Below are 72,089 nucleotides of genomic sequence, written 5' to 3' on the forward strand. Positions count from 1 at the left end.
CACTGAACTTATTCTCATCACTTCGTTTGATCTCTGATCCTTGCGGAACCTTCTTAACACTTGTTCAACACTTCAATACCAATCTAAGGGACGTTATAACTCTTCTCCAAGACATCACTAAGTCCTGGCTAACTCGTTGCTCGTAATCCCTTTCCGATATTCGTTCACTTGCGTACCAACGGAAAATTTCCGAGGTGTAACATTAATCATCCTTTAGACATCTCATACATTAGCATTAAGAACATACATTAAGCCTTAAGGGCAACCACACTACGTTGGGGTGACGTAAGGTCGTGAACCCCCGAGTGTATTATGGATCTTTATGAGTATCATGCCTCGCCTTGAAGGAAGTAAAACATAAGGTGAGTGTTAACAATATTAGCATCATTAGCATTGTAGGGACATCGTGTCATAGTTTCTCGAATCTCTATACTCTAGCTCATTATCATCATTACCATGCTTCTCTACAAGTCGGGTACCTTAACCTTCCAATACCTTAAACAACATGTAATGGTCATGAAACTTACCTTGGATGATGGTTGAACAAGCCTTGAGTGGAGTCTCCTTTCTAGCACCAAAACCCTATCTCCTCTCTTTTGGTTTTCCTTGAGGAAGATGAACTTTACTTGAGTTTCATACACTTTGATTCATGGATTTTGTGTTATTGATCATGGATTTCCATTGAATTTTCTTGTGGATGAATGTTAGAGAAGGTTCTAGAGGTTTTTCTTGCCCAAAAATGATGAAAAATGTGATTTTGGTCGAGTGGGTATATTTAAAGTGGTCCAGAACGACACAACATGCGGCACGCTTTGCGAGATGCAAAGCATGCTCTGCGAGCCGCATGTTGTGTCGCAAAGCTTGCCAGCTGACCAACTCTCACTGGCACACTTTGCGGTGGAACTGCGTGGCCGCATGTCGTGTTTGCGGGCCGCATGTTGCGCCGCAAAGTGCGCCAAACTGTCTGTCGTAGAATGGCCATAACTTTTGATCCCGATATGCTGTGAGGGCCCATGACCTATGGTTGGAAATAACTTTCAATTATCTACAACTTTCATTCTTGGTGTTTTCCCAAATTACAAATTTATAATAGCCTTATGGCCCCTCCAAAATAGATCATCCGAAAATGTTTCCTTAACTCGCCCTTTTGGATGGCTAATGCCCATATTTGGCTTATGGGTCCTTCTTGAAACTTACTTGACACTTCATTACCAATATGAGGGACATTATAATTCTTCTCCAAAATCTCATTTAGAATCATTAAATATTATTTCTTACTTATCGAAACATCGTACGCATCATGCCCTTCGTCAGTCAATTTACTGTGCATGAACGAAAATTTTCCCGAGGTGTAACAGCTACATTTTGGTACGAATGATACGGAAAAATATATTGTGGCTAAAGTGTGTTGACACCCAATTTTGTCCCTCCTTTATTTGAATCTTATTTACTCGGGCTTCTAAATTTATTGACGAGCTAAATATTTGGTAACGTCCAAAATACACTCCTCAAAGAGAAAGTGTACACGGTCGTATGCAATATATTTACCCAACTATGAGTCGGGGTCGATCCCACAGGGAACAATATGCTAGGCGATTAAGAAAGTAAGGAATTTTCACCAACTAAGCTAAAGCCAAACGATAAATGGTATTTTGGTTTTTGTTTGAGAAAATTATAACTAATGCAAAAATGTGAACTAACCTAGAAAGCAAGTAAAATGATCAATGGCCACAAGCATGGATAATAGGAGATTACACTCAAGTAACGATCCAATGTATTTCACGATTTTACAACTAAGAACGGGTTTATGTCAATAGATAATGATTTCTAAAATCTCATTGAAAGTCTTCCAACCAAATCAATGAATTTCACTCTAAGCTTTTCCAAGCCTTAGAGTGTGATGTTAGGTACAATCAATTTAACCTCAAGTAACTATCCTCTTCCGAGCTCAAGTTATTAGATGAGTTTAATGACCCAAATTCTTGTTAATTAATCTTTCCCAACCTAGATTTCCTCTTCCAAGCTCAATCTAAGTAAATGGGTGAGTCCTAGGGTTAGCTAATCCCTTTGGAAACATTCAAGAACGAGATTAATTAAATCAACAAAGACCTACTTCAATAGCAATAAGAATCATTCAATACATAAGCAAAACAAGATTTTCAATCCAAACTTTAATCCTAGAATACTTCCATAAACAAGGTTCAAGTATAGAAATGAAAACTACACACTTAGATATACAATACAAAGCAAGAGATTGAAGAAATGAATTAAAGGTTTAAGAAATGCTCAACCAAATCTTCAAATCTTCAACCCCAAAGTGTGGTGTAGATGAACCCTAGCCTCCAAGCTTGCAAAATGGCAAAAGATGATAATGTTTTGCCCTAGCCTCTCTTTTGTAGCTCCCCCCAATTTTTCCAAGTCCAAAAAATGTTAAAATCTGCCCCCATATTTCTGTTTTTGCAATTCTGCCCGTTTTTGCAAAACTGTCCACTTTTGACAGTTTTGCAAATCTGTCCCATTGTTGCAAAACTGTCCAGTTTTGACAGTTTTGCAAAATGGTCCAGTTTGGCCTCTTTTTGACTTTCTTTTCACTTGGTTTCTTCCGATCACTCATTTCAGCTACTTGGCTTGTTTTGCTCTATTTTGTTCCATTTTGGTTCATTTTGATCCATTTTGCTTTTTTATGCTCTCCGGGCATCTTTTCCTACAAAACAACATAAAAACACAAAAAGTAACAACAAAAGTGCTTAAGGAGTCACAAAAGCTTAAGGAATTAGCGTCGAATATCGCGTAATTTCACGACTCATCAACACCCCCAACTTAAAGTCTTTGCTTGTCCTCAAGCAAACTAAAACAAAAATCTCAATGAGGATCCATTTTAAGCACAACAACATGACTTTGGTTGGTACCAACAATTAGGCTACAAGCATGTGAAGCTTCAACCAAATAACTCCCTCATTCAAAATACAATTTCAAGAATGCAATAGAGATATAAAACTATCAAGCAACAACACTCAAGTCTCAATAAGTGACTCAAAACCACTAGCTCACTAGATTCGCTCAGTCGACTCAACTTGATTTTTTTTTTTTCAACATTACCAATCTATCGTAATTCATATGCCCTCACAAGAAAGAAGGTCCCAAAATCACACTATTCACAACAACGACACAAGGGACAAATACACAAAGTCACTCACACTCAACAAAGAAATTCTAGTGCTAACAAATATCACACCATAAGCTTGCCCTTATTTTCAATCATCGCTAACTCAAGAACATTCAGTTGGAGATCACATAGGGACTTTTTAAGCTTGTAATGTAGGCTTAGGGAAGGGTAGGATAAGTATTTGGGATACAAGTGACTACACCCTCCTTGAACACTAAACAAAACCATTCGTCCACTTTCCTCTTCATTTCAAAACAACACTCCTTCCTTTGCATACTAGTTTCCCCAATTATTCCAACTTCCTTTATAAAGTTCCAAAATATAATGTGCTAGCACATGCCACCCCCAACTATAAATGTTGCAGTGTCCTCGCTGCACATAATCAAAACAAAACATAAAAATAGAAAAGGAAAAAAAAATTTTTTTTTTTACTCACTGGCACGACCTGCGACCCCACATGCGAATCGCAGGTGATGTCACCTGCCAATTTTTTTTTTTTTTTTTTTTTTTTTTACAAAGATACATTTTTTTTTTTGCACAAAAAGTTTGCAACCTTTTTGTATTTTTCAAATTTCCTTCCTTTCTTTTGACTTTTTCACAACACCAACCTTCACCACTCTCAAGCAACACTAACACCCCCAACTTAGGCTTTTGGCCTCAAATTCACAATTTCATGTTCAAGGAGGGAAAGGTTCAAAAAAGAGACTTTTCATCAAAAAAAAGGGTAAAGGCTTGTAATGTGGCAATCAAAGAAAAGGTCATGCGCTCAATTGGGGTTACTAGCGATATTGTTTATGCAATGGTAGGCTAGAAGGGCTAAAGAGGTTTTTTCACAAAGATAGCCCAAGGTCATCTCTCCAACCAACATAATCAAAATTAGCATTGAACGACTAACCGGGCAAGTTCTAGATGATAAGAGTAAACACAAGATTTATTCAACAAACACTCACACACATGGCATATGAACTAGTCAAGATGGATCAATTTCACTTCCCAAGCAAGAACAACTAGTGCAATATCTCATAATCCAAAGTCAACACACTAGTAGGTAAAGAGTCACAAAATGAGCCAAAAGGTTGTCACAAAGATCATTCTTTCCTATGCACCTTGCTTTTTAACTTTCACAACAATTTGGAGAGGTATTCACATTTCAATTTCACATGCAAGAGACTAACTCTATTAGTACCAAACAAGCCAAGAGTTTTCACATTTTTCCTCAAAGGAGAACCTACACCTAAACTTACAAGACTAATGAAAGAAGCTAAGAAAGAAAATAAAATAATAAGAGTGACTAATCCACAACATGTCAAAAGAACAAAATTTTCAAAAATTTTGAGCAAGTTTCAAAATATAATGCGCTACCACGTGCCACCCCCAACTATAAACATTGCAGTGTCCTCGCTGCACATAATCAAAACAAAACATAAAAATAGAAAAGGATTTTTTTTTTAATCTCTCTGTCACCACATGCGACGCGACATGCGATTCGCATGTATGACATGCGAATCGCATATTATGACACCAGAAAATATTTTTTTGCAGCTTTTACTGGTTTTGGGGGCTGTCCGGGTATCCGATATGCTCAAAATAACTCCAAAAATTCTGAAACTTTGCAGATTAGTCAAAAACCATAAACTAAACTATTCTAAAAAATAAAATTTCAAAAACGATTTAAAACTTTTAAAACGATGGGTTACCTCCCACCAAGCGCTTGATTTAACGTCGCGGCACGACGGGTACCTTTACCACTTTTCCTTCCATTTGGAAGATATGAATTTGCGCCCCAACTTTGAATCAAGATCGTGATGACTCTCATGGGGCGGTGGTAGAAAAACAAGTAGGCCAACTCTCGGGTGTCGCATTTTGCATTTCTTGGCCCTTAAGTGAGGCATGCCATTTTGTCTTCTTGGCATCGCAAACTTCAAAATGAAAACGTCTTCTTCTTCATCTCCAAAATTCTCCATAGGCTCGGTTAGTTCAACTTCCATATCATCAACCAAGCACAATGTTGAAAAATGGCTAGAATGAGGTCCAACGCGCTCAAATTCTAAATTTGCATGAATTTTGACATCCTCACCCAAAAATGAACTAGAGTCTTCAAAAACCATTTCATGAACTTTTTTATGCAACTCTAGTATCATTTCTTCAATATTGGCATCTTGCATTATTTTTGGATTGGTCGGTTGGCAATTCATCATTAGCTCTTGAAAATCAATGTTGACCACTTTTTCATTGGAAACTAACTGAAAACTACTATCCATGACTATTTGATGTTGAGTATTGCATACCTCAACTTTTGCATTCAATTCGGTATTCAAGTCACGGATAGCAATTTCAAGTTCCTTCAACTCTTGACTTTGCTCAACATGGATTTTTAAAAACAATTCCATCATCCTTGAAATGCCTTCACGATGATCTCCATAGGCTCCAAGTTGTTGAGCTTGAGTCATAAGCCAATCTTGGCTCACAACTTCCACTTTGTCAAGACTTTCTTCAAGTTGAGGGTCATTCAAAGCTTGTAAAAATCCACCCTTGGAGGAATTCATGTTTTGGCCACTTTCTTGTATACTTTCAACATCCTCAAGTTGTTGAGCATTATGAATCTGAACCAATAATTTTATTTGATCCTCCAAGGTGTGAATAGCTTTGTCATTGCAATTAATTGCTTGCCTCAAGTCATCAAGTGGTTGCCTCAAGTCCTTAACCGCTAAGTCCTGTTTTTCAACTTTTTCAAGGATGGTCTCTAACATGAGCATTATCCTCTCATTTTGAGCATTTGAGGCTTCTTCCATTTCCATATCCCTACTATCATCAAAATCAAAACTAGAATAATCATAGTGGGGGTTCGGGGAAGGGAAGAACAAATAATCACAATTATCCCAATGACCATTTTGACCACCACACCTATCACATATACTCCACTCATAGGTTTGGGATTGTGCGCACAATCCGCCCCCGGGAGAATTCAAACAGTTTTGTCATGAGTGTGGTCCTCCACAATAAAGACAAGGGTCATCAAAGTATGCATAACTACCATCCGACCAATTTTCATTATATGATGCCATTGTTTTTTTTTTTTTTATATATATAAAAATAAAATCAAGCAAAGAAAACAACTACACTAATATTTACGAATTTGGACCAAAGCAAGCAAGCTTAAATCCCAAACTAACCTAAATACGCCAAATTGTTCCCAGGCAGCGGCCCCATTTTTGATAACGTCCAAAATACACTCCTCAAAGAGAAAGTGTACACGGTCGTATGCAATATATTTACCCAACTATAAGTCAGGGTCGATCCCACAGGGAACAATATGCTAGGCGATTAAGAAAGTAAGGAATTTTCACCAACTAAGCTAAAGCCAAACGATAAATGGTATTTTGGTTTTTGTTTGAGAAAATTATAACTAATGCAAAAATGTGAACTAACCTAGAAAGCAAGTAAAATGACCAATGGCCACAAGTATGGATAATAGGAGATTACACTCAAGTAACGATCCAATGTATTTCACGATTTTACAACTAAGAACGGGTTTATGTCAATAGATAATGATTTCTAAAATCTCATTGAAAGTCTTCCAACCAAATCAATGAATTTCACTCTAAGCTTTTCCAAGCCTTAGAGTGTGATGTTAGGTACAATCAATTTAACCTCAAGTAACTATCCTCTTTCGAGCTCAAGTTATTAGATGAGTTTAATGACCCAAATGCTTGTTAATTAATCTTTCCCAACCTAGATTTCCTCTTCCAAACTCAATCTAAGTAAATGGGTGAGTCCTAGGGTTAGCTAATCCCTTTGGAAACATTCAAGAATGAGATTAACTAAATCAACAAAGACCCACTTCAATAGCAATAAGAATCATTCAATACATAAGCAAAACAAGAGTTTCAATCCAAACTTTAATCCTAGAATACTTCCATAAACAAGGTTCAAGTATAGAAATGAAAACTACACACTTAGATATACAATACAAAGCAAGAGATTGAAGAAGTGAATTAAATGTTTAAGAAATGCTCAACCAAATCTTCAAATCTTCAACCCCAAAGTGTGGTGTAGATGAACCCTAGCCTCCAAGCTTGCAAAATGGCAAAAGATGATAATGTTTTGCCCTAGCCTCTCTTTTGTAGCTCCCCCCAATTTTTCCAAGTCCAAAAAATGTTAAAATCTGCCCCCATATTTCTGTTTTTGCAATTCTGCCCGTTTTTGCAAAACTGTCCACTTTTGACAGTTTTGCAAATCTGTCCCGTTTTTGCAAAACTGTCCAGTTTTGACAGTTTTGCAAAATGGTCCAGTTTGGCCTCTTTTTTACTTTCTTTTCACTTGGTTTCTTCCGATCACTCATTTCAGCTACTTGGCTTGTTTTGCTCTATTTTGTTCCATTTTGGTCCATTTTGATCCATTTTGCCCTTTTATGCTCTCCGGGCATCTTTTCCTACAAAACAACATAAAAACACAAAAAGTAACAACAAAAGTGCTTAAGGAGTCACAAAAGCTTAAGGAATTAGCGTCGAATATCGCGTAATTTCACGACTCATCAATATTTTACTTTCATTTTTTTTATTGCTACTACTATTAATATCGCTACTTTTATTTTCAACATTACGAGTATTACTTTATCACAAATTTTAAAGGGTTCTTCATCGTTTCATTTTGGGATTGGTACTCGTTAAATTAATTTTACTTTGTTAAATCCTTACTTTCTATATACTAATTACTATTTATCTTCACATAATAAATATTGTACTAGTTGTCAAATTAGAAGCCCACAAATAATTGAAACAAAGAAAGAAGAACTCATTTTCGGACCAACAAACGGACCAGCCCACATTATTCCCCTACCCAAAATAATTCAGCCCACTACCCTTTTACCCGGTCCAGCCCAAAAATTACCATGACCCGACCTGACCCGGTCCAAGCCCATCCCTTATTTTTCTTTAACCTAAAACCCTATCTTTTTTTCTCTTCTTCACCGCCGCGCACCCCCCCCCCCTTTCTTCAGCTCTCTTTCTCCTCTTCTCTCTCTTCTCCCACGTTCCTCTCCACCTTCATCTCTGCCATCTCCATGCCTCTGCCACCTCCACCTTTCCTTGTCCCCCACGCCTGTCCTTCGTCTCTCTCCCACGCTCCTATCTTTATGTTAATACAAATGAAAACCCTATAAATGGAATCCGGGTGGAATCATTTAGAGGGGTATTTTTGGAGAGGAAACCTAATCAACTTTAGACAAAAGAGATCGGAAACCCCCCTAAAAATAATAAGATCGGGGATCTACAAATTCCCTTACAAAACACAAGAACTTCTGGGTTGTGGCAATTCGAGTTTCGAAATCGCTCGTCGTATTCGAGAGTAGATTCGAGGCTTTGACGCCTCACTTCACTGCACCCAACAAAGGTAATTTTCCTTCCTTTAGTTATTTTATTCGGTTTCTGCTTGATTACGTTGCTGTTTTGTTTACATCCAGTTAAATTTGTTTGTAGGATGTTTTCCTGTTGTTATTATCAGTAGATTGGCATGTATGTTTGTGATGTATTTGTCGATTAGCTAAGTATGTGGTAAAATGCTAGTTTATATGACATGTTGGTCAAATGAGCATGCTAGTTATGCTTGTCTGTTACTTCCTGTACAAAGCAATTGGCCTATAATGTTTAATGATATTTTGTTGGTTAGTTGACTGCAATTAATTCGAGGGATTAAGGGAATGCTCATTTGAACACATAAAATTGTGGAGGTAAAATCTTATATAAAAAAAAATCCATGCCCTCTTTTCCAGAATCTGTCTCAGCATGGAACATGAGTATTCCCTCCTGTCTTAACATGAAGCATGAACCTGTGATTTGTGCAAGACCAAAAGATGTTCATACATAGCTTTAGTTGGGAGGAACTACAAGCTACTGACAGTATTTAGTAATATTTTATTTTTTTAGTACGAAAGAATGATGAACTGAAAATATACCTAATGTGTTTTCTCCTGAAATCATCCTGTGAAACCACACTGAAAAGTTCTTAGCCTTTGCACACATAGCATTGACAAATATCTCAAGGTAGTCCAACATTGTATCATGATAAGTGTGATTGCAGTAAATAGAATATTAGTCTTTGCTGTGTACATGCTATGCTTTGCATAACCAACACTGTGTTATGATAAGTGTGATTACAGTTTCCTCTTTGATTCATTAATAAAGGAAAATGTAAAGGAATGTGAATGTGATTTCAATCTTCCTTAAAGAAAAACAGAAGAGATTTGAATTCGAGCCTTGCATGATCATGTTCCTACTTAATGAGTCCTATTTATCTCTTTTCCAGTACTTGATTTCCTGTGGGTTGTTAAGGAATATGAGGCAGTTCATATGTTAGTAAGGAATGAAAGTTTCAAAGAATAAGTTTCCTCATAATATGTTAGACACCCTGGTTTGCTTCTGTTTGTGTTGAGTTGCATAACCTTGAAGCCTGTCCCTTGCCATTCTGCCATAGATTATATTTCTGTCCCCCCCCCCCCCCCCCCCCCCCCCCCCCCCCCCTTATGTGCTAAGTCGTCTATTGTTCAAGAGGTGATGGGTTTCATTCTTTCTCTCATTCAATCTCTGATGTTCCACTAATGGGAAAGAATGGGTATATTACATTATAATTTAATTAAAGGGAAGAGACCACTGATGATATAGGTTTATGTTCATAATCAGAAGTACAAGTTGTGTAGTTTCAGAATCAATTTGATTAGCAAGAACCAGAAGACGATTAATATAAGTCAAAGTGTTTAGATTAGGAGGCTGGAATATCATTTAGAATGTAATCTGGATACATTTGGCAGTCCTAGATGTACATATCAGGTTCAAGCTTTTGAAAAGAAAGTTCTGTGTTTAGTTCTCTCACTACTTGAGGATGCTTTTGTTGTTGTCCATTGGACAAACAAGGTCTATGCCTATAGCAGTGTATATAAAATGTTTTAGGTTCTGGAATGTAGTTTCAGTATGCCTAAGTGACTTCATTGTTCGTTGACTAGTATACATTTTGGCATAATTTTCCTTTGAGATATGTGTTTGTAACACTTTCATGTGTAGTTGTTCGGTGGTTATGTTTGAGTAGGGTATAAATTTAAACCATTCAGACTCCTCTTTTCTTTTTGTTTTAAATTGATGCCTGTCCTTCCAAAACAGTTTGCTGGGCCTGCTCGTTGAAGTATATGTGCAACTTTGGTTTGCTTTGTGTCTCGCCCCATTTTCTTTCCTTTATGGATATCTAATCCGAACATGGATTGGATCCATTATATTGGTTTAACTTCTTTTCCCATTATATGTTAATATACCGATCGTAGGCAGTTACTTTGTTTTAGTTGAAAGTTGTTGGCCTATTTTTTGGATTTGCATCATATATGTTTAAGCTTTGTTTATGGATCACTTTACTAATCCTTTTCTTTTCATTTTTTTTAATGCATGAACATCGCATACGAGTTCGAGAACTCGTCCTCCTTTGCATTCGGTGTTGGGCTAAAAGCCCAACAAAATCCTCCTCTCGTGTCCAGCCCCTGTCCGCAGCAATACATAAAAAATCTAGGCCAAAGCCCAATAGCATAAACAGTTCGCAGCAGTTAGGCCTTAATAAATGGGCCGAATCCATTTACTCTTTTACTCTCTTCCTTATTTTTATTGTTGTGTATTTTTATTTGCTTTGTATGACTAACGTCTTATCTTATTTTATTTTCGTAGCTTAGATGAACTTTAGCAAATTAGTGGGGTTTAGTTTAATAATGGGTAGTTAATTTAAAACCAATCAATTCCATAAGATTCATTTGTTTTCTTGTTATTGATTTTCAAGAGCATTTCTTTATAACATTTCAAGAAAAAAATTAAAATATATGCTCTATGTCCGTTCTTGCTCTATAGTTCGCGTTACAAATAATTTTCTAGAACTCACATTGTAATGCAATATATTTTCCGATATATGTAAACATAAATCCAAGTATTTATGAATATATTTTCGAGAATTATGCATATTTTAATTAAATAAAGCTAATAAAAGAGAAAGAAAACTCACTTCCTTTTGCGTCCTATTTACAAAAACAACTCTAGATGTTTTCTACATCGCAATATTCATACAATATAATTTTCATCTAAAGTTCACGTTTATTGAACCTCCTCTACAAATATTATTTCAAACAACACTATTATGCTTTTTGTTTAAAACCTTAACAACATTTATCAGTCGTGTTTTCAAAATAGCATTAGAAGTACTCTTTTATACAAATTATTATTTTTATACAAGTTCTATTTTAAATAGCATTCTCACATGGTTATCTACAACTTTAGTCATATTTACAAAACTATTTTCTTTCCTATAATACTATATTTACACTTAGCCTAACTAATCATAAGTCCGGTCGGTTAACCATTGTTAATGGGTCTTAAAGGGCGCCTAATACCTTCCCTTTAGACTAACTGAACCCTTACCTAGAATCTCAAGTTTCGTAGACCTTAAACAGAGTTAACTTTAAACATAACTTTAATAAACTTCAGGTGTCCTAATTCACCATAAATAATTAGGTGGAGACTCCTTAAAACAAAATAAATAAAAATAGGAATCACCAATATGTTATACTCTACTTTAACCCGGTTAAAAAGGGGTATGACAAAGTGTTTAGCCACGAAAAATTTCATATTTAGCTACAATGTACTTTGTAGCAATATATGCCTTGTGTTGTAGTATACTTTGTATTCCATGTGTTCTTAAATGCAAGATATGAACTTTTATGTTTATTTTCATGAACCTCAACATGCTTCCATGTTCTCTTACAAGTTATACTCTATATCTATCTTCAGTTTATAATACAATCAATAATCGTGTCTACAATCATGTTTATATAATTCATGGGCTACTAAGCCAATTATAACCATGTTCATGTTTTCGGAGTTGCACAGATTTCCGAGAAGGTTTAATACATGAAAATATATATGCCACCGTAGGATAAGAATCGCTCCGCCTAGTTAGAACGATTCCTTCATGTTTACCCATTGCGGGTTATTGGACCCATTCATGTTCATGTCTTGTATCCCGGCAAGGTACAAGATGGTTTAACTGGTCGGGCAGAGACCAGATACTTACGTGGAGGTTGCATATCGGTTATACTAAGGGTCTCCCACTTATTTTACTCATATTATATGTATATATATGTCAGATACACTCATGATCATGTTCGGCTTACAGTTTGAGTTTCAGTTCTATTATTCCATGTCCTATGTTATTTCATTCAGTTGCTTTACATACCAGTACAATTCGAATGTATTGACGTCCCCTTTTATTTCCCCAGGGGTCTGCATTTCACGATGCAGATTTACAGGACGACGAATCAACTCATTAGGACTTTGCACGTATCAACTATTGGTGAGCCCCATCTCTTTCGGTGTTCTATATTTATTTATTCCATGGCAGTTATGCAGTTAAGGTATGAGGGGCCCTGTCCCGGTAAACAATTTAGCAGTTAGACTCTCATGTCAGAGGTTTCATAGACTAGACTAGTTCAATATATCATATCAAATGTTCAGAGTCGTATAGCCAGTATTGGCTCAGTATTTATTATATATTTTTAGACTTATGATTATTTAATCTCATGTTTTACTGTCACTACATATGTTGATATTACATTCTGCATCAGTATATGCCCCATGTTGATTCAGCGAGCCATGTGGTTCGCTCGGTCATATGCAGCAAGGCACCGAGTGCCGTTTTACACCCAGGCCATGGTTCAGAGCATGACAAGAACATGCCCCAGTTTTAGCGCACCGAGGACATGACCGCAACTAGGAGGTTATGGAGGACACAGATCAGGGTAGAAGGGTAGTTGAGCATTGTCACGCTTCGTATCACTCTTAGTTTGTTATCCTTTGATTTATGCTATTATCAGTTGTGTCTTGTACTTTGGCTGTCGTAGGATTTTGTTGTAGTTATGTTATCGTTCCTTATTTCCAAACTGCTTTGTCATGGGTTATTTAGTATTTTGTCATGGCTTTTTTACTTCTATTATTTCTTTTTTCAGACTGCTTTGATTTGTTTTTCTCTGAGCTGAGGGTTTATCGGAAACAACCTTTCTACCTACCATGATAGGGTAAGATCTGCATGCGCTCTACCCTCCCCAGTCCCTATATATGAGATTACACTGGGTATGTTGTTGTTGCTTTTATTGTATTTGGCTATTGATATATATGTATATATTTGTACTGATTTTTTCATTTAAGATTTTGTTGATGGTGTTGCAAGGATGAGTGAGTGAGACTTTACTTTGGATATAAGCAAATTTGCTCAAATTTAAATTTTTTATATGGAAAAAAAATTCTTTGATTTTTGGCAGGAAATCTTATTGCCAAAGTGTGGTTCCCTTACTCCTACAACAAAGTTTAGTAATGGAGAAATGAAAGGTTGTTTGCGTCATTTAACTAATAATACAACCATCAAGAGCTAGAATTTGCACTGTTGTGAGCTTTGATTTTAACTTATAAGTTAAAAAATGTTTTAAGTTATATATGCATTATATTAAAGATAATTACTTTTACATTTTTATAATATTTGCTAAGCTAACGTACAGTGAAACTAGTTGCTCCATATGAATATACTCATCTCTACCTAAGCTACTGCGGATCCGCTTGCAAAATAATCAAAAGAAGGAAGAGGATTTTTGTTAACATGAGCATGTATCATGCAAAGATAATGCAAGCTGTCATGGTAGGTAGTTATAACTAACTACTCTAGTTGGTTAGTTAGTTAGAGTTAGTTTAGGTAGTTAGAGTCAACTAACTCAAAGAAGTCCAACAAAATGTATATATACACAAGCAAGTAGAGTGTATTGGATGAATGAAATGATTTACATGTGATTAAAGGTTCAGAAATCTTCTCTCCATAACAGAATCCTCTCCTCTCTTCTTCTCATTTTCTGTACATAAGTTAGCTTCTTACTCAAGTCTCTCCATTCCTTGAGTTCTTCCTTCATTTAGCTTAGTGATTCAAGCTCCTATCCATGGAGCTATCATGGTATCAGAGCCTCTCACGATCATAGATTAGATCGAGGTAAAAATCAATGTTCATAGTTTCCAAAAGTGCTTAGATTCGAAGCAAATCAAGTCGAGTCACAAATAAGCACAAAACAGTTAGATTTGGTGATTTCAAGTTCCATTCGAAGGAGAAGATCATGACGAATGTGACAATTGAAGGATCACAAACTCTAGGAACTGGAAACAACAATATGAACAACAATGAAAATGAATCAAATAGGAATACAAGCACTGGAGCAACAGCTGCAGCAGGATCAGTGATAGATCACACACATCCCTTGTACTTGCAGTCAACAGATACACCAGGTAGTTCTCTCATTAATATACAGTTAATTGGTTCAGAAAACTATGCATTATGGAGTAGGTATATGAGAATTGGATTGGTAGGAAAAGGAAAACTAGGATTTGTTGATGGTAGATATCCAAAGAGTAGTTTTTCTGAAGAACTGCATGATCTGTGGGAAAAGTGCAATGATGTAGTACTCTCATGGATCATGAGTGCAGTCAGACCTGGTTTACTTGGTAGTGTTGTATATGCTTTTGATGCTCACAAGGTCTGGTGTGAGTTAAAAGAAAGGTTTGATAAGGTCAATGGTTCTCAAGTATTTCATCTGCATAAGGAAATTCATACCTGCACACAAGGAACTATGTCAGTCTCAGATTATTTTTCTAAACTTAGTGATCTTTGGAATGAATTTGATGCAATAATGCCTTGTCCAGAATCAAAAAAATTCATGGAACATTTTGAGTACCAGAGACTCCTACAGTTTCTTATGGGACTTAATGAGTCTTATACCCAGGCTAGAGGTCAGATCCTCATGATGTCCCCCACTCTCAGCTTAAACAAAGCTTATTCAATGATAATTTGAGTCTGGTAGTATTGAAGGAACAACCCTCTTCAGTCACAAAGGGAGTGGAACTGGAGGTGGTCATATAGGAGGTACTGGTCCAGGAGGGGGTAGTGGTGCACCAGGTAGTGGTCACTATGGAAACCATTTGAATAAGTCATAGAAACAATTCACAATATGTGAAGTGTGTGGTTATAAGGGACATACTAGGGAGCAGTGTTTCAAAATAGTGGGATATCCACCAGGTTGGAAAACAAAGAGAAAAAATGGACCACATGCAAATCAAGCTACATCTAGTCAACCTGTAGCACACATGGCTGCAAATTCAGCACAAGCTCCTACTGCAAACTTCTTCACTCAAGACCAATACAGGCAGATTCTACAGTTGCTGTCAAAGGGAAGTGACACTGCATCACCACAATCATCTGCTAAAGCAGCAGCAACAGGTAGTATTTTAACTGCTTTGGTGTCCAAATATGTGAAAAAGGAGTGGATTATAGATACTGGAGCATCTAATCACATGACATCAAAAGTTGAAATGCTAGATAGTTATAAATCTGTTCCTGAGGCTAATAGGAATAAAGTGCACCTACCTAATGATAGTGTAGTGCCAGTATCTCATATTGGAGAGTCAAAGATATTTGAAGATCATCTCATCACCAATGTCCTGTTTGTACCAGAGTTCAAATATAGCCTCCTATCTATGTCTCAGCTCACAAAAGAACTAAAGTGCTCAGCATCCTTTTTTCCTGATTTCTGCATTTTTTAGGATCTCTACACTGGACAGGTCAAGGGGATTGGTAAAGAAGAATGTGGTCTCTATATACTAAGGGAAGGAGGATATCATCAGTCTTCAGTTCAACCTCTAAGGGAAGTTGCTAATACTGCTCACCTATCCGAGTCTAGTTCTTTGTGGCATAGGAGATTAGGACATGCTCCTGTTGATATAATAAAGAAGCATGAGTTCTTTAGACACTCACTATCTGCAGATCTTCCTCATTGTTCTATCTGTCTGTTAGCTAAACAACCAAACTTGTCTTTTCCTATCAGTAATCATGTCTCACGGTCTGTGTTTGAACTGGTGCATTGTGACATTTGGGGACCTTATAGAGTTCCTACTCATGATAATAAAAGGTACTTTGTAACCATTGTAGATGATTTCTCTAGATATACTTGGATCTTTCTGATAACCTCTAAGGCTGACACTATTGTGGTTCTCAGACAGTTCTTAACTCAAGTTAAAAATGTTTTTTCCACTTCTGTGAAAACACTCAGAACTGATAATGGGGGAGAATTCTTCAGTTCTGATTGTCAAACTATGCTTAATGACTATGGGATCATTCATCAGTACTCATGTGTGTATACACCTCAGCAAAATGGTATTGCTGAGAGGAAACACAGAACCATTCTTGACATAGCTAGAGCTCTCAGATTTCAGGCTTCTATTCCCTTGAAGTTTTGGGGAGAGTGTGTATCAACTGCTTTCTATATCATTAATAGACTTCCTTCTAAGTTACTGCAGTTTAAGTCACCTTTTGAACTGTTGTACTCACACTCTCCATCACTAAGTCACCTCAGAGTGTTTGGTTGTTTATGTTATGCCTCCTGTCCCAAAATTCCTGACAAGTTCTCTCCCAAAGCTATACCAGCAGTTCTCCTTGGCTATTCATCCACACATAAGGGGTACATCCTATATGATCTACATAATAAATCCTTGTTTGTTAATAGGCATGTCATTTTCCATGAAGACCTCTTTCCCTTTAAACACATGCAGCCATCATCTAACCCAATTTTTCCTGTCCTAGACCTACTATCTCCCACTTTGTCTGAGTCTTGTCAATCTTCCCTTCCTGCTGTTGATCAAAGTGAGTCTCCTGAACATAACTCAATTTCTACACCTCTGCCTCTTTGTTCATCTCCACAAGTTGATCACACTCCAGCCTCTCCATCTGTACCTATAGCCACCAGGAAACCACCTAGATTAGTCAAACCACCACTATGGATATAAGACTATATCACCACATCCACAAGTAATTCCTGTCTATACCCCTTATCCAACCATGTGTCCTATACTCATATCTCCCCCTCCTATAAACATACTTTGACTGCATATTCAGCTCATGTTGAACCTTCTTCCTTTAAGGAAGCCTCAGCTGATCCTCACTGGGTGCAAGCAATGCAGTTAGAAATTGATGCCTTAGAAGCCAACCACACCTGGAGTTTAGTTGACTTACCTCCTGGCAAAAAGCCTATTGGCTGCAGATGGATTTATAAAATCAAATACAAATCTAATGGGGAAGTGGAGAGATTCAAAGCTAGACTTGTTGCCAAAGGATACAGCTAACAAGAGGGTCTGGATTATGGAGAGACATTTAGTCCTGTTGCCAAAATGGTTACAGTCAAGTCAGTTGTTGCTTTAGCTGCTGCCAAACACTGGTTCATTTACCAGATGGATGTTCATAATGCTTTCTTGAATGGTGATCTTCTAGAGGGGGTGTACATGCAGATACCTGAAGGGTTTGCCAGACAGGGGGAGTCTTATAAGGTCTGCAAACTACATAAGTCACTGTATGGGCTTAAAAAGGCCCCTAGACAGTGGAACTTGAAACTAACTGAATATTTACTACATATAGGGTTTCAACAAAGTCACTATGATTACTCCTTGTTTACAAGGAAGACTGGTAATGAGACTGTGATCATTCTAGTCTATGTAGATGATCTCTTAATTACTGGTAACAGTCAACAACTTTTATGTGATACTAGAAGAGATTTAATATGAAAGACTTGGGTGAGCTTAAGTTCTTTCTGGGCATTGAGTGTGCAAGATCAAATAAAGGGATCATTCTTTCTCAAAGAAAGTATGCTCTAGAACTAATAGCAGAATCTGGTTTAGGAGGAGCCAAAACAGCTGGTACTCCTCTTGAACTTAATCAGAAGTTGACCTCATTCAAGTATGATCAGTGCATCTCAGGCACCAACACTGAGAGTGATCAAACAACAGGTAAACAAGAGCTTGAGGATAGTAGTCAGGCCTCTTCAAGTGAAAACAATAGGAAGAGTCAGCCTGTAAGTGATGAGTTGCTGCAGGATCCTAGCAAGTACCAAAGGCTGGTAGGAAGATTACTATATCTTACCATGACCAGGCCAGACTTGGCTTTCTCAGTTCAGGTGCTAAGTCAATATATGTATAGTCCAAAAACCTCACATATGGAAGCAGCACTCAGAGTCATCAGATATGTAAAAGAGGAACCTGGATTAGGCTTGTTCATGCCTTCTGAAGATGCTGATCAGTTGACAGCCTATTGTGACTCAGACTGGGGTGCATGTTTTGAGACTAGGAGGTCAGTTACAGGCTATCTAGTCAAGTTCGGAGGAGCTTTAGTGTCATGGAAGTCAAAGAAACAAGAGACTGTGTCTAGAAGCTCAGCTGAAGCTGAGTTCAGAAGCATGGCTACATGTGCAGCTGAGGTTACTTGGTTGATTGGATTATTTAGAGAGATTGGAGTAGAGGTTGAAGTACCAGTGAAGATGATATGTGATAGCAAGGCTGCAATCCAAATTGCTGCCAATCCCATATTCCATGAGAGAACCAAACATATAGATATTGATTGTCATTTTGTGAGAGAAAGGATCTGTCAAGGACTACTTAAAACTGAGTATGTGCATACTGATGATCAACTGGCAGACTTGCTAACAAAGGGGCTAGGCAAGGCACAACACCAGCATCTACTCAAACAACTTGGAGTGATGAACTTGTTTAAACCATGAGCTTGAGGAGGAGTGTTAACATGAGCATATATCATGCAAAGATAATGCAAGCTGTCATGGTAGGTAGTTATAACTAACTACTCTAGTTGGTTAGTTAGTTAGAGTTAGTTTAGGTAGTTAGAGTCAACTAACTCAAAGAAGTCCAACAAAATGTATATATACACAAGCAAGTAGAGTGTATTGGATGAATGAAATGATTTACATGTGATTAAAGGTTCAGAAATCTTCTCTCTATAACAGAATCCTCTCCTCTCTTCTTCTCATTTTCTGTACATAAGTTAGCTTCTTACTCAAGTCTCTCCATTCCTTGAGTTCTTCCTTCATTTAGCTTAGTGATTCAAGCTCCTATCCTTAGTCACCCGCTTCGTCAATTCACTGCAACCAACACTTTCCCATTTACAACAATCTTTTTCTTCGCCACCCCAATACGAAAAAGCAGTCCCGTTAGGGTAATTGAGTGCATCTTTGAGTTCCAAAAGAGCATTTTTTTTCTTCTTCCAAGCAACCTAAGCTTCCATGAGCATGAAGAAGCACATGCAGCAGAAAAACACATAACCACAAAATTGCTAAGAAATCTGCCATGCCTGAAGACTAATTCTATCTCTATCTGTAGTAATTTCTTCATACACCATTATCATTATCATCATCATAATATGGTAAGTAGTAGTAAATAGGAATTATTATTTTATTTGAATTTCTGGTCATAGCGATGGTGAAATTTTGGAATTGGTTAAGTCGATTGAGATGACTAGTAGAGCTTCGATTTTGACTGTTTCTTTAGGTTGAAGCACTCAGAATTGGAAAAACAAAAATCATCACAGCCGGCAGAGGAATTTGTATTATTAAACTAGCAGAGGAATGGACGGCAGCAAAAAGTGTATAATTAAGGAATGAGCTGAGAGTAAACTGAAATGGCACATTAACTGGTCCATCCCAATTTACCTAATATTATTTGACTTGACACCGAATTATAAAAAAAAAAGATTTTGAAATTTATGGCAGTGTTAGATATTTGTGTTACTATAAATCGTAGCATCTCATAAAGTTAAATTGTTTCTAAATAATAAGTTACCTCTGTCTCAAAATATTTGTCGTCCTTATTAAAAATACATGTCTCAAAATATTTGTCGTCCTTATTAAAAATACATGTCTCAAAATATTTGTCGTTTCATTTAACCAAGATAAAATTATGTTCTCCATCCGTCCCAAACAGATTGTCCTCTTTTGACTTGGCACAAAGTTTAAGAAATAAAAAAAGACTTTTGAAATGTGTGGTCCAAAACAAGCCTTAGATATTTGTGTGGCTGTAAATCATCTCATAAAGCAAATTATTTCTAAATATAGAAAGAGGATAATCATTTTGGAACAGATTAAAAAGAAAAGGAGGATAATCTTTTTGGGACAGAGGGAGTAGTTTTTTTCTATTTTACCCTTGTATTAATTAGCAACATCTAAGAGGTTCTCATCATTGATGAAGTAAATATTTATTAAGGAGAGATTACATGATGAAATATGTCAAGGTTAAAATAGTCAAAATGCTACCCTTATAAATATTTTTTTAATGAGCGTATAAATGAAACACATGACAAATATTTTGAGGCGGAGGGAGTACCATATGAATATCCAGGGTCTGTTTGGAAAACCACCTGGTAATTGGAATGGACGTAATTACTAGGGTAGTAATTACACAGCCTAGTAATTATATAGTATTGTAATTACAACGACGTGTTTGTTTGTCATAATGTAATTACAGTGTAATTACAAGCGTGATGTTTGGTTGCACAAGTGTAATTACACAGTTTGTTTAATTTAAAACTAAAATTTAATTATCAAAAATTTAAAATTAATATTAAAAAATATGTGCCTTTATAAATGATATTAAGTTAGTTCTTTAATAACATGTTGTTTCTTGAAAATATATTAATTAATAATCATATATTTGTAACTAATGCTGTAAAAAGTAATTGATATATATATTTTTCAAATTAATAATATTTTAAATTTAATTAATTATAAAACTTAAAAGCAGACTCTTTTTGTGAGAACATCATGGATGAAATGTTTGCCAATATTTATAAATATAATGCCATAACATTATTCAAATGTTTGACAAAAAAAAAATCTATCAACTGTAAGTGAAAAATAAACAACATGCAATGTGAAATAACAAGTCAATAGTACTAAAATAAATAAATTAAAATTTAAAATATAACCTAAATTCAAAATCCAAACGAAAAGTTTAACAGAATGCTCTTATGTCAAATTCCAACATGAGTAAGTTCCAACATGACTTAAGTAAATATAATTCAAAAGAAAGGAAAAATAAAGTCTATAACCTTATTTATAATGAAATTCTACTTTAATAACGTTACTCATTATATGTCAAGTTTGTTAATGACTCATTTTTTTTAATATTAAGAAGTGTAGTTTCAAAAATTATAATAATAGCACGGTTATGTTAAATTAATAAAATAAAATAAAAAATATGAGTAATTACATGGAACCACAAGAAGCAAATGTTGGGATTGAGAAGAAAGGAAATGAAAGAAATAATATAAAAGAAAAATGTATTTTACAAAATAAAAATTATTAAAAAGTAAAAATAAAAAAGAAATTAATTAGAAATAAAAAATAAATTAAAGAAAAGAAATTAAAATAAAACAAAAAATAAAGAAATTAAAAATTAACCCTAGAATTAAAAGGTGTAATTACTTGATCAAACAAACAGACTAAATTGTGTAATTACACTTAATTCCAATTACCTGGGTGGCTTTCCAAACAGGCCCCTAATTAATTAGTCTTACCTCTTTTAGTCAAGGTGAAAATAACTTTGAAATTTTGTACCTTTTACTTGATAACAATCACCGGACCAAGTCTTTATTGTCCACTCTTAACTTCTTTTAATAGGGTCAGATCACCTTTAATTTGTTATAATGATCTAATTAACACGACGACCGCACGAATGATTTTCGACGACCGTACCAATGATTTAAGGATTTAATTTACGTAACATGCACGGACAATATTATGTGACATAATTCACATCGATTGGTTAAGAAGACAAAGTGACTGTTGATTTTTCAAAACTAACCATTGAGAATTATTAGGATTAGGTATTAGAAAGTTGGATATCAAATTTGGAGTCATTTGAAGTTAATTTGGATCAATTTTAAAGCAAAAATGTTCTGGTAAAATTTCTATGCAAATCCTGACAAGCTGTATTGACTCTTGATTTGTGAACAATTTGCACAAAAATTAGAACACAAAGTCTGGAGTTCTGATGATTCGTCTGGACTCGTGGCAAGACTTGTGAATAATCCATTTACGACAATCCATTTCTTCGCCGCCCCAAGACGAAAGAGCAGTCCCATTTTGGGTAGTTTATGGCATCTTTGAGTTTCAAAAGAGCAGTTTAATTTTTTCTTCCATGAGCATGAAGAATCACATGAAGCAGAATCCATAACCGCAGAATCGCAAAGAAATCTGCCATGCTTGAAGACTAACTTTTGAGTAATTTCTTCGTACAACATTATGATCATCGTAATATAGTAGTAGTAGTTGTTGTAGTAGTAAAAGAGAATGCCTTTCGATATTGACTGTTTCTATCTGGTTGAGGCACTGAGGTGGTCTATTGAAGAAGAATTGGAAAAGTTTGCTCAGTTGCTCATATTTTACACCCGAAATTTAGGGAAATAGCACTTTTGTCTCTAAGTTATTGGTAAATTTCGCTTTTGATCCTTGTGATATAGTAATGATGGTGTTCTGAAGGATTAACTCGGATTTGCTACTCAGCTGAAAACTATAAATGCGATACTTCAAAACTGGAACTGACACAATATTGCAAAAGTGGCCGACCTTGCCCAATTTGACCAAAGCCTTGATACCGCGACTTATGCATTACTCTATATATAGAGATGCAAGGCTGACAAAAGTACCAAAACAACGACAATATACAACATTGGGTATTGACAGCTTCAATAAGAACTCATTCTTGAACGAAAAACCAAAATTTTTTAAACAAATTTGGTTATTCGAAATACATCAAAACAATGAAATGCATGTGCAAAGACTAGTTAATACAATGATCAAGTAGCAAGTTTAAAATTAAGTCTCCTTAGCCACACTGAGTGAAGCACATTGTAAATTACATCATATTGTTGAGCAGGCCTATTCACTTTAAAATGCCTTTGCAATTTCCTCACTCTTTTATGCAATTTCAAGTATTTGCTCCAAGAAATTCCCTTCAAAATTGTCTTCAATTCTGGTATTATCTCAACTGGAACATTGACTGAAAATTGACTCCAATCAAGAACATCACTAAATGGCAAAGAATAGTGATCATAAATTATCACTGGAACACATCCTGCATAAATTGCTTCACTAATTCTTGGACTTGCAACTTCATATCCACTTGGTGCTAAGCAAAACTTATTTTGGCCCATAAATTTTGTGTAATTTTGACCCTCTGGGAGGTGCCCGTACACACGAATTTCATCGTCTTTTTTATTTTCCCAGTGTTGAAGCTATATTTCTCTTATGTAACCATGTGATCTACCAGCAAAAAATGCAACAATCGAGCGATTTTTCGGATTTAGGCCAAGGTCTGGTGGTGTTATATTAATATCTGGTAACCCATAAATCTCAGGCAATGAGACATCTCTTGTGGGTTGAAATCCTTCTAAGGTATTGGCATTGCATAACACTCTGATGAAGTTCTTGAAGAGCTTTGGATTTCTACTGGAAATATCTGGTGCCTGAAGTGAGTTTTTAAGTAATAAAAAACATACAATGAAGGTAAAAAATATTAAAACGATCAGGTTACCTAAGGTAATTATAGGTAAATCTACGGTAGACATTAATTAATAACATAATAAAAATATAGCAAACTTGTTAAAATAGGTTAAACTACATTAGTAAAAATTTACGCTATAATTGATATAATTTAAATCCTTAAATGAATGGAAGTCAACTAGATTTGAACCAATTAATATGGGTTGTGGTGGGTAAATTCATCCTTAATCAAAATTTTGGGATCTGAGTGCTAGTTTGAAGTTGCCTTAGGTAAGAAGCTTCACATAAAAATTATGTATATATACATTATGCCTACTAATTATTGTTTATTGATAAGAGTGTAGGTGAAAACTATGAAACACGTCTGTGGTAGTTCAAAATTGGAATTGGCACAATATTGCAAAAGTCGCTGGCCTTGCTTAATTTGGTTTAGACCTTGATGATGCGACTCATGCATTACTCGATGGATATAAAGGTGTAAGGCTGACAAAAGTGCCAAAACAACCATAATATACGGCACCAAACACTGACAATTTCAATAAGATTTCATTCTCGAATTGAAAATCCATTTAAAAAAAAAAACAAATTTGGTTATTCAAAGTACATTTAAATGATGAAATGCATGTGTAAAGACTAGTGAATACAATGACATATCAAGTAGCAAGTTTAAAATTAAGTCTCCTTAGCCACACTGAGTGAAGGACATTGTAAATTACGTCATATGGCTTAGCAGGCCTATGCACTTTAAAATGCCTTTGCAATTTCCTCACTCTTTTTTGCATTTTCAAGTATTTACTCCAAGAAATTCCCTTCAAAATTGTCTTCAATTCTGGAATTTTCTCAACTGGAACATTGACTGAAAACTGACTCCAATCAAGAACATCGCTAAATGGCAAGAAAATATTATCAGAAATTATCACTGGAACACATCCTGCATAAATTGCCTCACTAATTCTTGCACTTGCAACTTGATATCCACTTGGTGCTAAGCAAAACTTGCTTTGACCCATTAATTTTGTATAATTTTGATCCTCTGGGAGGTACTCGTGCACGCGCATTTCGTCGTCTTTTTTATTTTTCCAGTGTTGAAGTAATATTTCTCTTATGTAACCATGTGACCCACCAGCAAAAAATGCTAGAATTGATCGATTTTTCGGATTTAGACCAAGGTCTGGTGGTGTTATATTAATATGTGGTAATCCATAAACTTCAAGCAATGAAATATCTCGTTCGGGTTGAAATCCTTCTGAAGTATTGGCATTGCATAACACTCTGATGAAGTTCTTGAAGAGCTCTGGATTTCTACCGGAAATATCTGGTGCCTGAATTGACTTCTCAAGTAAATCAATTACTGCATGCAATCACAAATAAAAATAAAGGAATTTCCAACAGACGTCTTCATCGGAAATATGGGATTTTCGATAGAAAGTCCATTGCAAATATTCCAACTAATATCGATTGGAATTCCATGGGAATGGGGTGTCAATTGACTCTACTCGGGCAAGAGTAGCTCCACCCCTGTTTATACTCAAACTAATTATTGAAACAACACGTTCAGATTTGGAAAAAAGGGTGATAAATCACTTTTAATTTTTCATAAAATGCAAAACATTTTGCACCCAAGGATAAGACCTAACAGTCAATTAGATGAGTGTACTGCAAATTTTGGAAATCAAGGTTCAAATTCAACATAGAAAACAAAAGTAGTATTAGTAGGTAATTTGATTTTTTTTTCTTGGTGCCTGCATACTTACTTCAACATCACTTAATCAACAACTCCGATCCCCTAACTAAAACATTACACAGAGATTTGGAAAATGGGGTGATAAATCACTTTTTTTTAAAAAAATATATATATTTTTCACCCACTGCTGTGACCTAGCGGTCAACTGGATGAGTGCACTGATAATAAATATGTGAGACCAAAAGTAGTAAAGTAGAGGGAAGGAAAAAAATTACCCAATCATGGCAAGAAACCAAGAAATGATCAGCACCATTGCTTCTATTCCAATAAGGATACTTGTTAGCAATAACATGAATATAATCCTCAACAACCCTTTGAATCCTATCTCTAGAATAATTGGTGATAATTGGCAAGTAAATATATTCAACAATATATGTGACACTAATTGGTATAAAAAATGCATGAGCTTCGTCAGGATGTGAAGCTAAAAAAGGTCTATTTTCACTCTCCATTTCACCAATAAAATGACCTTCAATTGCATATATATTTTTCATTGGTCCATTGTGTACCATTGGCAAATCTCCTTCTTTGTAAGTCCACACCTTTAACCTCTTCACCATCTCAATGTGACTCCTGTGTTAATTAATGCAAGATTTGTACATAAATAAATGAAACACAAAGGGCTTAATATTGTTTGAACATATATGTACTGATTAAGTGAGAATCTCATAAAAATCAAAAGGAGGTTTTATGTGATATAGTTTGAAATAACATGGAATTTAAAAAAGAATAAATGATGAGTTTTGAAACATGTGGTGTCAGACGTGTCATAGCATTCGTGTGACTATAAAACTTTTGAAACCTATGGCTTTAAGCAATATATTTGTGTAGATATAAATGTTTCTTATTAAAGGTAAAATGAGAAAATTCAGTTGTTTTCAATTATAAAAGTGTGTCATTCATTTCAGAACCGACCAATAAAGAAATCATGTCACATAAACTGAAATAGATGGAGTATCAAAGATTAAGCTGTTATAGAGCATGTTGATTTTCTTTTTAAAAAAATGAATTATATAGTAACCTGAAAAATAAGGCAAATTACATTCTATAACATGTAATCTACTATGCACTAATAGTGTTATATAAGTTAAATCCAGCACAAATACATATTTTCTCCATAAGAAGAAAGAAGTACTACTAGCATTATAGTAACAGCATTAGCTTATAGAAACAGTAAAATTAACTAAATTAATCGAATGAAATGTTCCAATAAACTTACTGATGAAAGGCATATGAGTTTCTATAAATAGATCCATTTGGAATGAACCTCTCTTCTTTATCAGATGTATAATTTTTCGAACGAATAGCTTTCCAAATTGCTGCTCTCGCTCGGGCTAAATCTTCTTCAACTTTCTGTAAACTGCTCTTCTGTTAAATTAATTCAAAAATAGTGTTAAAAAAAAAACAGAAATATAAATGTTTGAAGATTGTTGATATAAACTATAAGAAAAAATAAAAGTACCTTAGCATGAGTAGCAAGATTTTGTTCTTTGTTGTTGTTTAATGGAGGGGTTTTTGAGAAAGAGAAAAAAGTAATGGAATTATCAGTTTGATAATTCAAAAGTGAAGATAAGTAGAAGAAGATAATAAGAAATGAAAAAAAGGGAAATAATGAGGTTCCACAGCTTGAATAATAAGCACACATTGCTAACTTCTTTAGTTAATTCGCTATGCTTTGAGTGATGAATTATGAAGATGAAAGCAAATGACACTACTCTATATATAGTCTAATACATTTGCTTAAATAATATGTCTCTTATTACCTTTCTTTGCTTTTATTTTATTTTTTTTAGTTTAATTTCTATATTTACACAATGTAATTTCTTTTACACTACCTGGAATCCTAAAGGTAACTACAAGTACTGTCAATAAAATAAAAAGTTGAAAATACTTAGTAACGTAGAAAATAAGGCATAATACATAAATAAGCCTTCAAATTTGGCCTCAGCTGGCAAGTGTGTCCTCAAACTTTGGGCATGCACAAGTAGGCACCTCAACTTATATAAAGTTAAACACGTAAACACAAATGCTGACATATCACTGACGTGAGATATAAAATTAGGAGGTGTCTAGATGATCATTTTGTAAGTTGGAGTATTCAACTGACAAAGTGGAGACAAGTTAAGGTGTCTGCTTGTACACACCTAGAATTGGAAGACATACTTGTTAACTGAGATCAAGTTTGAGGGCTCGTTTATGTATGATGCCAAAAAATAAAGCACTTTACTATAGCTACAAGTTAAAATACATCGATTTTCTAAAATTCTGTAACACATAAGTAAATATAACTTAAATTTTTTATTAGTTTCTTTTTTCCAGTAACCATCTCAAGTCCCCAGTTGGGTTCTTGAATTTATTGAGTTTATTAGTTTATATACAATGACAGCGTTAAAAAAATCCACATTAGGAGCAATTTTTAACTTGTTATGGCAAGTTCGTGCCTTCCTATGGGTAATTTTCTATGATTATCTTCCAAGCAATTTTATTTATATTTTATTATTAGTATAAACGGTAGAAGTTAAACAACGACAACAATTACATATCAACCCCAAGCAAGTTGACATTTTCCTACATTAACAGGTAGAAGATAAAAAGTATTAATTATGCATTTAGCAGACAGTCTCTGGAGATGATGGAGTTGGAAGAGGCTGTCGTTGGGATGAAGAGTTCCACCAAGCTAGCTGCAACTAAGGTCCAGGCCAATAACATGACCCGTTAACAAGTCACAAGTAACGTCATCCCAAGTGCAGCAATCCTTACTCTCATTCCAAGATGTTTTTTTCGGGAAAGAAGTAGAACACCCATAAGAGTGGAAGACAAGCCAAGCAAAAGCTTCATTGGGAGAGCAAAGATGATGCAGAGATGATGAAGAAAGGGTTTGACTTAGAAAGACAAAACAGAGAAGTGAATATAAGAAAAAGAGACTTGCCATTTTCTTTTATTTCTTTTCAGCAAATAACAAAATGTTTCTTACAAAATCAATTATCAGAATCCTTACGTCATCCTTGTTCACAAGAGAGTTGACTTGGGTCAATATAATTAGAGATTGCACCCTTGCATAAGGCACACTTCAGAAAATTTCTACAGATTCTTGTAACAAATTTCCAAGATATTTAAAACTATGAGCTTTTGGTAGTTGGGGCTTTTAGAGTTCACAAGAGAGTTGACTTGGGTCAATATAATTAGAGACCGCACCATTGTATAAGGCATACTTCAGAAAATTTCTACATATTCTTGTAACAAATTTCCAAGATATTTTAAACTATGACCTTTTGGTAGTTGGGGCTTCTAATGTTGAATACAAAAATTAGCAACCAAAATTGAATGAAAACTTTGAAGCGTAAATAAATTCAATATCCTTGAAAGAAATATTGTCCACATATTTAGGGGGTAAATTTCATATATGGTCACACAACTATGATTTTTTTTTTCCTACCAAAGGCACTTAAGTATATTTTCTAATACAAAAGTCACAAAACTTTCCCTTACTAACACAAAAGTCAGATATGTCGGAAAATTCAACTTCCCGTGGGTGATAAGATTTTACTACTATTTTATTTGTTTTTAAATTTTACTAGTTTATTTATTTTTAGTTTAATAGAAAAAATATAATTAAAAAATCCAACCCGACTAAATCCAAAACTCATGTCTCACCAGTAATAATATTTTACTCTTTGTTTTTTAAAAAATAGGTCTAATAAATACAAATTCAATTAAAAAGAACTGATCTAACCCGAGCCGGACAAAATTCATATGCAAAATCAAAACACTCTTATTCTTATTTAGAGTTTTGCTTTATAAGAAGCATATCATATGTTGTATATCAACCATTTTGCCAGTTACAATACTAAAACTGTGAATAAATTTTTAAAATAAAATTATGACAAAATTTTTACTTTCAATACAAGTAGCAATAACTATTAGTCCTTAAAACTCAGTTTCTCACTCCGCCCTCTAAAATTCCTTATTGTAAACAGAATAAGATAGGCATGAACTGATTTTATATTCTTGTTCCCTAATAGATACTTACGTTAAAGTAGACAATAATTTAAAGAAGGTATTTGAACAGGAATGGCTGGATCAAGTGAAATTTTGGAGTCTCTAATTAAAAACAATAATAACATATCTTTATTCTTTTCATATGAGAATACGATTTTATATTTTATAGGAAAATATAATTGATATAGCATATAATATGTTTCATATATAGCAAAAATCTAAACCAGAAGAAGAGTATTTTAATTTTTGCATATGAGGGGTTATGAATCGGTTCTTTTAATAGAATTTGTATTTATTAGACTAATCTTTTTTAAAAAGAAAGAGAAAAAGATTATTACCTGTGAGATTGGAGTTTTGGATTGAGTCGGGTTGAGTTTTTTTAATTAAATTTGTAATATTTATTAAATTAAAAATAAATAAATAGTAGAAAAGTTAAAAATAAATAAAATAGTAAAACATTATCACCCGTAGGAAGTTGGATTTTCCGGCATATGCAACTTTTGTGTTATAAGGGAAATTTTTTGTGACTTTTGTTTTAGATAACACAGATAAGTGACTTTAGTTGGGAAAAAAAAGGCATAGTTGTGTGACCATATGTGAAATTTACCCCATATTTAGGGGATAGAGACAAGTTTGTTCAGGATCACTCAAAGACAAACATTACTGCAGAATGAAAAAGAAGACTACTAAAAAGCGTCTTATTTCTGAACAAACATTTAATTACTAAAATTCAAAATTCAAGTTTCGAGTACTACCAAAATCTATTACCAAAATAAGAACGAAAAATAAATAGTCTTTATTTGAATGTCCAATCTGGACAGCACCCACGATTTGTACATGTAAATAGAGGCTTTTTGTAAAATCTCTTAAAAATTGGAAAACAACTTTAAACTAATTCTTCCAATTTTAAACAACATGAGTGATGAACACTTCAGGAAAAAAAACAAGTTCTGAGAAATGAAGAAAAAGAGTGTGTTGGGAATCCCATGTGTGGTTTGGGCCTACCTATTCTTTAATAATTATACAGAATTGCTCAACACTCCAGACACTAGTGATATTTTCAATTGTCAAGTTTAAATTTTTTGATAAGCCCTAAATGATATCAAATTTGATATGCTATTTGCATATTAATGTTTGTTTTACAACATGGTCCATCATTTTGAAAAACTAGCACTAACTAATTTGCCCCAACTAGCACTAACTAATTTGTGTCAAGTCAATTTTCAGAAAGACTCTAGTCTTAAGACTTGGTCGCTAGTACCAATCATACAATAATTGTCTTGTTCAACTTAGAATTAAGAGCTGTAATAGGAAAACGTAGAAGCTCGGGTACAATACAAAGGAAAGAAGGTTTCCTTTAATCCTATTCAATGGCGGATCCAGGATTTCACGGTCCTGGGTGCTTTCCTTTAATGACAAATGACGGTCGTACAGAAAGGCAAATCAAAATAGAGAAAAATTACTCTATATAGGTTAGGAACTGATAATTTTTCTCTTCTTCTTTTTTCTTGGGATTTTGCCACAATGAAGTTAACAAATTAGAAAGGAGAAATAAAAAAAAATAAAAAATAAAAAAAAGCAAAGTAAGTAGTGAAAGAAAAAATCAACTGGTAAAAATAAAAAAGAAGAACATGCATTAAAAGAAATTAAGAAACAAAGCAATGAGACATAGAAATAAGAACCAGCAAGTTTCCAAAACAACCTTAGTGGAGGGTCGAACGCTAACCTCACGCGAAAATGGAATTTCACATTTCACTTTCAAACCAAAGCACCCATCAGCACATTTGTGGTATAGGTGCTTACAGATTCTATATATCTATTTTTCACATTTTTATATATAAATATATACATTCCGACACAGGTTTAATGGTTGCTTGAGCACCGCAATTTTCTATGTGGGTCTTCCCTCATCCTATTTATTAGGTTTTGTCAGTGTAGGCAGCGGTGGCGTAAGTGTTTGCGACCGGAGAAAACAACTTAAGTAGAAAAATGGGTTAATTTTTTTTCCAGGTGAAGATGGAAATCTGCAATAAGATTTTAATTGAGTTGATGCATATAGTACCGGAAAATACTACCAACACAACACACCAATCGGCTTACCAAAAATCCAGCTGGGTATAGTTGTTTATAGTACCTGATTAATTAGTAACCAAAAAAAAAACCCCTAAATAATATGTTATAATTATTGCTGATATATCATGATCTTTAGATAACAAATTCTTCTCATAAATGACAAAGGCTTTGATTGCTAAAGCAAAGATGTTGCACAAAGAGAGAAACTAGATATAGCTTCACTAAGTCAAGTGAGAAAAGAGAAACAAACAATAAAGTCATGATGTGTCAAGTTGTAAGAATGCCACATAATGCAATTTTTCCATGGAATATGTACAATCATAAAAAGTGTGTGGAGCTGGTTAACAATATCATGTGGAATTTGGAGGTCATTGAACCAATTAGTGGTCCATGGATGATGTAGTGCTGGTATTAGGCAATCTCTTCTGCAGTGACCTTTCAAAGGAAAGACACTTCCAAGCACTACATGAGGTGGATTTCTACTTCAAAATTTTCTTATTGGGAAAATGTTATGCTAATTGTATGGAGAGAAAATGAGCTACATCACAACTAAAGAACTTGTGGTCCATGGATGAGAAGTGACTTCTAACAAATTTACAAGATTGATTATTCAGTTGTCGTCCAACTTGTTAGTCATATTTTTGAGTATTCTACTAGACTTTCGAAAGGATGGAGAAGACTTAACAAACCAATACTCCCTTTATCCTAATTTTCTCTAGTGCTGTGTTCGTTTCGAGGTCATCTGAATTGATTATGTTTGAGCAGCAACATATGTAAGGAAGGGATGCTAAACACCCAACACGGGTTCGGTAGGAATTTTCTATGCAGTGCGCATTAGCAAGACAGTGGATCTACTTAGAGTATATAAGAAAATATTGCTTGACTAAGTCAAGTGAGAAAAAGACATATTATGTAACTTCAATTCCTTCTCCATCTACTTAGAGTATGTAAGAAAACTCAATCTTTCTTTTTTCTACAAAAAAAAAAATGATGCAAAGGTTGGGATTTGAGTAAAAAATCATGGTTAATCTAATAGGATAGTCGGGTATTCAATAGAAAATAAAACGATCTGGCAAATAAAATGGGTTACTTTGATCCAACTAGCACCAATTAATGTGTGGACGATAACTTCCAAGTCTCAAGTCATTTTGTATAAAGACTCTAGGGGTAATTTTTTATTGCTAGTACATGAAACCTTATAATAATTGTTTCGTGAAACTTTGAATAAGTCAATTTTAGGCCTTGGAGTGCAATTTTGTATTGAATAGACTGATACCGCAAAAATTTATTTCAAGAATTGCTTTGATATAAATTTTACTTTTGATCGATAACTCAGTATAGACCAAAACAAATAAAATTATAAGAGACAAGAGATGGTTTTGCATCAGAACAATAAAACTCCTAACTTAGGATTACCATCTAATTTCACGACAGAGACTGACTTACACCAATATTAAAGTTGACGATGGCACCATGCATAATGCACACTGGAACGAAAATTTCTGCAAAACTAGTGGTCCACAGACAAGGATATTCAGTAGGTTTCCAGAAGACGTTTCAAAGAAGAAAAATTAGACTAGGAAGACTCCATCAAGATAACTAAAAACTGATCAGTCAATGGTCCCGCGAGAGAGTAGAAATGTGACTGCAGACCAAATTCTACTCCATATACATTGGATTCCAACTTGTTAGTGAGATTGAACTACGCGTAACACATACTTCAGAAATTTTCTACACCTTCATCTAACAAATTTCCAAGATTGTGATGGTTTTAGCCGTCTTTTCTGTTGTCTTCTAACTTGTGAATTAGGCTCAAATTGGATTGAATAAGAGCTGCAATACGAGGACTACTTATAAAGCACGGGCACAATCTTTATAGAGTACAGAACTGATCGAAATACACTTTGGTCAAATTCAATTTTCAGCGTTAAATTACAACACAAAAGAATCTTCATGAAAAGGAAAAAATAAATAAATTAACAACATGAAAAATGTATCTTGTAGTTGTTCACAACTAATTACATGATAAAACTTTACAACATTTACATACAAACTGATAACTCTACTACTTCCATTTACCTTTTTTTTTTATTATTATTTTTTTTTTTTTATAGTGGGAGGTATAAAGGCATCAAATTTTGAAACAGCATGCTAGACATATTCTTAGTTTAAATTAAAGGCCACATCCTGTGTTATAAAATTGAATGATTCTCCAAAAAGGCACTATTTTTGGAGGATCTGACACGCACCTGACAACATTTTCAAAGAGTCCACTATAGTCTAGGTATTGTCCATAACAAAAAGTGAAATTAGTAACTCGAGAGATAAAGTAGATTAACTATCTGCTACAACAAATTAAAATACGTCGAATGTATAAAAATCATTTATATTATCGATGGGTATAAGTTAAATCCTTTTTTTAAAACTTATATACATTACACTATACATTTTTTTACACAATGGGTATTGTTTTTAATTGCTGTATCAAATTCCTATCTTATTTTTCAAGTTACCGATTAGTTATGATCGAATATTATTAATTTTTTAAGCGACCCCATTATTTACATTATTACTTTATTCGTATATAGAAGCTAAACAACAACAATAATTATGTCTCAATCTCATACAAATTGGGGTTGATTATACAAATTTTTACGGACCTTAGAAGTTAAAAAGTTTATAATAACGTAACTTTTACAACATTGACAGGGAGAAGACATATAAAATTGAACCCAAAATTGAAACATGAATAATTATTCATCTTTCGACTGAAAATTTCCTCTAAAACGCTAATATTATATATATATATATATATATATATATATAATTTCCTTAAACAGGAACAAAATATAAACAGTATCCTCAAATCATCTCACCTTTTTAAATTTCCCATATATCTGGTTGGATTCGTCTGCTGTATTAAAGGAGGAAGATAAAAAGTATTAATTATGCATTTTGTACACTGTTATAAAAAGAAGAGCAGACAGCTTGTATACGATCTATATAGAAGTTTGTGTTTAAAAAGTATTTATTTATTATCCATACTATAACAGAGAAAATAAATAAAGCTTAAGATAGTTACTACCAGAAATTTGTGTTAGTATCTCACATGTGAATTGAGAAAACGCGTACATAGTGATACGAAATTACCAAAACCTAAAACGTAATTGGCAGCTCATTCACTCTAGTAGTGATTTTGGTTAAAATATTAAGTACCCTGTGAATATCTATAATTGATTAGTGTTACCACTTTTAGTCAAGGGGAAAATGACTTTGAAATATTGTACCTCGATTTAATCACTGGACCAAGTCTTTACTCCACTCTTAACTCCTTTTAATAAGGTCACGTCATCTTTGTTATAATGATCTAATTAACACGACGACCGTACCAATGAATTAAGGATTTAATTTACGTACATGCAACAATATTATGTGGCATAATTTGCATCGACAAGAAAGTTAAAAAGAAATAAAAACTTTTAAAATTTATGGTTTAAAACATGTCATAGCATTTTTGTGATTGTTAAACTTCTAAAATTTGAGGCCTTAAACATGCCATAACATTTATGTGGTTGTAAAAACTCCTCATAAGGGTAAAAATGAATTGTTTAAGTTGAATTGTTGAGCTTGATTGGTTAAGAAAACAAAGTGAGTCTGTTGATTTTTGAAGATTTGAGTTGAATCTAACCATTGAGACTTATTATTTGTATTAAAAGGTTGAACATCAAATTTGGAGTCATTTGAAGTTAATTTGGACCAATTTTAAAGTAGAAATGTGCTGGTAAAATTTATATGCAAGTACTAACAAGCTTTCTTGATTTGTAAATAATTTGCATAAAAGCTATGACACGAGTTGTATTGGAGTGCTGATGATTCGCCAAAGACTCGTTGCAAGACAAGTCTTGCCCATCCATCAAAACTTCTTGTGATTTGTCAGGACTTGTGAATAATTTTGAATCAAAATTAAGACATAACTTGTACTAATGTCCTGATGATTCGACAGGACTTGTGGCAAGGCAATCTTGGTCCATGCATCAAAACTTCCGACGAATTGCCAGAACTTGTAAACAATTCGTTCCGAAGTTATAAACCATTGTACTAAAATCCTAACAATCTCTTAGGAATTGTGGCAAGGTAAGTCTTCGTCCGTCCATCAGAACTTCTGGCAATATGCTAGAATTTGTGATCAAGTTTTGACCCACGAGCTATTTTTGTAAACTTATTTAAATAGGGTCAAAACTTAAACAGATGCGTTAAAATAGCCTATACCGAAATTAACGAGCTTGCTACATTTAAAGGGGGTTCTGGGCCAGGTTTTGTTATCCCTAAAGATTGGCTTGAATAATCTTTTATTTGGCCCAAGTGTTCTTGAACCATGCCTAAATCAAAGCCCAAGACATTTATAGATAATTGAAGAAAGTTATTTTGAAATTTTGATATAGCTTTACCCCCAACACCTTACTGTCAGAGAGAGCTGGCGTCAAATGCAACCACCTCAGAAATTTAAGTTTCACTCTATCCAAAATTTAGAGTATTCACTTCAAAATAAGTATGTCTATAGATATTTTAATTTTTCTTTGTATATGCATATATTATATTTGAGTTGAAAATAATGAGTTCAGTTGAACATGTAAAATCTGGTCTAAAACTACCTTTTACATAGTTCTTCGTACGTAAAAAAATATTGGTCCTTTATGTATCAAAACATAACACATTGTATCAAAATGCATCAATCTCTATCTATTGTCACATCCTCGTTGGGTCCAGTAGTCCAAGAAAATCCTTGCCGCACAGTGTGTCAATTCACCAAAAAATAACAAATGTATGAAATATTTGTCAAAAACTTGTATTTATGTGACTTTCCCTATTTCTTTGAGCACAATGTTTTAAATGGCCCAATGCGACATTTTGTCTCTTTCTTCTCTTTGTTCATTTCCGTTGTATTTTTGTTGCCATTTTCATCTCTTTTCTTCTTCAACACATCGATAATTTCTACAATTACATCAAATTTCTAAGCAGGCCTATGCACTTTCAAATGCCATTGCAATTTCCTCACTCTTTTCTGCAGTTATAAGTACTTGTTCCAAGAAATTCCCTTCAAAATTGTCTATGTATATATTTACTCAACTGGAACATTGACTGAAATAAATAGGCACTTAAATTTATATACACTAAATAGTATTATTACGGTTTTTAATCTCAAATTAATTGATGTCGACCATATCATGAACTGTCTGACATACATTTTGCTCCATCTGAACTCGTTTCCACGAATTAATACAAACCATACATTAATATCCCTCATTTCCATCGCCGAATATTTTAAATTCTATTTAAAAAAATATTTTTACTGGTTATTGTTACTGGTTCTTTGAACTAATTAGATTTATTAAATAAATGATCTAGCAATGATGACATGCTTTGAGGATGTGATATGGTTCTGAAGAATGAACTCGGTTTTTGCCACACAATTGAAAATTATGATACAAGTCTATGGTAGTTCAAAACTAGAATTAGCACAATATCCCAAAGTGGCAACCCTTGCTCAATTTGACTCAAACCTTGATACCTCAACTCATGCATTACTCAATATATAGAGGTGCAAGGTTGACAGAAGTACCGAAACAACCACAATATCAACACCGAAAAGTAACCGTTCCAATAAGATTTCATTCTGGAACGAAAATACTTCTTTTCTTTTTTTGTAACAAATTTTGTTATTCAAACTACATTAAAATATTGAAATGCATGTGGAAAGACTAGTGAATACAATGTTCACGTAGCCAGTTTAAAATTAAGTCTCCTTAGCCACACTGAGTGAAGCACATTGTAAATTACATCAAATGGCTTAGCAGGCCTATGCGCTTTAAAATGCCTTTGCAATTTCCTCACTCTTTTTAGCATTTTCAAGTAAACCCGTCAACCGGTTCGGGTTAACCGGTTCAAACCGGTAACCGGACCGATAAAACCGGAACCGGCACCGGTTGAACCGGTTAACCGGTTCCAGTTAACCGTATATTAACTATCGGTTCCGATTTCTATTTTTTTGGAACCAGAACCGGTTAAACCGATAAAACCGGAACCGGACCGGTTAAACCGGTAAAACTGGTCGAATTTTTTTTTTTTTTTTAATTGTAGTCGTTGGGCCACTATATATAGTATACTTAAACATATATATATATATATATATATATATATATATATATATATATATATATATATATATATATATATACACCTATATGCTCTATTGCTGACTTGCTGTTAGCCTGTTAGTCAGTAAATATATAAACTTTACTTATAAACTTATATAACATATGTAAATATACCTACAATATACTAATAAATACTATAATATATATATATATATATATACTATATATAAAAATAAAAAAAAAGAGGTTTTGGACGTGTTTGAACCGGACCGGTATTTTCTCAACTGGAACATTGAAGGAAAATTGACTCCAATCAAGAACATCACTAAACGGCAAAGAATAGTGATCAGAAATTATCACTGGAGCACATCCTGCATAAATTGCCTCACCAATTCTTGGACTTGCAACTTCATATCCACTTGGTGCTAAGCAAAACTTACTTTGACCCATTTTTTTTTGTGTAATTTTGACCCTCTGGGAGGTGCTCGTACACGCGAACTTCGTCATCTATTTTATTTTTACAGTGTTTAAGCAATATTTCTCTTATGTAACCATGTGATCTACCAGCAAAAAATGCAAGAATCGAGCGATTTTTCGAATTTAGGCCAAGGTCTGGTGGTGTTATCTTAATATTTGGTAATCCATAAATATCAGGCAATGCAACATCTCTTTTGGGTTGAAATCCTTCTGAAGTATTGGCATTGCATAACACTCTGATGAAGTTCTTGAAGAGCTCTGGATTTCTACTTGAAATATCTGGTGCCTGAATTGACTTCTCAAGTAAATCAATTACTGCATGCAATCACTATTAAAAATATAGGAATTTCCAAAAGATGTCTTCATCGGAAATATGGGCTTTCGGATAGAAAGTCCATTGTAAATATTCCAACTAATATCTGTTGGAAATTCCGTGGGAATGGGGTGTCAATTGACTCTACTCGGGCAAGGGTAGCTCCACCCCAGTTTATACTCAAACTAATTATTGAAACAACACGTTTGGATTTGGAAAAAAGGGTGATAAATCACTTTTAATTTTTCAAAAGTTACAAAACATTTTGCACCCAAGGATAAGACCTAACAGTCAATTAGATGAGTGTACTGCAAATCTTGGAAACCAGGGTTCAAATTCAACATAGAAAAAAAAAGTAACACATAGATTTGGAAAAGGGGGTGATAAATCACTTTTTTTCCAAAAAAAAATAAAAAAAATCACCCAACAATGTGACCTAGCCTGTCAACTGGATGAGTGCACTGATAATAAATATGTGAGATCAAAAGTAATAGAGTAGAGGGAAGGAAAAAAATTAACCAATCATGGCAAGAAACCAAGAAATGATCAGCACCATTGCTTCTATTCCAATAAGGATACTTGTTAGCAATAACATGAATATAATCTTCAACAACCCTTTGGATCCTTTCTCTAGAATAATTGTTGATAATTGGCAAGTAAATATATTCAACAATATATGTGACACTAATTGGCATAAAAAATGCATGAGCTTATCAGGATGTGAAGGTAAAAAAGATCTATTTTCACTCTCCATTTCACCAATAAAATGACCTTCAATTGCATATATATATATATATATATATATATATATATATATATATATATATATATATATATATATATATATATATATTTCATTAGTCCATTGTGTACCATTTGCAAATCTCCTTCTTTGTATGTCCATACCTTTAATCTCTTCACCATCTCAATGTGACTTCTGTGTGAATTAATGCAAGATTTGTACATAAATAAATGAAACACAAAGGGCTTAATATTGTTTGAACATATATGTACTAATTAAGTGAGAATCTCATAAAAATCAAAAGGAGGTTTTATGTGATATAGTTTGAAATAACATGGAATTTAAAAAAGAATAAATGAGGAGTTTTGAAACATGTGGTGTCAGACGTATCATAGCATTCGCGTGACTATAAAACTTTGGAACTTTTGCATAATCATTTGTAAAAATTCTATTTATTTTTTTCCAGGTAAAATGTTAACAAAGCATCAAGATATTAGAACAGTTGCAGGATGCTCTTTCATGGATGCAGATCTATCCTCATGAAAGGCCTTTTCATATCTACTCTGGTTGCTGCCCTTAAGTTACAACTAAAAGGAAGATAACTTAATGTTGATTAGATCTTTGAGACTATCCTTAATTTTTCAACTTCACAAATCATGAAGGGGTTTGGGCCGGGGGGGGGGGGGGTGGGGTGGGGTGGGGTGGGGGGTTGTGTTCGGCATGTAAGAAAAGAGAGAAGCCTCTATTCTCTTTACGCTTATTTCCTCAATCCAGCTTAACTGCTATTGAACAATAACAAGAGATATAGTAAAGATTGCTCCTCCTAATCGATCGATATCAGAAAACACAATCCAGCACGATACTAGATTTTCAATTATGTTAATTGTTGAAGAGTCCCACATCGTGTTAATGAGATGAGTAGTCTCCTTATATGTTCTTGGGCCTAACTCAACCTTCTCCTCGACAACTGCTGAAGATTCTTCAGCGCCAACAAATCGAAAAATACCGTTCAAGACATAATATCCTTTCTCTTGTGGAGCAAGGAAAAAAAGTCTGAGAAACGCTTTTCCTAGAGTCATCTTGACTGATCAAGCGCGCTGTCACCAGCACAAGAACACCTCCAAGACCATTTTACTCGAGGTTGAGCTCCAATATTAAATTGCTGACGCTCCAAATGTCCAGCCCTGAGTGTGAAGGAGTCCGGAACCAAAATGCCCCCGAAAAAAACTTTTTGAACCAAAATACCCCAACAAAAAAAAAAGTTATTAAAGTACCCATAGCGCAGTATTTTACTGCGCTATAGCACTAATGGAGACGGAGTCGTTAAGTGCTATAACGCAGTAAAATAATGCGCTATCCAGAACTGTCTCTCACCTATAACACATTATTTTACTGCGTTATAGGAGCTTCCCATTTCACCATCATCACACCTTCACTCTTCTTTACGTAATTTATCTTTTTTACATAGTTTAGTCGTATATTAATCATGCTTTGAGACTCCGAAACTTCAATATTTTATATAGAACTCTAGTTATATTTGTACAATTAATAAAATAGGCTCAACACATCAAGAATACGTGATACTTTGGATTGTCGTTTTAGTAGTTGAAAAATGCTCGAAGTCCTTTTTTGTTTGAAGACTTGTAGTCATTAGCTTTAAGTTATTTATCTTTTAGGGTTTCGTCTTATTTTTAAATGAATGCTTAACTTTATTTCGAATGTGTCACGTTTTTTTAATTATCAATTTAGGATGTGAAACTATAAACAATAATAAAGACTAATGATAATATTTATAAATATGCAAAAAATGTATAATATTTACGATAAATTGTACAACACTAATGTATATACACTATCGAGGATGGGTCCCACATGTAGTATGCCGGAGACTATCCCTAGGCCTAAGGCTCATACCATCCCCACCGCCCTCGCCATCGTCTCCGTCGCCCTTTTTCCTCTTAATAATCGGGCACTCCAAGTCAGGATCATCTCCTCTTCCCCTTGCCCTTGCGCCCTTAACTAGAACGTGCTTCTTCTTGGGATCTTGTCCCGCTGGCACGCTCAGAACCTCAGGCTGAGCTGGGTCTAGAAACTCGACCTCTTCCTCGTCAGGAGTCGCCACCGCAGGCGCCGAAGGATGAACCTGAAATGTATATAAATATTAGTACCATTTCTTATTTATATTGAATACATTAACGTTATTTATTTAATCAAACCTGTGTGTCAACGGGCGCCTGAGAAGGCTCCTGAGATGGGTCTGAAGGCTCCTAAGATGGGTGTGATGGTGAATATGACGTAGTCTCCTGGACGAGATGCTGTTCGAAGTCCAAGTAAAGGTTATAAAAATTAAATAAATATTTACCTTATATTGAATAAAATTAGTTTTAAGTAAAAAACTTACATGCGCCTCTGTAGTCTCATGAGAAGACACCTCTGCCTCGGCAGGCTGATGAGAATGCTCCGGACTGGGCAGCTCTTGTGGACCCACCGGCGCCGAATCCTAAAATATGGAAAAAAATGAAATAATAAGTACTTTAAATGACCAAATATGTATATTAAATATTGACCTTATATTGAATAAAATTAATTTTAATTAAAAGCTTACATGTGGATCGATAGTCACATGGGAAGACATCGCTGGCTCGGCAGGCCCATGAGAAAATACCTGAGTGGGTGGCTCTGCTGGACCCGCTGGCGCCGAATCTTAAAATATAAAATAGTACTAAATAATGAGTAACATATATATATTTAAAATAAATAATTTAAATGAACAAATTAGTATTTTAAATACTATCCGGGATCAAAAACTCATCGAAGTCAAGAATCCGGGCTCCCTCTAAATTCCTCACAGGCCGCGCATCAGCTAATGAAGTGCGTAATGCCGCCCAATCAACGTTATCACGCTCCTCCATGTATGCATTCTGGCTCGGCTGTGATGAAGACCCGGGTATCTCAGCAAGTAAGAGCGCCGGCGTAAACGTAGGTGAGTCCCCAGGTGAGCTGCCACCGGCCTGGAAGGGCTGCGGATGGACTAGACCGTGAACGCCCTCTGGAATGGGATCGGCCTACCCCGTCTCATCTACCAGTCCTCCACCACCAGGTCCTCTAGCAGCAGCGCCGCGTCCTCTACGCGCACGGCGTCCTCCGGCAGCACGGCGTCCTCTGCCAGCACGGCCTCCTCCTCCGGGAGCACCCAGTGCTGCCTGATACTCAGCCTCCGGAACAGGCTCCGCCATGCGCCTAATCTCGCCTGCCTGGCGGATACCATCCTCGGAAATCCTAACCATCTCCGCGGCAAGCCTGTTATATCCCGTATTTTTATACGTTGGGATATTTTAAGATAAACGCGACAAGTTAAAGACAAGATTATTTTAGGATACGAGGTGGAGACTTTTAACTCCCGATTTTTGTTCAAGGCACAAGTTGCCTATAAATTTTATTTGGTATAATAATATTATTGGAGATTAGGAATTAATTTACCATGATTAGATTATTAAGTGGGAAAAATTTAATTACTTCATTAATTAAACCTAAGAGGCCGTGTGGGCCCACCCGAATAAAAAAGATCAAAATCAGAAAAATAACAAAACAAGTGCAATGGTGAGTCAACAAGGAGGGTGTACGTGTAACAACCATGGTAAACATATATATAGAATAGGGCATAGTGCAAATGACATCTTTCAAGTCATTTGTTGTAAATTAACTTTCAAGAACAAGAAAACATATTCATGGCTGTTCGGCCAGCTTGATTTTTGAAGGAGGAAACTGATTTTGTTACTTAATAAAAGTTCTAAGGAGAAGACAAGGAGATGGAGGTGGAGAAGCAAGAATAATTATAAGAATCTAAGATACAAATTGGAGCCAAATACTCAAGGTAAGAATTGATCATTTTCTTTATGTTTGGAATAAGTTTGAATGTGTAAAGAAATTTCACATGTTGATGTTGGAGCCGTGAACTATTTTTAGATTTGAATGTGTAAAGAAGTTTCATATGTTGATGTTGGGACCGTGGACTGTTTTTGGAAAAATGGTGGATTAATTTCACTTTGAATGTTGATTGTTATTGTCATATTTTCTATAATAAGAATAAGGATATTGATGGTTAAAAAGAATTGGAGTTGAAGTCGTTATGGGCTGTTGTAGAAGTTAGTATGTCGTTAATATAGTTTCATGCGATTATATAAACAATGTTGCTAAACGTGTTGAATTGTTGTTGTGGAAGTTTATATTGAGCCGTGTGGTAAGCCTATATGAAGTAATGTTTAATCTTCTTGTACATGTATTGAGGGTGGTTAAACGTATTGTAATGTATAGGGACGAATGAAGTTCATAAAGAGTATGTGTGATTATGTTGAGATCATGTAGGGGCTGATTTAGGAAAATTTGGTAAATTGATTTAATTGATGTTTAGTTGTTATGGTTATGGACGTTATGGTAAAGATGAGGTTTAATAGTTCAAGTTGGAATTGTGATTGTTGCGGGCTGTTGTATAAACTAATAGAACGTTAATATAGCTCCTTATAATTATGTAAGTGACGTTGTTAACATGTGATTGTTGATAGGATTTGTGAATTGAAAGAAAATATGTGTTGTTGTTCTTGTCAAGTGTGAAGATTGCGGGTTGTTTGGTATATGGAGTGGGTTGTTTTGAATATTGTACGGGCTGTCCGAGATTCCCTCGAGTCATGTTAAATAGTCTCGGGTTGATACTTGAATGCATGACTAGCAATATTAGCTTGTGGTAGTAGTTGGTTTGAATGCGAATGAAACGTCGTCTAAATGTTTAGAAAGGGGTTATTAGCGTTAGAATACGTATTGAATTCCCTCGTAGCCTAATCGTAGCTCTTGATATCTTAATATAGGATAAGGTACTATTGGGCAGCGTGTGCGAGTTGTATTACGACTAAACGCTAAAGGTATGTAAAGCCTATCCCTTCTTTCTTTTGGCATGTCCTAGATGTAAGTAAGATATAATATGAGTCTTGGGGTAATTCTACTCTCTAGTTCCAAGCATGACTCATGATTTTTATTCGTTTCTTGATGTTAGAACTTTCAGGATAGTCGAGCTATTTCCTCGAGTCTATTATATGATTGACTGACATATGATGTATAGAAATTTCTATTCTTAAAGAATTTCGTAATTAGAGATGTCCTCGACTTTCATAAGATATTTCATGTTAATTTGATACATGTATATGATCCCTGAAACGTTCCTTGTTATAGTTCGTAATGACATTTAGAAAGAACTTAATATGATTGTTATCCTGACACTTGAGAGTTGATTAGTTTGCTTATCTATTGAGTCTCAAAAGATGATTTGTATGTATGTGGTTGCTTATCACTCTGCTCGTGCTTACCGTTACATCCTTCACTGAGTCCCGGGCCAGGACATGTTTTCGTGCGCAGATCCACTGCATTATTCACCGTGTCCCTCACTAGAGGGCCGGGACATATATATATATATATATATATATATATATATATATATATATATATATATATATATATATATATATATATATATATATATATATATATATATATATATATATATATATATATATATATGTATGTATGTATGTATATGATGATATGATGACATGATGATATGGGGATGGCGGCCAGGATGGCATATGATCATTTATTCACCGAGTCCCTCACTAGAGGGCCGGGACACGTTATATGTACATGTGTATGATGATTTTATTTACCGAGCCCCTCACTAGAGGGCCGGGACACGTTATATATGCTTATATACAGTATGATTATCTAGTTATGATTATTAAATCCTATAATGATTTGGGTGTGATGTTAACACATATGATTTATGTTCAAAGGTAAGTCTTATGGGTTCTGATTGTTACATTGGGACCTACACTCTTCATTTCAGATATGATCCTAGTTACTATATTTTATGCTTTACATGCTCAGTACATACTCCGTACTGACCCCCTTTCTTCGGGGGGCTGCGTTTCATGCCCGCAGGTACAGACGCTCATTTCGGAGATCCGTCAGCCTAGGATATCTATTCAGCTACCTTGGAGTGCTCCTTTGTTCCGGAGCCTATCTTGTGGTATAGATCCCTCTTCTTATATATGTATGTGTTTGTTCAGGGTACGGCGGGGCCCTGTCCCGTCATATGATACTGTCGTTACTCTTAGAGGTCTGTATATAGTTGTTGTTTCATTGTGTGGACATGACTTATGTTTGGGGTGTACCCATTCGTTGTGGTAGCCTTGTCGGCTTACGCGTATGTATGTGTTTGGGATGCTATGTTCAGTGGCAGCCTTGTCGGCTTGCGTAGATATATACATATTTGTCGTGAAAGCTGTGTATAATGGTAGCCTTGTTGGCTTATGTATTATTGGGACGTTCCCCTATATATATGTGACAGCCTTGCCTGTTTATGTGCGATATAAACTGTTGGAAGTTGTAACTCCTTAGGAGACAGGTGGTTTGATATGCATATGTGCGGCAGCCTTAAAAAAACGTCTTGCCTTTGTATATATTTGAGTTCTTGTCATGCTAGTGGTAGACGATATAGTTAACAGGTGTGGACGAGTGTCCAGCTCGGGCACTAGTCACGGCCTACGGGGTTGGGTCGTGACAAAAGTGGTATCAGAACGGTTCATCCTCGGAGTGTCTACAGACCGTGTCTAGTAGAGTCTTGTTTATCGATGTGTTGTGCACCACATTTATAAACAGAAAGCTACAGGACATTTAGGATGCCATCTTTCCTTCTTATTCTAGATCCTGCGATAGATCTGTGTTATCAGGATAATTCCTCCCTAACGGATTGTTATGTTTACAGCGATGCCTCCAAAGAAGGCGACAGCCGCCCAGAAGGGCAAGTCAGTAGCCGGGGAGACCAGTCAGACCCGGAGGATCACTAGGGCTTATGCCCAATCTGCGCCTGAGATTAGGCTCCAGTCAGCGAGCTCCGCTACGCCACCACTACCAGAGGAGCCTAGAGCAGCAGCAGCAGCTGCAGATCAGGGGACGGCTCCACCACTAGCTCCTGGGATTCCAGCACCCGAGCCTCCAGCTCCCCAGCCAGGGGCGGAGGACAGGGCTATGATAGAGGCAGTCCAGTTATTGACCAGGTTAGTGTCGGGCCAGGCTCGCAGACACGGATTTAGAGGTGATTATGCAGACAGACATGATAGTTTGAGGGTCCGTGATTTCTTGACTTGTAACCCCCCCCCCAGAGTTCTATGGGTCAAAGCCAGCAGAGGACCCACAGGATTTTATTCGACAGATGCTGCGTACGTTGCGGATAATTAGAGCTTCTGAGACTGAGTCGGTTGAATTGGCTTCATATCGGTTGCGTGATGTAGCGGTTAATTGGTATGAGTCCTGGGAGTTTTCCAGGGGTGAGGATGCTCCACCAGCAGTATGGGACGAGTTCGTGGAGGCCTTTCTGGGACATTTTCTGCCTCCGGAGATGAGGCGAGCCAGAGTTGACAGATTTCTACACCTGAGACAGAATGGCAGAAGTGTTCGAGATTATAATCTCGAATTTGATTCACTGGCTAGGTACGCGCCCACTATTGTAGCTGACATGGCTGATAGGGTGCATCGTTACGTGATGGGGCTGGATCATTACTTGATTGATAGCTGTATGGCAATGGCTTCTCAGCCCGGTATGGACATCGCTCGAGTACAGGCGTATGCACAGAGAGTTGAGGACCGACATAGAGAGTGTCGATCTGATAGAGAGCATGGCAGGGGTCAGCATAAGAGAGTTAGATCAGCTGGGTATTCTTCGGGTGAGTTTCGAGGCGGGCAGCCCCAGCCGCAGCATAGCAGATATCCTTCTCAGCCGGCACGGAGTGCACCTCCATGATTCGCTGATAGGAGGTTCGGTAGCACGGGGTATTCAGGAGCTGGTCAAAGTTCCATGACTTCAGGTTTCCAGATGCACAGGAATTCAGGCCAGACGAGGCCATCTATACCTCAGTGCCCTCGATGTGGCAGGCGCCATCCGGGGGAATGTCGTCTCCTTACTGGTGCTTGTTTCTCTTGCGGCCGTCAAGGCCATACTATGAGGGAGTGTCGATTTGGGGGTGGTGCAGGTGGCGCAGCTCAGCCTACTGGATCAGTTGTTGGTTCATATTCTTCGGTGGCTATGCGCCCTATGGGGCAAGGTATTCCGACACCAGAAGGCCGTGGCAGAGGCCGTGGCGGAGTTTCCAGTTCTAGCGGTCCTTCAAACTGCATATATGCTTTAGCTAGCAGACAGGATCAGGAGGCCTCGCCAAATGTGGTAACAGGTACACTATCGATTTTCTCCCGAGATGTATATGCATTGATAGACCCAGGCTCCACATTATCATATATTTCTCCCTTTGTTGCTACTAAAATTAGGATAAAATCTGAATTTATAGAACCATTCGAGGTAGCTACACCAATAGGGGATTCTGTTATAGCAAAACAAGGGTATAAAAATTGTTCGGTGGTCATATATAATCGTTGTACCAAGGCAGATTTGATAGAGCTAGATATGATTGAGTTCGATGTTATTATGGGGATGGATTGGTTAGCTTCCTGTTATGCTAACGTTGATTGCAGAGGCAAAGTAGTTCGGTTTCAGTTCCCAGGGGAGCCAATTATAGAATGGAAGGGGAATACAGCATCGCCGAGGGGTAAGTTTATTTCATACCTCAAGGCAAGGAAGATGGTTAGAAAGGGCTATATTTATCATCTGGTTCGTGTGCATGACTTGAAAGCAGAAGTACCGACTCTCCAGTCAGTCCCAGTGGTTAATGAATTTCCAGATGTATTTCCAGATGAACTTCCAGGTCTGCCTCCTAAGCGTGAGATAGAGTTCACTATAGACGTATTGCCAGACACTCAGCCCATATCTATTCCTCCTTACAGAATGGCACCGGCAGAATTGAAAGAGTTGAAGGAGCAATTGAGAGATTTATTAGAGAAGGGCTTCATTAGACCCAGTACATCACCTTGGGGAGCACCGGTATTATTTGTACGGAAGAAAGATGGGTCGTTGCGTATGTGTATTGATTACAGGCAGCTGAATAAAGTAACAATAAAGAACAGGTACCCCCTCCCCAGGATCGATGATTTATTTGACCAGTTGCAGAGTGCTAAGTGTTTCTCGAAGATAGACTTGCGGTCAGGTTATCACCAGGTGCGGGTAATGGAAGCAGACATTCCGAAGACTGCATTCAGGACCCGATACAGGCACTACGAATTTAAGGTGATGTCCTTTGGGTTGACCAATGCTCCAGCAGTATTTATGGATTTGATGAACCGGGTGTTTAAGTCATTCCTCGACCTGTTCGTGATTGTATTCATTGATGATATCCTGGTCTATTCACGATCAGAAGAAGAGCATGCAGATCACTTGAGGACGGTACTTAGGGTCCTCCAGCATCAGAAATTATATGCTAAGTTCTCTAAATGTGAATTCTGGTTGACTTCAGTAGCATTTCTGGGGCATATTGTTGGAGCTGATGGTATTCGGGTAGACTCATAGAAGATTGAGGCCGTAAAGACTTGGCCTAGACCTACGACACCTACTGAGGTACGTAGTTTTCTGGGGCTAGCAGGATACTACAGGAGATTTGTGGAGAAGTTTGCTTCGATTTCAGCGCCTTTAACAAGGCTGACTCAGAAGACAACTAAGTTCCAGTGGACCGATGCTTGTGAACGAAGCTTCCAATTATTGAAGGATAAGCTGACTACAGCTCCAGTTCTAACTCTTCCCGAGGGGCCAGATGGCTACGTTATTTATTGTGACGCTTCTGGTGTTGGGTTAGGTTGTGTATTAATGCAGCATGGCAGAGTTATAGCCTATGCCTCCCGGCAGCTCAGGAAGCACGAAAGAAATTATCCAACCCATGATCTAGAGTTGGCAGCGGTGATTCATGCTTTGACGATATGGAGACATTATCTATATGGCGTACATGTTAATATTTATACAGATCATAAGAGTCTCCAGTATATCTTTAAGCAGAAGGAGCTGAATTTGCGGCAAAGGAGATGGCTAGAGTTGCTGAAAGATTATGATGTTGATATTCTATATCACCCAGGAAAGGCCAACGTTGTAGCAGATGCACTCAGCCGTAAATCTATGGGTAGCTTGACGGACGTGCAGCCAGGAAGAAAGGAGATAGTCCGTGAGATTCATCAGCTAGCTAGTCTTGGAGTCCGTTTGGCTGATTCTAGAGATACTGGGATTTCTGTCCGAGGAGTTGCTGAATCCTCTATTATAGAAGATGTAAAGAAACACCAGTACGAGGATCCTATTCTTGTATACTATAGGGATGCAGCACTTCAGAAGGATGAGACCCCATTCGAGATTGCACCAGACGGAGTATTACGATACAGAGGCAGGATATGTGTACCAGAAGTTGTAGGGTTGCGGCGACAGGTTATGGGAGAAGCACACTATGCTCGTTATTCTGTCCATCCGGGGTCTACAAAGATGTACCATGACCTCAGATGCTTGTATTGGTGGGATGGTATGAAGAAGGACATAGCAGAGTTTGTTGCTCAGTGCCCAAATTGTCAACGGGTTAAGATCGAGCATCAGAAGCCTGGTGGGTTATTACAGGGGATGGAGATTCTGACTTGGAAGTGGGAGGCAATCAATATGGACTTCATTACAGGTTTGCCTCGCACTCCACGGAAGTATGATTCCATATGGGTTATTGTAGATAGGCTGACAAAATCAACCCATTTTCTTCTAGTCAAGAGTACTTATTCAGCTGAGGACTATGCAAAACTATATATTAAGGAAATAGTAAGACTTCACGGAGTTCCCACATCTATTATATCGGATAGAGGTGCTCAGTTTACAGCTCACTTCTGGAGATCATTCCAGGAAGGATTGGGGACACTGGTGAATCTTATCACAGCATTCCATCCTCAGACTGATGGGCTGGCCGAGCGTACTATCCAGACATTACAAGATATGTTACGGGCCTGTGTTATTGATTTTAGAGGTAGCTGGGATGATCACTTGCCGCTTATCGAGTTTGCTTATAATAACAGCTACCATTCTAGCATCAAGATGGCACCGTATGAGGCTCTATATGGCAGGAAGTGCAGATCACCTATAGGCTGGTTTGACGTTGGTGAGACTAAGTTGATAGGCCCAGATATGGTTCAGCAGGCTGTCGATAAGGTGAAGCTTATTCAGGAGAAATTACTGGCAGCCCAGAGTCGGCAGAAGTCATATGCAGATAATCGATGTCGACACTTGGAATTTCAGGTTGGTGACTGGGTGTTCTTGAAGGTGTCACCCATGAAGGGTGTTATGAGATTCGGCAGGAAAGGGAAGTTGAGCCCGAGATACATTGGGCCTTATCAGGTTATCCGTAAGGTAGGCCAAGTTGCCTACGAGTTGGACCTACCAGCCGATTTGGAAGCAGTACATCTGGTCTTCCATGTGTCAATGCTTCGCAAGTATATAGGCGATCCTTCCAGGGTGTTTCCAGCAGATGATATCCATGTAACAGAGGAGTTATCCTACGAAGAGCAACCCATAGATATACTTGATCGACAGATCAGGAGGTTGCGAACCAAAGACGTGGCTTCGGTTAAAGTGTTGTGGCGGAACGACAACAGGGAGGAGATGACATAGGAAGCTAAAGAGGAGATGAGGAAGAAATATCCTCACTTGTTTCCTACGCCTACGGGTAACCTAAACCCCCTTGCTTGGTTGTGTTAATTGTCTGATCAATCTATATATTGGCGAATAAAGAAAACCTTTCCCAAGATTTTTATAGAACCCGACGGGATTAATTTAGCATTCGAGGACGAATGTTTTAAAGGGGGGAAGGATTTTATATCCCGTATTTTTATACGTTGGGATATTTTAAGATAAACGCGACAAGTTAAAGACAAGATTATTTTAGGATACGAGGTGGAGACTTTTAACTCCCGATTTTTGTTCAAGGCACAAGTTGCCTATAAATTTTATTTGGTATAATAATATTATTGGAGATTAGGAATTAATTTACCATGATTAGATTATTAAGTGGGAAAAAATTAATTACTTCATTAATTAAACCTAAGAGGCCGTGTGGGCCCACCCGAATAAAAAAGATCAAAATCAGAAAAATAACAAAACAAGTGCAATGGTGAGTCAACAAGGAGGGTGTACGTGTAACAACCATGGTAAACATATATATAGAATAGGGCATAGTGCAAATGACATCTTTCAAGTCATTTGTTGTAAATTAACTTTCAAGAACAAGAAAACATATTCATGGCTGTTCGGCCAGCTTGATTTTTGAAGGAGGAAACTGATTTTGTTACTTAATAAAAGTTCTAAGGAGAAGACAAGGAGATGGAGGTGGAGAAGCAAGAATAATTATAAGAATCTAAGATACAAATTGGAGCCAAATACTCAAGGTAAGAATTGATCATTTTCTTTATGTTTGGAATAAGTTTGAATGTGTAAAGAAATTTCACATGTTGATGTTGGAGCCGTGAACTATTTTTAGATTTGAATGTGTAAAGAAGTTTCATATGTTGATGTTGGGACCGTGGACTGTTTTTGGAAAAATGGTGGATTAATTTCACTTTGAATGTTGATTGTTATTGTCATATTTTCTATAATAAGAATAAGGATATTGATGGTTAAAAAGAATTGGAGTTGAAGTCGTTATGGGCTGTTGTAGAAGTTAGTATGTCGTTAATATAGTTTCATGCGATTATATAAACAATGTTGCTAAACGTGTTGAATTGTTGTTGTGGAAGTTTATATTGAGCCGTGTGGTAAGCCTATATGAAGTAATGTTTAATCTTCTTGTACATGTATTGAGGGTGGTTAAACGTATTGTAATGTATAGGGACGAATGAAGTTCATAAAGAGTATGTGTGATTATGTTGAGATCATGTAGGGGCTGATTTAGGAAAATTTGGTAAATTGATTTAATTGATGTTTAGTTGTTATGGTTATGGACGTTATGGTAAAGATGAGGTTTAATAGTTCAAGTTGGAATTGTGATTGTTGCGGGCTGTTGTATAAACTAATAAAACGTTAATATAGCTCCTTATAATTATGTAAGTGACGTTGTTAACATGTGATTGTTGATAGGATTTGTGAATTGAAAGAAAGTATGTGTTGTTGTTCTTGTCAAGTGTGAAGATTGCGGGTTGTTTGGTATATGGAGTGGGTTGTTTTGAATATTTTACGGGCTGTCCGAGATTCCCTCGAGTCATGTTAAATAGTCTCGGGTTGATACTTGAATGCATGACTAGCAATATTAGCTTGTGGTAGTAGTTGGTTTGAATGCGAACGAAACGTCGTCTAAATGTTCAGAAAGGGGTTATTAGCGTTAGAATACGTATTGAATTCCCTCGTAGCCTAATCGTAGCTCTTGATATCTTAATATAGGATAAGGTACTATTGGGCAGCGTGTGCGAGTTGTATTACGACTAAACGCTAAAGGTATGTAAAGCCTATCCCTTCTTTCTTTTGGCATGTCCTAGATGTAAGTAAGATATAATATGAGCCTTGGGGTAATTCTACTCTCTAGTTCCAAGCATGACTCATGATTTTTATTCGTTTCTTGATGTTAGAACTTTCAGGATAGTCGAGCTATTGCCTCGAGTCTATTATATGATTGACTGACATATGATGTATAGAAATTTCTATTCTTAAAGAATTTCGTAATTAGAGGTGTCCTCGACTTTCATAAGCTATTTCATGTTAATTTGATACATGTATATGATCCCTGAAACGTTCCTTGTTATAGTTCGTAATGACATTTAGAAAGAACTTAATATGATCGTTATCCTGACACTTGAGAGCTGATTAGTTTACTTATCTATTGAGTCTCAAAAGATGATTTGTATGTATGTGGTTGCTTATCACTCTGCTCGTGCTTACCGTTACATCCTTCACTGAGTCCCGGGCCAGGACATGTTTTCGTGCGCAGATCCACTGCATTATTCACCGTGTCCCTCACTAGAGGGCCGGGACACACACACACACACACATATATATATATATATATATATATATGTATGTATGTATGTATATGATGATATGGGGATGGCGGCCAGGATGGCATATGATCATTTATTCACCGAGTCCCTCACTAGAGGGCCGGGACACGTTATATGTACATGTGTATGATGATTTTATTTACCGAGCCCCTCACTAGAGGGCCGGGACACGTTATATATGCTTATATGCAGTATGATTATCTAGTTATGATTATTAAATCGTATAATGATTTGGGTGTGATGTTAACACATATGATTTATGTTCAAAGGTAAGTCTTCATTGGGTCCTACACTCTTCATTTCAGATATGATCCTAGTTACTATATTTCATGCTTTACATGCTCAGTACATACTCCGTACTGACCCCCTTTCTTCGGGGGGCTGCGTTTCATGCCCGCAGGTACAGACGCTCATTTCGGAGATCCGTCAGCCTAGGATATCTATTCAGCTACCTTGGAGTGCTCCTTTGTTCCGGAGCCTGTCTTGTGGTATAGATCCCTCTTCTTATATATGTATTAGTTTGTTCAGGGTACAGCGGGGCCCTGTCCCATCATATGATACTGTCGTTACTCTTAGAGGTCTGTGGACATACGTGTGGGTCTGTATATAGTTGTTGTTTCATTGTGTGGACATGACTTATGTTTGGGCCGTACCCATTCGTTGTGGCAGCCTTGTCGGCTTGCGCGTATGTATGTGTTTGGGATGCTATGTTCAGTGGCAGCCTTGTCGGCTTGCGTAGATATATACATATTTGTCGTGAAAGCTGTGTATAATGGTAGCCTTGTTGGCTTATGTATTATTGGGATGTTCCCCTATATATATATGACAGCCTTGCCGGCTTATGTGCGATATAAACTGTTGGAAGTTGTAACTCCTTAGGAGACAGGTGGTTTGATATGCATATGTGCGGCAGCCTTAAAATAACGTATTGCCTTTGTATATATTTGAGTTCTTGTCATGCTAGTGGTTGACGATATAGTTAACAGGTGTGGACGAGTGTCCAGCTCGGGCACTAGTCACGGCCTACGGGGTTGGGTCGTGACAAAGCCCCGCAAGCCCAGGGTAAGGCATATGCTCTAACCCCAAGATGCGTAAACGTTGTACGGCCACCAGCTGCATTTGTGTTTAACAGAAACAAAAAAAGTTTATTTTTAAACGTAACAATTAATGAAATTAGATAAATCTAAACACGATAAACTTACCAATGCCTCGTACTGCCCCGCGAGTGCTGAATATCCTACATCCCTAGGGGGACGCAAAGCTGGGTTGCCGATCAATCGGCGTGTGATCTGATGATACCAACGCATGTAATGCTCAATGGGAGTCAAACGGCCGACCACCGCTAAAGTGCCCAACCTGTTCTCCCAACGGTGGAGATGGACATCCATAAAAGCCAAAAAATCATCATCTACGGCAGCCCGTTCGTCCCACTGGTAGTGTCGGAGTTCATGACGGACATCAGGGGGTATACTCTATGTATGCCCAAACTGTCGTAAGACACGCTCGGGCATGTGATCCTCTACCATGTCCAGGTGTATCAATGGACATCGCGACCTCCAAACCCCTTGACCTGCCCTACAGAAGGGGGGCAAACCATCTAATATAGCAGCGTACGGCGTCCATATAAATAGTTGCATAACATATAAATACAAATCAGTGATCACCAAGTAGAAAAGACGTTTAATTAAATTATTAATGTAAATTTAAATAGTTTTACCGCATCGTCCGTCATGTGATCAAGCTGGTCCCGGAATGGAAGAATATTGTGGTGCGTATCGACATCCCGGTCAAAACCCGCTGTCCACCTCCTCGCATAAGGCATGTCAATCTCGAGGTGATGCCTAGGTACGAGCTGAAAAGGCAGCATCCTCTCCCACGCCCATAACTGTAAGCGATATTAGAAAATATGATTTTTTTAGTCGTCCTTTCAAGAGGTTTGTTGACATTAAAGGAACGCACACTTAAATATTACCTGGAGAAGAGCAAAAAATCCACACACATCTCTGACAGCACCAATAGACGCTCGGCACAGGCATCCAGATGCTCCAAGAAAACCAAGTAACGTAAACTGACAAAGGCACCCGATGAATTCGGGAACAAGATGCCTCGGAATATAATAAGCAGGTACAAACGGGCATGACGATCAACATCGTCCTGCGGGGTGCCATCGTCAACCGGATCCAAACCCTCCAATGAAGTGCAGAGTGCACTAAGCTGAACCCGACTCTGTCCCGATATCTGGGCCGCGGCATCAGGAACGAAGTGGGTGAGCCTAGTCAACTCTGTCACCCACGTTTGACCAGGAGGAGGCTCGTACCGAGTGTACAGTGGCTCTCCATCAACCCGCAATCCAAAGAGGACCTCGACATCCTGAAGTGTAATTGTGGCCTCACCAGTGCGAAGATGGAAGGTATGTGTCTCTGGCCTCCACCGCTCAACCATGGCCGTGATGAGCGCCCAATCATGCTGTACCCGACCAACGGACACGCAACGGTAGATGCCGCCCCGAAACAATATCTCCAACACGCGAGGGTGTGGGGGGTGCTCGCGTAAAAGAGCCCATGCTCTCTGCAGCCTACGGGGACGGAACCTAGTAGATATCCCTATAGTACCGGCCCATAATAACTCTGACCTATGATTGTCTTGTAAAGACAATACTGATCTATCAGCGGGCCCCGGGTGAACAGAGGGCCTCGGGTGATCATCGGGCCTAGGGGGAACATTCAGATCCATGAAAGAGTCCGGTCTGTACAAATTAAATTAGTCATTATTCTTGAAATGAAAGATAAATTATATTAACTAATCGAAATTTAGCAGTAATATTTGTTTGGAACTCTATTTTGAATATGTGATACATTTTTAGTTGACCAAATAGCCAACACAACTACAATAAAATTAAACTAAGAGAGTATATTCGTCGACCACATATTTTCCTATAAACTTTACATTTTTATCGTTAGCTTATGTATTTATGAAAAGAAGAACTTTAACTATTCTTTTTAAGATAATTTTTTTTTATTTAACATATATATTCACGCTTTTAAAATTGTATAGATTAACATTTCATAATCATTTACAACTTGTTTGGATGGTTGTTACCTATTGTATTATATTATGTTGTTAGTTTAAATAAAATGTTTGCATTGGTTGCTACTTTAATTTTATTGTTATGTAACGACGAAAGGTTCTATTTTATGTAACCACTGATTTGGTCCTATACAATACAACACAATACGATAAATGTCAAAACAATACATAACAATCATCCAAACAAAGTGTTAACAATATAATAATTCATTACCAATCAACTTCTTTGAATTCATAAAGAATATTTAACAAATACTCAATTAACAAAATAATAATTCATTAAGAATTCATAAATAATTAACCAAATTAACAACTCATAAACATATAACAAATTAACAATGCATAAACATTTAACAAATTAACAATGCATAAACATTTAACAAATTAACAATTCATAAACATTTAACAAATAATTAATTAAACCAAAAACAAAAAGGGAACAGTGGTCTAAGCCACTGCCCAGCCAGCCCGATCAAACCAAAAAAAAAAACGAAATTTGCTTTTTTTTTTTTTTGGAAATTAAGGACGATTAAATGTTAAACATGCATGCAATATAATGTATATAACAAAATAATAACAAAAGTTCATAGTAGAAAACCTTAATCGAAGATTTTTTGTAGAGTTATTTTAATTGAGTTGTACGCCGCTTTTTCTCAAAATTCGAACTTAGAATCTTGCTCCTTGACTTGAATATACCGAGAATCTAAATTTTCCGGATGAAATTTAATAGAAAACGACGTTTTTAAGACGTGGGGACCACCTTAAATCGCCTCCAATGGCGTTTTGAAATATTTTTTTTCACTGGAGGGGACCAGTGGTGGAACCCGATCGGTTTATAGTGGAGTTATATAGCGCAGTATTTTACTGCGCTATAGGAGAGAGACAAACTCCTATAACGCAGTAAAATAATGCGTTACAGGTGAGAGACAGTTCTGGATAGCGCATTATTTTACTGCGTTAACACTTAACGGCTCTGTCTCCGTTAGTGCTATAGCGCAGTATACTTTGGTAGCTTATTTATTTGTTGGGGTATTTTGGTTCAAAAAGTTTTTTTCGGGGGTATTTTGGTTCCGGACTCAGTGTGAAGTGGGGGTGTTGAAGTGTCCATGATCTATTTCTTTACATAAATCAAAGATGAAATGTAACAAAAGCATGGACACTTAAACTTCTTCCGCAATCATTTCCAAATAGCATAGCCACCATTTATATATGTCACTTCCGCTTTTCCATTTTACGTGGCACTATTAGCCAAATAAGACTTTTCTTTGATCACCATTGCTTCAAATATTTTTTTTGTATAATTTGAATTATTAACTAAAATAGTTTTTGTATAATTTGAATTATTAACTATTGTCCTACCCCTTTGTCCCAATTTATATGGCACACTTTTCTTTTTAATCTATCCAAAAAAGAATGTTACCTTTCTATATTTAGAAATAATTTAACTTTATGAGATGATTTACAGCCGCACAAATATTTAAGGCTTGTTTTGGACCATAAATTTTAAAAGTTTTTTTCCTTAAATCCCATGCCAAGTCAGATGGTGTCGCATAAATTGGGACGGAGGGAGTACTTTTTATATTGTTTCCAAATATACTCCATAAAAATTTATTTAAGCAAACTTAAAGAATCCATGTCTTCAATTTACAGAAAAACTTCACTAATTTGACCTAATTAATTGCACCATATGAATATACTCATATCTATATAAGCTACTATGAATCCGCTTGCAAAATAATTAGAAGAAGGAAGAGGAATTTCACCTTCAATATAGTTGCCATACAATCTTTGTTAACATGAGCATGCATCATGTAAAGATTATGCAAGCTATCATGGTTAGGTAGTTATAACTAACTCCTCTAAATGGTTAGGTAGTTAGAGTTAGTTTAGGTAGTTAGAGTTAACTAACTCAAGGTAGTTCAACTAAGTGTATATATACAAGCAAGTAGTGTATATTTCATATAATGGAATCATTTCTATATCTTTGAAGATTCAAGAATTATCTCTCTATAACTGAATTCTCTCCTTTCTTCTTCTTATTCATGCTCCATAAGTTAGCTTCTTATTCAATTTTCCTTGTTCCTTAAGCTCTCTCTTCATTCTAGCTTAGTAATTCAAGCTCCTATCAATGGAGTTATCATGGTATCAGAGCCTCTCGCGATTGTAGATTAGATCGAGGTTAAAAATCAGTGTTCATAGTTTCCAAAACTGCTTAGATTCGAAGCAAACCAAGTCGAGTCAAAAATAAGCATAAAACAGTTAGATTTGGTGATTTCAAGTTCATTCGAAGGAGAAGATCATGACGAATGTAACTGTCGAAGGATCACGAACTCTAGGAACTGGAAACAACAATATGAACAACAATACAAATGAATCAAATGGAAATACAGGCACTGGAGCAACAGCTGCATCAGGATCAGTGATAGATCACACTCATCCTTTGTACTTGCAGTCAACAGATACACCAGGTAGTTCTCTGATTACTATGCAGTTAATTGGTTCAGAAAACTATGCATTATGGAGTAGGTACATGAGAATTGGATTTGTAGGAAAAGGAAAACTAGGATTTTTTTTATGGTAGATATCCAAAAAATAGCTTTCCTGTAGAACTGCATGATTAGTGGGAGAAGTGCAATGTTGTAGTACTCTCATGGATCATGAGTGCAGTCAGACCTGGCTTGCTTAGTAGTGTTGTGTATGCATTTGCTGCTCACAAGGTCTGGTGTGAATTAAAGGAAAGATTTGATAAGGTCAATGGATCTCAAGTGTTTTATCTGCATAAGGAAATTCACACCTGCACACAAGGAACTATGTCAGTCTCAGATTACTTTTCAAAACTAAGTGACTTTTGGAATGAATTTCATGCAATAATGCCTTGTCCTGGATGTCCTTGTCCTGAATCAAAGAAATTCATGGAACATTTTGAGTACCAGAGACTCCTACAGTTTCTTATGGGACTTAATGAGTCTTATACACAAGCTAGAGGACAGATTATCATGATGTCCCCCACTCCCAGCTTAAACAAAGCTTACTCACTGATAGTTGATCAAGAAAGTCAAAGAAATCTAGCTAGTGCTGCTCATGTAAGTTTGAGGTCTGGCAGTATTGAAGGAATAACATTCTTCAATCACAAAGGGAGTGGAATTGGAAGTGGTCATGTAGGTGGTTGATGAGTCGTGAAATTACGGGATATTCGATGCCAATTCCTTAAGCTTTTGTGACTCTTTAAGCACTTTTGTTGTTACTTTTTTGTGTATTTATGTTGTTTTGTAGGATTAGATGCCCGGAGAGCATAACGGAGTAAAACGGACCAAAATAGAGCAAAAATGGAACAATCTACACTTTCTGGCAGCATCTGCTAATAGCACATGCTACAGCATGTTGAACCCACGAGTAGCACTTGGTGCAGCACATGGTGATAGAGAAATTGGCACAACCTGCTACGGTTTTGGCACAACCTGCGATTAGCATGTTGAACCTGCGACACAACCCGCGATTAGCATGTTGTGCACGAGGGTATTGTTGTCCAGATTTCGTTCCCGTTTTTGGAATGATATAAATACTCTTTTAGGGTTTGTAATAGACATCTTTGGCAGTTTTTTACAAGTTTTGGAGACTAGGTTTCTACACCACACTTTGGGGTTGAAGATTTGAAGATTTGGTTGAGCATTTCTTAAACCTTTAATTCATTTCTTCAATTTCTTGCTTTGTATTGTACATCTAAGTGTGTAGTGTTTAGTTTCTTCACTTGAATCTTGTTTATGGAAATATTCTAGGATTAAAGTGTTGAATGAAACTCTTGTTTTGCTTATGTATTGAATGATCTTTATTGCTATTGAAGTGAGTTATTGTTTCTTTAATTAATCTCGTTCTTGAATATTTCCAAAGGGATTAGCTAACCCTAGGACTCACCCATTTACTTTGATTGAGCTCGGAAGAGGAAATCTAGGTTGGGAAAGATTAATTAACAAGAATTTGGGTCATTAAACCCATCTAATAACTTGAGCTAGGAATAGGAAAGTTACTTGAGATTCAATTGGTTGTGCTTGATATCACACTCTAAGGCTTGGAAAAGCTTAGAGTGAAATTCATTGATTTGGTTGGAAGACTTTCAATGAGATTTTAGAAACCATTATCTATTAACATAAACCCGCTCTTAGTTGTAAAATCGTGAAATACATTGGATCGTTACTTGAGTGTAATTTCCTTTGTATCCAAACTTGTGGCCATTGATCATTTTACTTGCTTTCTAGGTTAGTTTACATTTCCGCATTAGTTACAATTTTCTCAAAAACCAAAATATTATCAAGTGTTTGGCTTAGCGTAGAAAGTGATAATTCCTTACTTGTTTAAATCGCCTAGCATATTGTTCTCCGTAGGATCGACCTCGACTCATAGTTGGGTAAATTATATTGCATACGACCATGTACACTTTCTCTTTGAGGAGTGAATTTGGACGTTATCAGTGGTACTGGTCCAGGAGGAAGTGGTGGTGCACCAAGCAGTGGTCACTATGGGAACCATTAGAATAAGTCACAGAAACAGTTCATAATATGTGAAGTGTGTGGTTATAAGGGACACACTAAGGAGCAGTGCTTCAAAATAGTGGGATATCCACCAGGGTGGAAAACAAAGAGAAAAAATGACCACATGCAAATCAAGTTTCATCTAGTCAACCTGTGGCACACATGGCTGCAAATCCAGCACAGGCTCCACCTGCAGCATTCTTCACTCAGGATCAATACAGGCAGATTCTGCAGTTGCTGTCAAAGGGAAGTGACACTGCATCACCCGAAACATCTGCTAAAGCAGCAGCAGAAGGTAGTGTTTTAACTGATTTGGTGTCCAAATATGTGAAAAAAGAGTGGATTGTTAATATTGGAGCCTATAATCACATGACATCAAAAGTTGAAATGCTAGATAGTTATAAACTTGTTCCAGAGGCTAATAGGAATACAGTGCATCTACCTAATGATAGTGTAGTGCCAGTGTCTCATGTTGGAGAATCAAAGATATTTGAAGATCATCTCCTCACCAATGTTCTGTTTGTACCAGAGTTCAAATATAGTCTCCTATCTATATCTCAGCTCACAAAAGAACTAAAGTGCTCAGCATCTTTCTTTCCTGATTTCTGCATTTTTCAGGATCTCTACATTGGACAGGTCAAGGGGATTGGTAAAGAAGAATGTGGCCTTTACATAATAAGGGAAGGAGGATCTCATCAGTCTTCAGTTCAACCAGTAAAGGAAGTTGCTAATACTGCTGGTCTATCTGAGTCTAGTTCTTTGTGGCATAAGAGATTAGGACATGCTCCTGTTGATATAATAAAGAAGCATGAGTTCTTTAGAGGTTCATTATCTGCAGATCATTCTCATTGCCTTATTTGTCCTTTATCTAAACAACCAAAGTTGTCTTTTCCTATCAGTACTCATATCTCACAATCTGTGTTTGAACTGGTGCATTATGACATTTGGGGACCTTATAGAGTTCCTACTTATGATAATAAAAGGTACTTTGTAACCATTGTGGATGATTTCTCTAGATATACTTGGATCTTTCTGATAACCTCTAAAGCTGACACTATTGTAGTTCTCAGACAATTCTTAACTCAAGTTAAAAATGTGTTTTCCACTTCCGTGAAAACACTCAGAACTGATAATGGGGGAGAATTCTTCAGTTATGAGTGTTAGACTATGCTTAATGACTATGGGATAATTCATCAGTCATCATGTGTGTACACACCTCAGCAAAATGGTATTTCTGAGAGGAAACACAGAACCATTCTTGACATGGCTAGAGCTATCAGATTTCAGGCCTCTATTCCTTTGAGATTTTGGGGAGAGTGTGTCTCAACTGCTGTCTATATTATTGATAGACTTCCCTCTAAATTACTGAAGTTCAAATCACCTTTTGAGCTGCTGTACTCACACCCTCCATCACTCAGCCACCTCAGAGTTTTTGGATGTTTATGTTATGCCTCTTGTCCCAAAATTTCTAACAAGTTCTCTCCCAAAGCTATACCAGCAGCTCTCCTTGGCTATTCATCCACTCAGAAGGGATATATCCTATATGACCTGCACAATAAATCCTTGTTTGTCAATAGGCATGTCATATTCCATGAAGAACTATTTCCCTTTAAACACATGCGAACCTCATCCAACCCAACTTTTCCTATCTTAAACCTCCTATCTCCCACACTGTTTGAGTCAGTTCATTCTTTATCACATCATAGTGAGCCCCTCCTACTACTGTTGAGTCCCTTGAACCAAAGTCCCCTCCCACTCCTACACCATTATCACCTCCACAAGATAAACATACTCTTGTCTCCCCATCTGTACCTATAGCCACCAGGAAAACATCCAGAGCTGTCAAACCACCACTATGGATGCAAGACTATATCACTACATCCACAAGCAATTCCTGTCTCTACCCCTTATCCAATCATGTGTCATATGATCATCTCTCATCCTTTTATAAACATGCCTTGACTGCCTATTCAGCTCATGTTGAACCTTCCTCCTTTAAGGAAGCCTCTGCTGATCCTCAATGGGTGCAGGCAATACAGTTAGAGATTGATGCCTTAGAGGCCAACAAAACTTAGAGTTTGGTTGACTTACCTTCTGGCAAAAAACCTATTGGCTGCAGATGGGTTTATAAAATCAAATACAAGTCTAATAGTAAAGTGGAGAGGTTCAAAGCTAGACTTGTTGCCAAAGGATACAGTCAACAAGAGGGTCTGGATTATGGGGAAACATTTAGTCCTGTTGCCAAAATGGTTACAGTTAGGTCAGTTGTTGCTTTAGCTGCTACCAAGCACTGGTTCATTTACCAAATGGATGTTCATAATGCTTTCTTGAATGGTGATCTCCTAGAAGAGGTGTACATGAAGATTCCTGAAGGGTTTGCCAAACAGGAGGAGTCTCATAAGGTCTGCAAACTACATAAGTCATTGTATGGGCTTAAGCAGGCCCCTAGATAGTGGAACTTGAAGTTAACTAAATCTTTGTTGCATATGGGGTTCCAATAGAGTCACTATGATTACTCTTTGTTTACAAGGAAGACTGGTAGTGACACTGTGATCATTCTAGTCTATGTAAATGATCTCTTGATTACTGGTAACAGTCAACAACTATTGTCTGACACTATAAGAGATTTACAGAAGAGATTCAAGATGAAAGACTTGGGTGAGCTCAAGTTCTTTCTTGGCATTGAATGTGCAAGATCAAATAAAGGGATCATACTGTCTCAAAGAAAGTATGCTCTAGAGCTAATAGCAGAATCTGGTTTAGGAGGAGCCAAAACAGCTGGTACTCCTCTTGAACTCAATCAGAAATTGACCTCATTCCAGTATGATCAATGCACCTCAAGCAACAATACTGAGAATGATCAAACAAGTAAAAACAATAAGAAGAGTCAGGCTGTAAATGATGAGTTGCTTCAGGATCCTATCAAGTACCAAAGGCTGGTAGGAAGACTACTATATCTTACCTTGACCAGACCAGACTTGGCTTTCTCAGTTCAGGTACTAAGTCAATATATGCATTGTCCAACTTCACATATGGAAGCAGCACTCAGAGTAATCAGATATGTAAAAGAGAAACCTGGATTAGGCTTGTTCATGCCTGCTGAAGATGCTAATAAATTGATAGCCTATTGTGACTCAGACTGGGGTGCATGTTTGGAGACTAGGAGGTCAGTTATAGGCTATCTAGTCAAGTTTTGAGGAGCTTTAGTGTCATGGAAGTCAAAGAAACAGGAAACTGTGTCTAGAAGCTCAGCTGAGGCTGAGTTTAGAAGCATGGCTACATGTGCAGCTGAGGTAACTTGGTTAATTGGACTATTCAGAGAACTTGGAGTAGAAGTTGAAGTACCAGTGAAGATGATATGTGACAGCAAGGCTGCTATACAAATTGCTGCCAATCCTATATTCTATGAGAGAACAAAACATATAGACATTGATTATCATTTTGTGAGAGAAAGAATCTGTCAAGGGCTACTTAAAACTGAGTATGTGCACACTGATGATCAACTGGCAGACCTGCTAACAAAGGGACTAGGCAAGGCACAACACCAGTACCTACTCAAACAACTTGGAGTAATGAACTTGTTTAAACCATGAGCTCGATGAGGAGTGTTAACATGAGCATGCATCATGTAAAGATTATGCAAGCTATCATGGTTAGGTAGTTATAACTAAATCCTCTAGATGGTTAGGTAGTTAGAGTTAGTTTAGGTTGTTAGAGTTAACTAACTCAAGGTAGTTCAAATAGGTGTATATATACAAGTAAGTAGTGTATATTTCATATAATGGAATCATTTCTATATCATTGAAGATTCTAGAAATTATCTCTCTATAACTGAATTCTCTCCTTTCTTCTTCTTATTCATGCTCCATATGTTAGCTTCTTATTCAAGTTTCCTTGTTCCTTAAGCTCTCTATTCATTCTAGCTTAGTAATTCAAGCTCCTATCAATGGAGTTATCAATCTTAACTCATGCAACTCCTCAAAGGGATGAAATAAAGAGGATTCCAGGAAGAAACCATTGTTGTTGCCCCAAAACTCAGATTGGATATCATTGAGTGAAAGTTTTATCACATGCTTCGTCAATTCACTGCAACCAACCATTTCCCACTTACAACAATCTCTTTCTTCGCTACCCCAATACGAAAGAGCAGTCCTATTTGGGTAGTTGAATGCATCTTTGAGTTTCAAAAGAGCAATTTTTTCTTCTTCCCAACATGCTTGAGCATGAAGAAGCACATGAAGCACAACATATAACCTCAAAATCACTAAGAAATCTGCCATGCTTGAAGACTAATTTTATCTCTAAAGTATTAACGAATTTTGAGTAATTTCTTCATACACCATGATATATATAGTAGTAGTAAAGAGAATGAGGAATTTCTTCGAAATTCTGGTCACGGTGATTGATGAACAATACAGTTTACTTTGACTCGGTCAGGTTTGGGCCACTGACGTTGAAGTGTATGGCTCATACTACTTGGAAAAGTTAGCTCTAAATGTTTATTTTTTACTTTTCAGCCAAAAAGAAGCGTTTTTGTTGTCCTCACGAAGGGTAGTTTGGACCTTGTAAGAATTTTAAGTACCATCTTTAAAACCCCACATATCCTCAGTGATCAATTAGATACTAGTTTTTTTTGCCATTCTAGCATCTGAGATTGGACAGTATAAATTAAAAGAATTATATAACTATCTGTTGGTCTCTGTCAGCCACACAGAGCTAAAATTTGAGGACTTTTTGTAGCCACGTGTTCTTAGTAACTTTTTACTCTGTCAATTGCCAAACATTTATTATGCTCTCAGGTTTTACCCTTTTCGAAAGAAGATATACATAAAACAAGTCATTAAATCAACATATTGATATTACTACTATATATAAGGGAGAACCAAGGGCTTTTGTAGTCCTCACAAAAAATTTTAAATTAATATTAAATTTTTCAATTAATTATTTCTAAGTCCTAATTTTATTTTTTAAATTCAAATGTACTTTTTTTGAAAAATTATTTTATTACATAGGGGTAGAGGAAGGGGAAATGCGGAAGGAGATTATAACGTGGGGATTCGAACTCTTACTAACAAGGTGAAAATTCAGGTAGCCAACAACTGAGCTACCAGATCCCTGCGTTAACTTTACTTTTTGTTCTTATGGTTTACTTTTTAAAAGCCGTCAAACACCTACCTTATTTCTTATTTCACTTTCTTCTATTGATTTTATTGATTATCCTAAAAATACAATCATTTCTTCGCTAGATATTTTGGCTTCTTGTCGCTCTCTTGTTTTTTCTTTTTCATCTGTTGCTTATTATCCTCCAACTTTTTCTTCCTCCTGTTATTGGTTTGTTAGTTGTGGATTCTTACATGTAGGCATTTCTTTTACTTTATACTTGCATTATTGAATTTGAGAATTTCTGAAAATTTATTTATTTACACGTAGGCATTTCTGTTACATTATATTTATACTTTACGGAGCTCATATGTTTAAAAAAAATTGTACTAAAATGATTATCAGGTATAATTTTAAAAATTATTTAGTCTAAAACTAAGGTAAAAATCACATTAAACCAGCATAAACCATTAACACAAAATAATGAGTGCATGATTTCATAAATATTAAAACAAACTTATTTTATCTATAAATAAAATCACACGCTCACAAATTAACAAAAATATGAAAATATTTTTTGATTTGTGATTTTTGCAAGTTCTAATTATCCTACTTTATCATCTTAGTTTAGGATATCGAATCACTTGTGTCCCTTTGAAATTTGCTATTTTTTCTACCTAACTTTCTTCCTCATAAATAAAGTTTTCATTAAAAATCATCTAATAGTTGTGTGATGAAGAAACTTTAATAATTATAAAACTTATTAATAAGATATCATTAACCTTCAAAAACATTAAATTAGTTATCCGATAGAAAAATGTACTCCTTCTGTTTCAATTTATGAGATACAGTTTGATTAGACATGAAATTTAAGAAAGAAAAGAAGGACTTTTGAAACTTGTGGCCTAAAACAAGTCATAAATATTTGTGTGGCTGTAAATCATTTCATTAAGGATAAAATGAGAAATTTTAAGTTAGATTATTTTTAAATAGAGAAATGTATTATTCTTTTTACAGACTAAAAAAAAATATGCATCATATAAATTGGGACAAAAAAAATAACAGGCTATATTTTATTTAATAAAAGATTCTATTTTTATATTTTAAGTTTGGATTCGAATTTAGTACTGGCCTTCCATAACTAGTTCCTAATATATGGAAGAGCCATAAAGCTCCTTAAGGTCGTCATGCCAGCTTACCGACCAAGGGGTCTATTGGGTATTCCAATGGTTACCAAAAAAGTCAGTCTGCTTGACTATAATTGCTTTGCTACTCAGCAAAAGCTGCAGCTCTGCTTTTCTGAATTGTGGGCCCACGATGCCTGTCTTTTTTTAAGCCTATGTTCTTTACTTCTTTCCATTTTCTTTAACAACTGTTATGTTTCACGAGTTATGTTTCAATCTTTGAGTGATTGAGTTCTTAGGGCTCATAAATACCCTAACCTATTGAAAAAGACTCATAAATATTCTTCTTCCACCTTTTGATCTAAAAATATTCTTTCATCCACCTTTTAGGTCTAAAAATACCCTTAAGGTTTGTTTTTGGCTCAAATATACCCCTCAAACTAACAAGTTAAAATTAACTCTTTTAAAAAATCAAATGGCAATTTGTAATTGGTCAATAATAAAATTCCGTAATTTTTTAAAAAAAATTGTCAATAATAAATTGCCAGTAATTTAAAATTCCAGATTTAAAAAAAAAAATTGCCAATAATAAAATTCCGTAATTTACATATTTTTTTTTTAAATTGTGTGAAAACTTAAAAATTAAAAACTAAAAAATTTAAAAATATGAACGAAACTGATTTTTTTTTTTTTGCATTTCGTGAATTAATCAACGAAATATGTTTTTGTTTTGCATTTCGTGAATAAAAAAACGAAATAGGAAATTATAATTTATTTTTTTTGCATTTCGTGTATTAAAAAACGAAATAGGATAAAAAAAAATTATTTTCGTTCATATAAAAACGAAATTGGAAAATTGGACAAAATATATTTTCCAATTTTGTTTTTATATGAACAAAATTAATTTTTTTATCCTATTTCATTTTTTAATACACGAAATGCAAAAAAAAATTATAATTTCCTATTTCATTTTTTTATTCACGAAATGCAAAAAAAAAATCAGTTTTGTTCATATTTTTTAATTTTTAAATTAAATAATATATGTGTCCAATCACAAAATGTCATTTGACTTTTTAAAAGAGTTAACTTTAACTTTGTTAGTTTGAGGGGTATATTTGAGCCAAAAACAAACCTTAAGGGTATTTTTAGACCAAAAGGTGGAAGGAGAGTATTTATGAGCCTTTTTTAATAGGTTAAGGCTATTTATGAGCCTTTTCCGTAAAATCAATAAAACCCATGTCAAGTATTGTTATAACGAAAGGGAACAGAATCAAGCTCTTATTAGTTAAAGACAGAGGGAGCACCTTTTATGATTTTCATTATTACAATAGAGAAAATTACATATTATCTCATGGCTATAGAATGAATAAATGGTTTCCTTCATGTACTATTGTTTGTAAAATAGAAATTGAAATTCTACATTTTAGCATGTGATAATAAAAATTAGAAATCTTAAATCCTAAAATTAAATCTTAATATAAATCTTAAACACTAAATTATGAGAATTTGCAATCTTAAACGATGAACATATAAACCACAAAAATAAACTTTTAACCATAAGATACAAACATTCTAAATTTTAATCTAAGTATGAATAATTTTATGAAAGACACAAACATTCTAAATTTTAATTTAAGTATGAATCATTTTATGAAAGACATAAGTTCGATAAAAGGTGAATCATTTTATGAAAGATATAAGTTTGATAAAAGGTTGCAGCGCATATGGCTTGCATGTGTGTATGCTATATACATCAAGTTACATAAAATATTTAAAAACATAAGATTTAATCTTTTTATTATTTATATACAAAGATATTTGATATTGCATATATTATCCAACAAAATAAAGAAACTATTGGAGTCATCATATTATTCATATCCCAAGCACTTGATAAATCTCAATAAGCAGTTTGTATACTTACCATTCAGAATATGTATGTCCATATCCTAGACGAAAAAATTTAAAAGTAAATTAGTAGAATGTAGAGAGACGTTAAAAAATGAAAGCTAACCTTTAACATAATAAAATATAAATAGAACAAAACAATTAGGGAAAAGGGGTTAGGTTCCGTAGAATATTAGAAATATTTATAGCTTATGATAAATAACTGATGAATAGATTATACTGTTGCGAGCTTTCATTCGTCCAAAATTACATATAGGGAAATGAATTCAATTAATGAATTTTTTGTTTAGGTAACATTGAAAATATGCAAAGAAAAGTGAGAAGCTGAAGTTGTTCAAGCAAAGACTTAGACAAGAAAACATATTTTATGAAAATGGGTAACAAGTTGAAAACACGAACAATGATATGGTGGAAGGAATACAAAATCCACATCAAGCATGTAATTCCAAGCTTGTATACTTGATATGTTATATACTTGGAATCTGTGTGGATTTATAATATATATTAAATGTTTTCTCTGTATGGTCATTAGAACTACTAATCCCTCCGTCCCAATTTATACGCGGATGTTTGATTGGACACAAAGTTTAAGAAACAAATGAAGACTTTTGAATCTTGTGGTAAAAACAAGCCAAAGAAATTTTTGTGGCTAGAGAGAGAAATTTTTGTGGCTAGAAATCATTTCACTAATGGCAAAATGAGAATTTTCGAGTTAAATTGTTGTTAGATATAATGTTATCAATCTCAAAAAAAATTGTTGCTAAATATAATGTTACCACTCAAAAAAAAAAATATTGCTAAATATAGAATGGTTTCATCATTTTTAAAACTGACCAAATAAAAAAGAGCTTCGTATAAATTGGACACGAAGAGAGTACAAGGTAACAAATAGGATATCATTTTGACTGCAACAATACAATTTACACCAATTTTTTCTTGGTGTCCCTTTATCAAGTTGCATACATACAAGATGTTCACTTTAATCTTAAGTCAAAATAAATACAGAGCCTGCCATTTTAAAGGCAATAATCAACAAATTAAACATCGTGAAGTTTTTTACGTGTAAAAAATTAACTCACATTAGTCAAAACACGGGGGAATTAAATTTCTTTCTTTGTTGTGTGTTGATAATGAGTTTTATGCAGGTCTCTTAAAGATAAATGTAACACATGCTACATTAATTGGGGATCCACAAAATAGAAATACTAGATTAAAAAGATCGCTAGAGGATTTGGAATTTGACTTGCAAGAAGAAACAGGTTCCTAGAAAATATATGTTCTTGGCTGAAATTTGAGTTGACTCGATTGTTTTTCATTAGAAGAAATAAGAGATTTGGTGAAAATTTAAGAACGTGATTGCAAACTTTTTTTAATTAGAATTATTAGTTTCCTACATTACGTTGGGCCCGGGCTTAGCACGCAGGGGCAAATTTAATTGGAGGTGAGGGTGTTCACCCCTCAGCACAAAATTAAGTGTATATATAGGATAGATTTTCTATGTTTATGTACATATATTAACTTTTGAACATCTTGAGCATATGCAAAAAGTTAGCTCAAGTGGTCTGGGGTGTTCAAAATTATCTCTAGTATAGGTTCGACTCCCATCAACAATATTATTTTTTATATTTAGCTTTTGTTATTTATTCCGAACCCCTTGAGTGAAAATCCTGAATCCGCTATTATTAACACGGGCTTACGACAACTAGTATATAAATAAGAATGATAGAATTAACGTTAAAGTAATACCAATTTGTAAATTGATATCATTGAGTTGTTGTGAACAACTATAAGATATAACTTTTTGTTATGTGTTACACATGATTCAGTCTTTATCCTATGTATGATGATTAGTCTTTAGGAAACTTTATGGAATATCCTTAGTTTAATTTATCTTCTCTATCATATAAAAAGAAGTTGTATTTGTTAAAGTAAAAGAACCCCACACAAAAAGCATAACTTTTGCGTGTCATCTGTTTGGAATACTGCCATGTATAAGAACAGTTCCCAGTATGTAAATAAGAAAAATTGGACTTAAAGATCAGTTCGCTAAAGACTAGGTCAATGGTTACACCGCTTCAGCGATATTGTACATGCTCTATGGACATACGCTTACTTGGCTGGACAAAAAAGTCAGTCTACTTGACTTTAATTGCTTTGCTACTCAGCAAAAGCTGCAGCTCTGCTCTTCTGAATTGTGGCCCACGATGCCTGTCCTTTTTTCAAGCCTGTGTTCTTTACTTCTTTTCCTTTTTTTTTTTAACAACTGTTATGTTTCACGAGTTATGTTTCAATCTTTGAGTGCTTGAGTTCTTAAAATCAAAAAAACCATGTCTAAGTATTGTTATAACGAAAGGGAATAGAATCAAGGGTCCGGAACCAAAATAACCAAAAAAAAAAAAAGAGTAAGAACCAAAATATCCAGGAAAAAAAAGAGATACAAAAGTACCTTTAACGTATGAAAATCATGCGTTAAAGGACTTAACGGAGACGGACCCGTTAAGTCCTTTAACGCATGATTTTCATGCGTTATTGGATTATCTTTTTTTTTTTTAATTTCTTTCTTTCTTTCTTTCTTCTTTTCTTTCACATTTTTTTACATACTTTAGCCATAGATTAATCATGCTTCGAGACTCCAAAATTTGAATATTTTATGTAAAATCCTATTTATTTTTGTGCGATTAATAAGGTAGGCGCAACACATCAAGGATACACAAAACTTCGGATTATCGTTTTAGTGGTTGAAAAGTGGTCGAAATCCATTTTTGTTTGAAGACTTGTTGTCATTAGCTTTAAGTTATTTATGTTTTAGGGTTTCGTGTTATTTATATATTAATGCGTAACTTTATTTTTAGTGATTATGACTTTATTTTTATAATCAATTAACAAAATATCAATTCATGATCAATTATTTATGTGTAATTTTTTTTTTTTTTGCGTTATACCCTTCAACCCCCAACTAAATGGAGTCTGCAACTTAAATAACCCAAAAAGTGGATTTGGGTACCAAAATAACCCATTAAAAAACCTTTTGCGCACTAATTTATTTGTAAGTTAGTGAAATTTTAAATGGTCATAAATTTGCGCTCGGACGTCCATTTGATGTGATTTTTTTTTTATTTTGGGTATTTTTTCGAGATCTATGCGTCTGAACTGCCGCATGGCTGTTCGTCCACCCCGGATTTTCAAAAAACGTCAGTTATCCCATTCAATTTCATTTTTCCTTCAAATTCGTGCGCAATTTTCATTTAT

General features: G+C 35.7%; 1 protein-coding gene and 2 pseudogenes across 1 annotated transcript; all 3 read right to left on the reverse strand.

Moving 5' to 3' along the window:
- Nucleotides 1-22,900: 22,900 nt before the first annotated feature.
- On the reverse strand, nt 22,901-23,671 carry LOC132637858 (probable glycosyltransferase At3g42180; annotated as a pseudogene).
- Nucleotides 23,672-24,257: 586 nt separating this feature from the next.
- LOC132638661 (probable glycosyltransferase At5g20260) lies at nt 24,258-27,033 on the reverse strand. Its single transcript, XM_060355468.1, has 4 exons — nt 26,813-27,033; nt 26,570-26,718; nt 25,566-25,923; nt 24,258-24,928 (listed from the first exon to the last, which is right to left on the reverse strand). The coding sequence occupies exons 1-4, from the start codon at nt 26,993-26,995 to the stop codon at nt 24,260-24,262; spliced, it is 1,359 nt and encodes a 452-aa protein (XP_060211451.1). The 5' UTR covers nt 26,996-27,033; the 3' UTR covers nt 24,258-24,259.
- A 10,164-nt stretch (nt 27,034-37,197) lies between these two features.
- On the reverse strand, nt 37,198-40,188 carry LOC132637859 (probable glycosyltransferase At3g42180; annotated as a pseudogene).
- Between the last annotated feature and the right edge of the window lie 31,901 nt (nt 40,189-72,089).

Source organism: Lycium barbarum, chromosome 4 (assembly GCF_019175385.1).
Source record: "Lycium barbarum isolate Lr01 chromosome 4, ASM1917538v2, whole genome shotgun sequence".
Taxonomy (NCBI): Eukaryota; Viridiplantae; Streptophyta; class Magnoliopsida; order Solanales; family Solanaceae; genus Lycium; species Lycium barbarum.

Coding starts and splice junctions, on each gene's coding strand:
- LOC132638661 (XM_060355468.1), bottom strand. CDS start 26,995: ATGTGTGCTTATTATTCAAGCTGTGGAACCTCATTATTTCCCTTTTTT. Junction 26,719..26,812: donor ATCTTGCTACTCATGCTAAG/GTACTTTTATTT, acceptor TTAATTTAACAG/AAGAGCAGTTTACAGAAAGT. Junction 25,924..26,569: donor AACTCATATGCCTTTCATCA/GTAAGTTTATTG, acceptor TAATTAACACAG/GAGTCACATTGAGATGGTGA.